This window comes from Lacerta agilis, chromosome 2, assembly GCF_009819535.1.
Source record: "Lacerta agilis isolate rLacAgi1 chromosome 2, rLacAgi1.pri, whole genome shotgun sequence".
In the NCBI taxonomy this organism is placed as follows: Eukaryota; Metazoa; Chordata; class Lepidosauria; order Squamata; family Lacertidae; genus Lacerta; species Lacerta agilis.
In genome coordinates, this window is record NC_046313.1 from 104,927,421 (window position 1) to 104,993,031 (window position 65,611).

At 46.8% G+C, this 65,611-nt stretch overlaps 2 protein-coding genes across 2 annotated transcripts; one reads left to right on the forward strand and one right to left on the reverse strand.

Annotated features, from left to right (window-relative positions):
- Positions 1-13,150: 13,150 nt before the first annotated feature.
- Positions 13,151-20,271, forward strand: LOC117042095 (cuticle collagen 2-like). Its single transcript, XM_033141569.1, has 2 exons — positions 13,151-13,348; positions 19,271-20,271. The coding sequence occupies exons 1-2, from the start codon at positions 13,264-13,266 to the stop codon at positions 19,969-19,971; spliced, it is 786 nt and encodes a 261-aa protein (XP_032997460.1). The 5' UTR covers positions 13,151-13,263; the 3' UTR covers positions 19,972-20,271.
- A 3,847-nt stretch (positions 20,272-24,118) lies between these two features.
- LOC117042096 (inactive serine/threonine-protein kinase TEX14-like) lies at positions 24,119-56,066 on the reverse strand. The gene is made up of 20 exons (XM_033141570.1): positions 55,936-56,066; positions 53,734-53,876; positions 47,858-47,972; positions 46,834-46,999; positions 45,491-45,633; positions 43,920-43,980; positions 43,703-43,833; positions 40,150-40,266; positions 39,918-40,041; positions 39,667-39,839; positions 39,438-39,583; positions 37,598-37,788; positions 36,216-36,330; positions 34,959-35,053; positions 32,264-32,413; positions 30,033-30,240; positions 29,155-29,234; positions 28,976-29,049; positions 27,591-27,658; positions 24,119-24,407 (listed from the first exon to the last, which is right to left on the reverse strand). Exons 1-20 carry the CDS (start codon positions 55,977-55,979, stop codon positions 24,298-24,300), a joined length of 2,454 nt encoding a protein of 817 aa, XP_032997461.1. The 5' UTR covers positions 55,980-56,066; the 3' UTR covers positions 24,119-24,297.
- Between the last annotated feature and the right edge of the window lie 9,545 nt (positions 56,067-65,611).

A 65,611-nucleotide genomic window follows, 5' to 3' on the forward strand; every position in this document is an offset into this window, starting at 1 on the left:
ACGCCTGCTTTTTGGGAGAAAAGCAATGACAAACCTAGATAGCATCTTAAAAAGCAGAGACATCACCTTGCCAACAAAGGTCTGTATAGTTAAAGCTATGGTTTTCCCAGTAGTAATGTATGGAAGTGAGAGCTGGATCGCCGAAGAATTGATGCTTTTGAATTATGGTGCTGGAGGAGACTCTTGAGAGTCCCATGGACTGCAAGAAGATCAAACCTATCCATTCTGAAGGAAATCAGCCCTGAGTGCTCACTGGAAGGGCAGATCCTGAAGCTGAGGCTCCAATACTTTGGCCACCTCATGAGAAGAGAAAACTCCCTGGAAAAGACCCTGATGTTGGGAAAGACTGAGGGCACAAGGAGAAGGGGACGACAGAGGATGAGATGGTTGGACAGTGTTCTTGAAGCTACCAACATGAGTCTGACCAAACTGCGGGAGGCAGTGGAAGACAGAAGTGCCTGGTGTGCTTTGGTCCATGGGGTCACGAAGAGTCGGACACGACTAAACAACTAAACAACAACAACAACAACAACAACAAAGGGTTAACTGTGATCCCTTCCAATTCTACAATTCTATTTGTGAATTTTTACTCACAGGTACCCATATAAGCGCTCTGATGTTTCCTTAAGGTTAACCCTTACATTACTAACATGAGTTTGGCCAAACTGCGAGAGGTAGTGAAGGATAGGCGTGCCTGGCGTACTCTGGTCCATGGGGTCACGAAGAGTCGGACACGACTGAATGACTGAACAACAACAACAACAACCCTTACATGATCGCTTAAACATCCACTAGATTTCACTTGATTTCAAAAGTGGCTCAAAGGTCAAAGATGATATAGAAATTAACAGGGAAACAGAATAAACAACTCTCACTGATTTCAACATAGTTTTCTTTCAAGTGTGCTGAGCTTTGCATCTGTGTACTTCGATTGTTTGCATGCTTACTCAATAAGTAATATCTACTGACTGCCAGGTAAGGACTGTAGCATTAGATGTCCTAAATGTTTGGCTAATTCAGGGACGTCCAACCAGTCGGTCGTGATCTACCGGTAGATCCCTGGCTGATCCTGGTTGATCGTGGGATCCTTATCATGTACAAAAGCAAAAAAACCTCTGTGCAATCCTCCCCCCAAAAAAGCTCAACAACTCTGGGCAATCCACCCAGCCCACACACGCTGCTCCTCCCTCCAATGACAATGGGTGGATCACTGCCATTTTTTTTATACTGGGAGTAGATCACAGTCTCTTGGGAGTTGGATATGCCTGGCACTAGTTCATAGCTGTTATTATTTGTTACATCTGAGTCCTGCCCTTTCCCCCAACGATGTCATTTTAACATCCCAACAATTCTTTGAGGTAGGCTATCCTGGGATATTGTGACTCGCCAAAGCCAAACTCAGAAATCTTTGAATTTAGGATTGCTGACTTTCTAATGCAATGCGTTTTTTGAAAACATCGCCCAACTTGCCATACACCCGGGTTTTCCAGGACATTCTGCCGATCCAGCAAAAATCCGATCGGATGCCATTTTAGCAGCCCGATTCCCTGGCGTATGGCAGCCTTGCCCAGGCAGGGACATTTAGCAGAATTTTATGTTTGAATGCTTCCAGATCATAGCTATTTGTAGACGGGATTCAGCCACATGCCATCAATTTCAGGCTGTGCAATTAACGTGGATTTGGAGCCCTCATGCAACAAGTTTGCTCCCCCCCCAACATTGCCTAATGTCTGTAAACAAGTGGTCTGGAAGCTCCCCACAATTCCTTCTCTCACTCATTGCCAAGATTTTAAGGGAGGATGTTGACAAGCTGAAATAAATCCAGAGGAGGGTGAAAAAGACTGTCAGTGGTCCAAATGTATACACGCCATACATTTAATGCACACACCCCAAAGAAACATGGGAACTATAGTTTCAGGGTGCTGGGAATTGTAGCTCTGAGAGGGGTAAGCCTTCAGGATTATTATTTTTTTGGGGGGTGCTTTAAGTGTTTGGTGTTTAAGCAGGTAAAATCCTCTGAGGAAGGTTGAAGGAGTTGGGTGTGATTGGTTTGGAGAAGAGACAATTAAGAGGTGATAGGTTGTTCATTTTAAGTTCTGACACATACATGATGGAGCAAGTTTGTTTTCTGTGGCTTGCTCCAAGGGTGGGACCTTAGTCAATGGGTTCAAATTGCAAGACAGGGGATTTTGATGGAACATTAAGAGAAATTTCTTGATTATATGAGTTGTGCAGCATTGGAACTGGCTGTCCCAGAAAGTGATGGATGTTCCTGCATTAGAAGTGTTTATGAAGAGGCCAAGTGGCCACCTCTGAGGGAATCTATTGCAATGAATTGTTGGTTGGAAGGAAAAAACTAGGCTTAAAAAACAAGGATAATTCCTGGATGCCAAGATCCAATTTTGGGACACAAGTACTCTTTGGTGAGGGAAACCCAGCAGAGATTTATAATCACAAAACATGCAGTAAAGCAGTGCATGGAAACATAGATCTTTAAAATATACCGTACTGAGTTCCAAAATCCCCCACTTGCGTAAGCATAGAAAGAGACCACACGTTTGGTAAGTTAAAAATGATTTACTTACAAACTCCCCAAAGGTCAGATTCATGTGCTTTTCCATACAGCAGTCAGAAAATGTTGCACAGGCAGTAAAACTTGGCTTAGTTACAGTGGTGAAAGTTCCTGAATTATGGGTATAGGAACACAAGAATAGCTTGTAAGAGCTATGTGGATAAATTGCAGCAACCAGCCTAGTCTCTTCACTGAGGCTGAGCTTCTCTGGTAGACTCAGGAGGAACAAACCTGATTAACTAGTCCTCTTTGGACGAGATCAGGGCTCCCACCAGTGCTAAAAGGTAAAGGTAAAGGTACGACTCTGGGGTTGCGGCGCTCATCTCACTTTATTGGCGAAAGGAGTTGGTGTACAGCTTCCGGGTCATGTGGCCAGCATGACTAAGCCGCTTCTGGCGAACCAGAGCAGCGCACGGAAATGCCGTTTACCTTCCCACCGGAGTGGTACCTATTTATCTACTTGCACTTTGACATGCTTTTGAACTGCTAGGTTGACAGGAGCAGGGACTGAACAACAGGAGCTCACCCCGTCGTGGGGATTCGAACTGCTGACCTTCTAATCAGCAAGCCCTAGGCTCAGTGGTTTAGACCACAGCGCCACCCGCATTCCTCCCCACCAGTGGTGTACAAACTTAATTCAAGTGGTCTGTGGTACAGCTGCAAATATACCATTGAAAACCATACCATAGCTTGCACAGTGCGTTGCAGTTGCTATTGTTGTAAGAAGAAAAAATTTGGGGTTGGCTTTTACAGCTCAACTTCCAATTCCATCAAGGGGTTCAGTGTCCCCCATGATCGGTGAGAGAAGAATGAGTGGAGGCAGGAACCAGAGTCTGCCCATCACATCCTTGCAAGGAGATGAAGACCCAGAACAAAAGTGCGTAACAACTTTTTATTTATATATATAATTTTTATTTGGTTTTACATATTTAAGTTTACAATCATAGCACAACACATCCGAAAATACAAGATTCTCCCGAATCTCTAGACTTCCCACCTTCCCTTCTATGGGTTTTATTAGTAAACCTTTTCTGCTGCATCTTTTTTAAAATTATCCAAGTTTTTTATAACTCCATTGTATCCACAGTTCTTGTTACATTACAAGTGTTATTGCAATCCTTCTAATGTTTTTCAGCTGCTTACAGCGGTCTTTAAGGTAAATTGTAATTTCCCCCCATTCCTTATTAAAGTTTTGGTCATCCTGGTTCCTGAGTTTTCCGGTCAGTTTTGCCGTTTTGGCATAATCCAATAGCTTCATTTGCCATTCCTCTCCGGTAGGGACTTTGTCTTCTTTCCATCTCTGAGCTAAAAGACTTTAGAAATTGCCCTTAGCCAAAGACCACCTACAAGCATCATTCCAGCATCACAGAAAGAGGCGCAGAAATATGAGAGTGTGGCTTGTTGTCTCCTGTCCAGTCAAGATACCTGATCATTCTTGCTGATTGCCTTATCTTGGCTAGTCTGGGCCATTCTTTTGAAATGGTAAATACCAGAGTTCTTGAATCTATTGTCACAGACCATGTGAGAAGTTTATCTCTTTACAGGATTTGAAGGATTTTTCAAGTGAAAATAACTATTGGGAATGAATTTTTTTTCAAGGTAATTCCTTCTGCTGCGGAGAAAATATTTGGGATGGCTTCGTGATTGCTTTGGGAACTCAAATAAAGCATCTAATTCTTGTGAGGAGAATTTCCTGGCTTTTGAAGGGTGAAAGATTGGTTTTCTGTGGAGTGTGTCCAGGGCCGGATTTATGTTTGATGAGGCCCTAAGACAGGCATAGGCAAGCTCAGCCCTCCAGGTGTTTTGGGACTAACATTCCCATCATCCCTGACCACTGGTCCTGCTAGCTAGCGATCATGGGAGTTGTAGGCCAAAAACATCTGGAGGGCCAGGTTTGTCTATGCTTGCCTAAGCTACTGAAGGTAATGGGCCCCTTTATATGTTCAGTTGTTCTTTGTCAACAACAAATTGTCACTGTTTTTTGTGTTGAATATATGCTATATGGCAGGGGTGGCCAACTTCCAAGAGACTGCGATCTACTCGCAGAGTTAAAGACTGGCAGTGATCTACCCCCTTTTGGGGGGTTCAGATCAAAGTTGTTGAGCTTTTTTGAGGAAGGAGAAAGGCCAATTTCTTTGGGGTTCAGGTCAAAGTTGCTGAGCTCTTTTTAGGGAGAAGGAAAGCTCCGTTTTGGGGGGGATGCAGGGCAAAAGTTTTGAGCTTTTTTTTAGGGGAGCCAAACTTGTTGGGCTTCTTTGGGGGGAGCCAGTGATCTACCACAGACGTCCAGTGATCTACTGGTAGATCACGATCTACCTGTTGGACGTGCCTGCTATATGGTAATTCATAGGAGCCTACACAACACAAAACAAAACACTGTTGCTGTATGTAGGTTTTATTTTATTTGTTTTTTATCTTATATTTTGGAAATGTACATCTTTTTTCCCCTTTAAATTTTTTTGGGGGCCCCCAAGAGAGTGGGGCCCTAAGCTATAGCTTGTTTAGCTTATACGTAAATCCGGCACTGAGTGTTTCCTTGCTATGTGTGTACCTTAAAATTCGTGTAACACTATGGCAGGCAGAAAAATCACTGCGTGGTCCAACAAGACCACCAGCAATTCTCAAGTAGCCCATAGGAAAAAAAGTTTGGGGGCTACTGGAGTTGATGACCTTTTATGTATGTATGTATGTATATTATTTATTAAATTTTTATACCATCCTTCATCTCAGGGCGGTTCACAGCATAAAAACACAAGACAAAAACAGAAAAATATATCATAAAAACACAAAACAATAACTCCCCCACACTTTTAGGTGTCTTCTAACAATACAGATCAGAGTGTGCAACAGGCATGCTGCCAGCCTTGATCATTGTTGTTTATTTCCTGGAGTTTTAAGGCTAGCCTGCGTCCAATGACGCTGCAGTCCTTGCCATGACCACAACAGACAATTGAGGATCAAAGTAACAGGGATAACCAGGTATTAAGCGGTGACTCCGATCCTGTTGTCAGTAGCAGTAACAACCTGTTGCATGGCTCTTTTCATCTGAGGAACGGCATTGCTCAGCCTTTGGCCAATTAAAATAATCCTTAAATGGAGCTCGTGAGTAAAGAGGAAGCAATTTGAGGTGGTAGCAGGTCCAGGAAGCCAAAGCCTTCCCAGTCACCTGTTCCAGAGCTCCATTTGCCATTTGTCAGCTGGAAAAAGGAGCACTTGTTCCAGGGACCAGAAGGAAATGAGGGGGGCAGGTCTTACCTTTGTATGGTCGACTACTATGGCTTTTGCATACTAAAGGTTTCTCATTTATCTCCCTCACAGAAGGGAATGCCTTTATGCCTTTTCCAAGATGGTACATGTCTATGACTCTATGATCATCACACTGGAGTCCAAAAGCATGTGCTATCCTGCAGTATCCTGCCCTTGCATATCTCCATTTTATCAAAACAAAACAAAATAAAAAATTCCTTCCAGTAGCACCTTAGAGACCAACTAAGTTTGTTCTACAAAGGTCCGTATAGTTAAAGCTATGGTTTTCCCACTAGTAATGTACGGAAGTGAGAGCTGGACCAAAAAGATGGCTGATCGCCGAAGAATTGATGCTTTTGAATTATGGTGCTGGAGGAGACTCTTGAGAGTCCCATGGACTGCAAGAAGATCAAACCTATCCATTCTTAAAGAAATCAGCCCTGAGTGCTCACTAGAAGGACAGATCCTGAAGTTGAGGCTCCAGTACTTTGGCCACCTCATGAGAAGAGAAGACTCCCTGGAAAAGACCCTGATGTTGGGAAAGATGGAGGGCACAAGGAGAAGGGGACGACAGAGGATGAGATGGTTGGACAGTGTTCTCGAAGCTACTAACATGAGTTTGGCCAAACTGCGAGAGGCAGTGGAGGATAGGCGTGCCTGGCGTGCTCTGGTCCATGGGGTCATGAAGAGTCGGACACAACTGAACGACTGAACAACAACAAAAAAGTTTGTTCTTGGTATGAGCTTTCGTGTGCATGCACACTTCTTCAGATAAAAGAAGATTTTATCAATCTTCTTTCTTTAGCGATCATTCGTAGCCAATTAAGATTGTCTTCCATAAAGGCTGTTCTCCAGTTGGAGCACTTGCAGGCCAGTGTTTCCCAGCTGTCGGTGTTTATGCTACATTTTAAAGATTTGCCTTGAGAGAGTCTTTAAAACTCTTTTGTTGACCACCGGCATTACACTTTCCATTTTTAAGTTCGGAATAAAGTAGTTGCTTTGGAAGACGATAATCAGGCATCCGCACAACATGACCAGTCCAACGAAGTTGATGTTGAAGAATATTTTAGTAATATTACTGTGAGGTATTGGGAACATGTTTATGTACCGCATATGCAAATTATTATCAGCTCAGCTGGATAGCTCAGTTGGTTAGAGTGCGGTGCTGGTAACGCCAAGGTTGCAGGATTGATCCCTGTAAGGAGGTTGGACTTAGATGATCCTCAGCGTCCCTCCCAACTCTATGACTCTTGTGTAAACAAAAGTGTGCTTGTATTTCGTATTCATTTATTCAGATGTTTGCAAAGCTATGCATGTTGTGAATCCATTCCTTCATTTAATCAGCTAAGTCTTCTTTAAATGGGGAGACAGCACTCAAATATATTCGTTAAATGGTATCAGGCATTCTATCACAATAATAGGTGGCATAAACTGCAGATACAAATGAAGCTAAACTTGCCTGTTCATCTGTAATACATTGTCTAGGATGGGGCATCTGGGGGTGGGGGACTCCAACTCCCAATATCTCCAGCCAGCCTGGCCAATGGGCAGGGATGATGGGAATTGTAGTCCAACAAATATTTGGAACATGGGTAGGCAAACTAAGGCCTGGGGGCCGGATCGGACCCAATCACCTTCTAAATCCGGTTGCGGATGGTTCGGGAATCAGCGTGTTTTTACGTGAGTAGAATGTGTGCTTTTATTTAAAATGCACCTTTGGGTTATTTGTGGGGCATAGGAATTTGTTCATTCCCCCCCCCCCAAAAAAATAGTCCGGCCCCCCACAAGGTCTGAGGGACAGTGGACCAGCCCCCTGCTGAAAATGTTTGCTGACCCCTGATCTGGAAGGTCACAGATTCCCTGTGCCTGGTCTAGCAAGTCTTTCAGAATCCTATCACATGATATAATCCACTGGAAATATCATTAAGGCATGGCTCTGTCTCTCAGCTGCCCATTCTGTTTTTAGATTCTAGTTCACGCCCCCCAACTTTCTCTTTCGATCTAACAGACACTTGAGGGGGGGCACCCATTTGCTCTTTGGCACAGAGCCACTTCCTTTGTTACCTTAAGGACCCATAATTAGGGGGGCCATTACCAAGAAACTTGGAGGAGCACAGAAAGAAGAAATGTTATGGTGCCTCTGCATCGGCACAACTGGACGCCTTCATCTGCCCCAGCTGCAGCAAAACATATCTCTCCCGCATCGGTCTCTATAGCCACAGCAGTCACTACAGCCCTTCCAACCGTTTGACATCACCCCCAAAGGCTCACTCCTCCATTGTCTCCCGAGACACACCATGTCTGGCTATTCCGGCAATTGGACCCTTGTTGGGTCCAGGAATTAGAAGGAACTCAGGCATGCAGCCTACCCCAGTGTCCAAAACTCACAGCAATGTGAAACAACACGTTTCTCAAATACTGCTTTCAGCTCAAAATACCAGTAGGCAGGGAAACACTTCTGTTATCTACTGTAGGTAATATCTGGGTATTTTGGGAAGCTGGAGTGATGTTTTAAATGGCCCGTTTAAAAACCCTGCTAATGTATTAACTTGTGTACATTGCTTTTGTAAATATGCAACAGACATTTACCATTCTTCTTTTATATTTGTTGTCATCTTGCCAAAAACACTTGTAATATTATAGACAATGTACAAAAATGGGAAGTAATCAGAGAAAAAGGCTTTATTGACATGCGTGAATGAAAATATTATAAAGGAACCAAGGGAAGAAGTGGAGGGAATCCAGGGGATTCAAGTTATTCCCGTACTGTGGATTCAATACTGATAGTGTATATAGTTGTTTTAAATGTTTTATTATATGCTTTTAAAAAAAATGTAATGTTTTTGTGAAAATTAATAAAAAATATTGTACCAAAAAAAGAGCACATAAAAACACATTTGCCTTGATGAAATAATAACACCCACCCACTGCTAAGTAATTCAAATATGCAAAATACAGGCTTTGTCCCCTCCTGGTCCTTTTCAGACCTGTCTTCTTTATAGAAGGGATGTGGGTGGCTCTGTGGTCTAAACCACTGAGCCTCTTGGGCTTGCTGATCGGAAGGTCGGTGGTTCAAATCCCCAACTGTCTGTGGACAAACGCCGGCTCCCTCGGCCTGAAAGCGAGATGAGCACCGCACCTCCATAGTCGCCTTTGGACTTAACTGTCCAGCGGTCCTTTACCTTTTACCTTTAACTTCTTTATAGACACCCCCGCCCTTGATTCCTGGGCGAGGAGCCTTACCTAAAGATGCTCTGGTGCCTCCCTTAGCCTGTGCACTTTGACCAATGTGCTCCACCTGCACTTTCCTTCTGTCCACCCAGAATTATGTGGGTGAGTGGGTGCCAGTCTAGCCATGCAAGGTCCTGCTGGAGTGGCAAGCAGGTCTCTTGATGCTTATAAACAGCCTGAAAGACCTGCCCTCCTAACTTGCAGGGGTCATTGGGGTGACCTTTCCCAGTCAATAGTTTGCCATTCTCAGGCTCATGCAAAATCCATCGCTTGTGTGGTGTAGTGATTAAGAGCGGTAGACTCGTAATCTGGGGAACCGGGTTCGCGTCTCCGCTCCTCCACATGCAGCTGCTGGGTGACCTTGGGCTAGTCACACTTCTCTGAAGTCTCTCAGCCCCACTCACCTCACAGTGTGTTTGTTGTGGGGGAGGAAGGGAAAGGAGATTGTGAGCCGCTTTGAGACTCCTTCGGGTAGTGATAAAGCGGGATATCAAATCCAAACTCTTCTTCTTCTTCTTTCCTCCCAAAGAGGAGACGGATGGAATCCAGGACTCACAACTTCGGTTGTGCTATGTCCTCCTGGGCACCGGAGAGAAATCCCGATTCCCTCTACCTTTCCACTTCCCATATTTTCTGGCCTAAATATTTCCCCTGTCCTGTTCGAGTGATGAAATAGATACTTGATCCCTGCCAACTAGGTTCCTACAGGACGGGTTCTTGCTTAACACGAAAGGCAATGTGGCAATGGACTCCCAACTCTGAGCCAGCTCTATTCTTTGCTGAGCTGGCCTTGCTTTGCAATGCACATGGGTATCCAGAAAGGCAAACACGGGATAAGATCAGGATCCACCCTAACTGCACGTTTTGTCCACTGGCTGTGGTTAGCTGTAACACTGATGATTTATTTAAACTACGGGAACTCACTCCCACAGGAGGCAGTGATGGCTGCCAACTTGGATGGAGGGAAAGGCTCTCAAGGGCTACTAGGCACAATGGTGGTGTTCTGCGTCCACAGTCGCAGGCAGGATTGCTTCTGAATGCCAGTGGCTGGGAAGTGCAGGAGGGGAGAGAGCTCTTGTGCTCAGGTCCCGCTTGCGGGCTTCCCACAAGCATCTGTCTGGCCACTGTGAGAACAGGATGCTGGACTAGATGGGCTATTGACCTGATTCCACAGGTGCTTCTTATGTCCTTATAGAGCACTGATTCAGGTACATGGTGCTCTGCCGGTAAACATGAATTAAAAAAGAAAGTGCGGGTCTCTGCCCTGCAGAGCCTACAGTTACAGTCAGTGCTTTTCTTTCTGGGGGGGGGGCGCAGGGGTTTGCATACCCCTAAACGTACCCAATACGTTTCGAAGCACAATTCAAAGTTGGGTTTAAAGCCCCAAACGGCCTTGGCCCAGTATACCTGAAGGAGCGTCTCCACCCCCATCGTTCTGCCCAGACACTGAGTTCCAGCTCTGAGGGCCTTCTGGCAGTTCCCTCACTGCGAAAAAAGTGAGGTAACAGGGAACCAGGAAGAGGGCCTTCTCGGAAGTGGTGCCTGCCCTGTGGAACACCCTCCCATCAGGTGTCAAAGAAATAAACAACTATCTGACGTTTAGAAGACATCTGAAGCAGCCCTGTTTAGGGAAGTTTTTAATGACTAATGTTTTATTTTTAATCTCTTGTTAAGGGACCCAGGTGGCGCTGTGGGTTAAACCACAGAGCCTAGGGCTTGCTGATCAGAAGGTCGGCGGTTTGAATCCCTGCGACGGGGTGAGCTCCCGTTGCTCGGTCCCAGCTCCTGCCAACCTAGCAGTTCAAAAGCACGTCAAAGTGCAAGTAGATAATTAGGTACAGGCGGTTATGCAAACTGTTTCACAATGTTATTTCAACCCTCTTCACAGAAAGTCTTTCTTTATCAAACAAAATTAGGTAGATAGAGTGCAAAATATACTGGTATAACTTCAGTGGCTCAGTTATACAAAGTACCAGATATGAAAGGAAGGCAACGAAATTGCCTGTAATCAAATTGCTGCGTAAAGAAGCATTAATCACCCATGGTACCTAATATGAAAGGAAGGGAATGCTGAAGTGCTTCGTAATGATTTCTTCAGCATGAATCACCGCCGTGCTGAATATGGCCAATGACCGGACACCAAAAAAGGGCTGCACTCACCACAGTACTAAACCAAAGATGAACATGTCTGAATCCATGGGGATGTGTTCAGGGCTGGATTTAGGTTTGATGAGGCCCTAAGCTACTGAAGGTAATGGGGCCCTTTGTATGTCCAGCTGCCCTTTGTCAATAACAAATTGTTGCTGTTTTTTGTGTTGAATATATGCTATATGGTAATTCACAACACAAAACACTGTTGCTGCATGTAGGTTTTATTTTATTTGTTTTTTTATCTTATATTTTGGAAATGTACATTTTCCCCCTTCAGTTTTTTTTGGGGGCCCCCAGAGAGTGGGGCCCTAAGCTATAGCTTGTTTAGCTTATATGTAAATACGGCACTGGGTGTAATCAACAAGGGCTGTGTATACATTGTCAGTTCACAGCACAAGCAAGACCATCGTTTTTCTCAGTTGGGATCAAAGCCGGTTTGGGGGAAAGGGCATCGAAACACAGCATTCCGTAAGAAAACCAAAGGATAGGTGCAGGATAGATATGAATTGTGGCTTAGGCGATGTGTACGTTGCTTCCAAAACCAGTGGCGGAAGGACATCGGTTGCAGAGCTGCACAACAGCCTTTGTCACTGCGCAAGCAGAAAGACTTCCACGATCACAACAGGACTTCTTCTCCCTCTGCTCTTCCCCTAAACTTCTTCAACATCTGATCTGGGTTTCCCCGCAACCATCTGGAGCAGATTGGGAGGCGATGTGGTGGATACATGTTGAAGGAAGAGGGACGGAAGGTTCCATTGCACGAGCGGAAATTGTTTGCCTCGCACAACGACTTAGCTGGTCCCAGCCCATTGGCACCAAGGGGAGAGCCAGAAACTCCAGCAGGCCAAACGTGGCTTAGCATGGAGATGAAGGGAAATGAAACTACCGCTGGAATCGTAGAACTGTAGAACTGGAAGGGACCACGTGGGTCCCCAACCCCCTGCAATGCAGATTTTTTTTCACCCAAGGTGAGGTTCGAACCCACAGCCCAGAGATTAAAAGTCCCGTGCTCTACTGACTGAGCTATCCCAGGAATGTGGTGGGGGAAATTCCAGGGTTTTTGTTCAGAAGGCGAAAAATGGGTGTCCGAACACATGTGCTTTTAATTGTAAAACCCTTACTGCAGGATGGTACCAGCTTCTGTACAGAGGAAGAGTCTTTTTGAAGAAGTCATTTTGTGTAGCAAATTATTCTTTAGGTAGTGGATCCAGGTCAGAAGCAGAGACTGCCCCCTGAGAGTATAGAGAACTTTGTAATTTCCTTAATCATCATCATCTTCTTCTTCTTCTTCTTCTTCTTCTTCTTCTTCTTCTTCTTCTTCTTCTTCTTCTTCTTCTTCCTTTTTTCTATTTTTCTTTTCAACATTAGTGTGATTTTTATGGTCTTTTATGTTGAAAACTTTTAATAAAAATCGATTTAAAAGAAGAAGCATAGAATGCCCCCTCAGTACACATAAGGAGCCCAGGTAATGCCTGTGATAAGTTGAGATTCCTGAATTGCAGGGGGGTTGGATTAGATGATCTTTTCGGTCCCTTCCATGCTTCTATGAAACCCTTATCCTGCTGAATGCATTTCTCTCAGACATGCAGCTTGTTAACGAAAACATGGCAGAATAGCCTGGAGAAAAGTTTGGTGTCCCTTAACACTTTCTCATAACCATTCTTCCTCTTTGGAGTGGCTAAGTAACCCTGCTTAATCCATGGTCCACTTTTCTCCATATTTACACCTCCCTAAAACCCACCCTGATCCCCTCCAGGATTCCCTTGTTACATCACGGGCTCCTCCCATTTCCCCACCCAATCACCTTGTTGCCCCGAAAGCACCATCAGGTTAATGGCAGGGCTGGCAGGTGTGGCCAACCGCAGTGATACAGCAGGTGGAATGTAGCATCCTGATCCCATCTTGGGATGCTATTTTCAAGGCTGGGCGGGGCTGGGCTCCGGTGATATAAGTCCCAGAGCACAGAGGGAGGGAGCAGGATACTTCCATCACTCCAAGGCAGAGCCAGCGGAGGGAAGCAGAACTTCTTCTCCTCTTCCTCCTCCTCTCAGAGGCCTCCCGATATGAACTGTGGAAGTCCTGGGCGATGGCCCTTCTGTGGCATGGCTCCTGCGGCCTTCCTCCTGGTTCTGTGTCTCCAGTTGCAAGGTATGGTTTGGTGGGGCCCGAGGGCTTATCGTCATTCAGACATCATCGATGCAAACCCTCCAGGTGTCCCTATTTTCCAGGGACAGTTCCGGAATTAAAGAAGCCGTCCCGGTTTCTGATTTGATCCTGGAATGCCCCGCTTTCCCTTAGGATGCCCCTATTTTCATCGGAGAAATGTTGGAGGGTATGGAATAGGACATCCCCAGGGCTCCCCCCTCCCAAGTCGGAACTCGGTTCCAGTACCTTTCAGGTGGGCGCCATTGCCATTATGAGGGAACAAGGGAGACTTTCGTGGTGAGTTGTGGCACCTCTTTTTCTATAAAAATAGCATTGGGCGCCCCTCTTTTCAGTGGAGAAATGTTGGAGGGTATGTAAATCCTTAATAGTCCCTCAATCTATCTTCTGAGCACCAGTTGCTGGAGACCACAGGAGGAGAGAAGGGTTCTTGTGCTCAAGTCCAGCTTGCAGGATTCCCACAGGCATCTGGGCTGCCATTGTGAGAACAGCTTGTTGGATATGATGGTCCAGCAGGGTCTTCTTATGACTCCTTTGCTATTCGGGATAACCATGTTTTAGATTTGCTAAGTTGCCTATATTTTAACAAGGCATTTTGGGCACCGGGGGTGGGGCAGGTTGGCTCAGCCAAAAGAGCGTTTTCAGGCTCTGTCAATCAGCTGACATCCTTGGTTGTCAGGCTCCCCTGTAAGTGCAGGAAGCCAGGGAGGCTGTCTGCTATAGTCCCCTGACAGCAGTATGTATGTGTTTATAAAAGTGTCAACTGACACCAGGTGATTAGCAGGGGAGTGGTTCTGCCCATCTGTCAACTTGGCCTTGGAGATGCTAGCTAGAGATTGAACCTGGGACTTTTTTCATGCAAGGCATGCGCTCTACCACTGAGCAACAACCCTTCCCTACATCTCACGATGTCTTAGTTGCTTGGAGCATGGTGCTGATAATACCAAGGTTGCAGGTTCGATCCCCATTTGGGACAGCTGCATATTCCTGCATTGCAGGGGGTTTGACTAGACTTCCAACTCTGCAGTTCTGTTATTCTTTTGGGCGTTAACTGAAGCACAGAAAGCCAGGAAGTGTCTCAGACTGGTGTGCTTGATTATTTTGTTCAAGAAAAATTACCTTTACAAAAACAACAACAACCCATGCTTATTTCTTTAAAAGCAAAAAAGGCTTCACTTAAAAACAACAATAAACAGCTGTCAGTAGCATTGGCAGACAGACTCCCTGGCCTCCTGTACTTACAAGGAAGCCCACCTGACGATGTCAGGTGGTTTTCAGGAAACACAAGCGCCCAGTGAAGCTACAGAGTGTAGACCCCTAGAAAAAGGATTTGCAGAATGGTAAAAAAGGGACGTTCACAAACCTCTCCTCCACTTCAAAAGTAAGGCTACCACAACAAACAGCTTGCATCGTACCCTGCACACGAGAATTTGACCCAGTTTCCCTCCTCCCCTTTGATAATTTTTGAATGCAATTTCTTTTCTCGCTAATGGATGGGAGAATGAGAGCAGGGGAATGTGGAAGGAAATTTGCAGCACTGCTCCAATTGCAAAAATGAGACCTGGTCCAGCCCTAGGGAATGGCATGGTACCATGCCTTAAAGCGGGAGTAAGAAGATGAAGAAGAAAAAGATCCAATATTCGTTGATTTATTTTCCCACTGTTTATAGAACATATACCACCATTTAATGGCGGTTTACAAAGTGGTTAACAGCATAAAATCATACGCTAGTAATCAAACAAACAAGAATCAGCTCGCACACCTAGAGCAGAAGGAATGAAATGGGAGGTGTAAATACAGGTGGATGGAGAAGACTAGAATCTTGAGAGTGGACGATGGGAATAACATATTGCCGATGCAGATCATTTCTTCCCTTTTCATTTTTCCTAGTCTTGTTCTCCTCCCTTCTGCCATGTTTGCAACTTTATTGTGATTATTGCCAGCACTTGACCTGGATCATGTTAACACGATGCTCTTGGCCTGCCCTTTGCCTGGGGCGAATGTTCTATAAGAGAGATGAGTCTGTCCCTAGTGATGAAAGCTATGCTTTTGTTTTATTACTTATAGATTAGGAAAATGTTTTGTGGCTGGGAGTCAAAATTCCTGGGTAATGTTCCAAATGCACTCAGCGCTTGGGAATGAGAGGCAGTATCGGGTATCAAACTTGTGGGCGTGCCTGATGCGGTGATTAGCAGCTGCGACACTGGAGGATAAGGCGAGACTTATTCTTAATTCAGATCAAGGCTGGTATGTGCAGTGGAAATGCATCCAATGCAGCTTTTCATAAGGAAAGGACAGGATAAATCTTTGTTGTTGTTGTTTAGTCGTGTCTGACACTTTGTGACCCCATGGACCAGTGTATGCCAGGCACTCCTGTCTTCCACTGCCTCCTGCAGTTTGGTCAGACTCATGTTAGTAGCTTCGAGAACACTGTCCAACCATCTCGTCCTCTGTTGTCCCCTTCTCCTTGTGCCCTCAATCTTTCCCAACATCAGGGTCTTTTCCAGGAAGTCTTCTCTTCTCGTGAGGTGGCCAAAGTATTGGAGCCTCAGCTTCAGGATCTGTCCTTCCAGTGAGCACTCAGGATTGATTTCCTTAAGAATGGATAGGTTTGATCTTCTTGCAGTCCATGGGACTCTCAAGAGTCTCCTCCTGCACCATAATTCAAAAGCATCAATTCTTTGGCAATCAGCCTTCATTATGTTCCAGCTCTCACTTCCATACATCACTACTGGTGAAACCATAGCTTTAACTATACGGACCTTTGTCGGCAAGGTGCTGTCTCTGCTTTTTAAGGGTCTAGGTTTGTCATTGCTTTCCTCCCAAAGAAGCAGGTGTAAGATGGTGTCTAATGGCTTCCAAAACCAGCCATGGGAGCATAGTGGATGCATAGTTGCTGGAAACCGCAAGAATGCTCTTGTGCTTTTCTCCTGCTTATGGGTTTCCCACAGGCACCTGGTTGGCCACTGTGAAAACGGGATGCTGAATTAGATGGGCAATTGGCCTGATCCAGCAGAATCTTCTTAATTTCCACAAATGTATCCTGCAGAATGTCTCCAGTCACTGCATTGTAAAGCAGTGCCCCTTGCGTGGGTGCAAAATTGGCATTCAACACTTCAACTGTGTTTGCAAGTGCGCTACAAATGCAGGCTTGCGCTCCTATGATGCATTTGTATATACTATATACACTAATGGAGCAAATGTCTAAGATAACTCCCACTGCCTCTTCTCACTTTGCATTATCCGAAGCTGCGTACACATTACCTTTTAGTCTGGCTCTGGCGTGTTCCCACTGCTGGCTTTTGAATTTGCATACACCCATTACATTATCCACGACGCAGAGCTACCTTGTGGTTTCTCGACAAATACTGCCATTTGATGCATTTCTCCTCAAGCCAGTCTCAGCCCAAAAACAAAAACTTAAGGCACATTTACTTCGCAGTTAAACGGAGGTGTGTACGTTTGAGCCATTACACGTGGGCAGACGACAGCTTAATCAATAGGGGTATCTGGGGTTACAGTGGTGGGAAAACCAAATTGGTAATTGTGCATTGGAAAAAGACACACCCCCAGCCTCTCTCTCTGGTGTGTACAGCAATGTGCAATTGCAACTTGAAATGGAGCGGGGCCAAATGATCTTGCTGCATTTAAAGCCACTGATGTGCATGTCCACATTTGGAGAAAAAGGTAAAATGTGGGTGAGCAAAAATCACAATCAATCAGCTATACTCCAACACTCCTGGAATCCTTCCCACATACCCGCCCAATTGCAACTAGGTTCTCATGAGCTCTTATGTCACTCCACCTTAGCAAACCCAGAATGCACCAACTCCCCTTTGGTTCCAATAATTTGCTTGCTGCTGGGTGAGACACAGGAGGTGTTAGAGGAGGGATGAGCAACATGCGGCCCTCCAGATCAGGGCTCCCCTCCCAGCTGGAACTCACAGGAACTCAGTTCCGGCACCTCTCAGGTGGGCGCCATTGCCATGAAAAGAGAACAAGGGAGGCGTTCATGGAATGTTCTGGCACCTCTTTTATCTAGCCAGTGTGGTGTAGTGCTTAAGAGCGGTAGACTCGTAATGGGGAACCGGGTTCGCATCTCCGCTCTTCCACATGCAGCTGCTGGGTGACCTTGGGCTAGTCACACTTCTCTGAAGTCTCTCAGCCCCACTCACCTCACAGAGTGTTTGTTGTGGGGGAGGAAGGGAAAGGAGAATGTTAGCCGCTTTGAGACTCCTTCGGGTAGTGAAAAGCGGGATATCAAATCCAAACTCTTCTTCTTCTAGAATAATAGCACGGCTCCAGATATTCCTGGAGTACAACTCCCATCATCCCTGACTATCAGCTATATATGCTGGCTGGGACTGATGGGAGTTGGGAGCTCAAACACGTTTGGAGGAGGGGCACAGATCTGTGAGGAAAGAGCTAGGCGTCCTGATTAATGGAAAGCATGGTGCCCTTGTTCCTCATGTCAACATTCCCACAGAAGGGCCCACTCCACCCCTTTCCCAGTTGCCCCTCCCTGACACAGAGCGTGTGAATTGAAAGCAAGCGCCCTCAATAAGCCTTTGTTTGCTTTGGTTGTTGTGAAACGGCAGTCTGTGTTCTCCACACCTCTTGACTTCTATGCCACCCACGGGTTATGGTACCCGGCCTACTCCTCCCATCTTAGCAAACTGCTTTCCTGCCTTCCCTCCTTGTGCTTCCAAGAATCTCGTCATCCATCAGAGGCCTCACTCAGCACAAGCTGAAACTGATTTTAAAGATCCTCGTGACTTGCCGTGGAAAGAATGGTTCTCCAATGTGAGCCTGGTAATTAAGGTGCTTGACAGCATTCCTGAGTGCCTTCCCTTCAATTCCATTAGGATGTAAAAATGAGGGCTGTCATCCAGTTAAAGCGATCTTATGTTGAGTCAATTTTACTGCATCCTGAATGCTGGCTGAACTGAGGGGCAGCTTAGACTTTTAAATTTTAAAAAAACCAAACGAAAACAAAAAACAGCAGTGTCTGGTGGACCTGATTGGATGGAAGGCAGGGGGATCAACAGTAGGGGGAGCCAGAGCCAATGACAGGCAGGTTTTGTCCCAGGCTTTCTCCCTTCTGAGTTTACAAGGGCAACACTGACTTAGGAGGAGGAAACTGACAGTGGTTGTAAGTAAGAAGGCTGTCAAATGGGAGCTGACACACAGACAACGGTGGAGCAATGTACCCTTTTGCCGTAATGGACCAGCTACCACTGCAAACAAATGCACCTTTTAAAAAAGCTAAAGCAAGCAATCGTTTAACTGACCCAATTAAATCTGCAAAATATTTGCATTTGCACACTTGGGCAAAATGAATTCAGGGAGCTGCCATTAAGGCTGCTGAGAGTTATTAGAAAACCCCCCATTTCCCTAGCAGAGCTACCATCTTTAGAGTTCCCACGTGAAGAGAGATTTATTGTTAAACCACTCGGGGAACCTGCGAGGGTAATGGAGCGTCTCAGCTCCCTTAACAAACTACAGCTCCCAGTATTCTTTGGGGGAAGCCGCGACTGCTTAAAGTGGTATCACAGTGCTTTAAATGTTTGGTGCGAAGGCAGATCCTTGGTCCACCTAGCTTCCCATCACTGTGTCTTATAACAAACGCCACAATTTAAACAGGGGGCTTGCTATCTGAGTTCGTTCACCAGAAGTTCTTGAAGACTGAGCAGCCGGGCAGGGGCTCTGCCACAGAACCACGGAGTGGGTTGGGCCCTGCTCTGCCCCTCTTCTCTCTTGCCACTGTCTCCGTTCTGCTTCAGTGCCCCCTGAGCCTCCACACTTTTGACTGCACTGGCAGACCAAAGGCAACAGGACAGGTTGTCGTGGCGAGTCCCAGAATGCCACTGTACTATTCCTGAAACCGGCTGCTTTGTCTCTTTCTAGGCTCAGCTTCCAGATGCATCGAAGGGTCGTCCGCGGAAGACCTGCAGCCCATGCCTCCTGGGGTGCAGCGGAACTCTCTGCCCAGCGGCCTCATGCAACCCGACGTCTCGTCAATGGGGCGAAGGGATTGCATCCCTGATGGAGGAGACACCCGCATAGTGGGTGGCAGCCCTGCGACCTTTGGGGGACAGGCAGGGGGCTCTTCTACAACTGGCCCCAGTTCACCAGGGGCGAGCCCCTTCCAATATGGCAAGCCAAGCCGGCCTGGGCTGTTGGGCAAACCGGGGTCTCTATTTGGAGGGACGCTCCCTCCTCCGTTATGGGCACCAAATGTGAAACCTGGCATGGCAGGTGGCGCTACCCAGTATGGGGGTGGTGCTGGGCCATATGGCTATCGCCCTGGGTATAACAGCCAGGGTTTCCCCCGCCCAGTGTGGAAGAGACCTGGGTTCCCATACATACCGACTGCTGAGGAACGGGGTGGAGGCTACATCCCAATACGAAACGAGCCACCTAGGCTATATCCGTATGGCGGTGGTGCAGCAGCAGCAGCAGGGGCATCAACCTACAGCGGTGGGTCCGCAGCATACGGGCCGAGGGGCACGTATGACGGCAGCTACGGGCCCGTCCCTGCAAGTGTGCAGCCTGGCGGACAGCGAGACAGTGGGGATAAAGGAAACCCTTGCACAGCAAACTGTTAGGGCGAAAGGCTGGTCCACATCCTGGGAACTTGAGGGTGGAATGTCAGCTCAACTCTTCTGAGAGGAGTATGTGATCTTAGGCTGTGTTTTTGCCCCCTTCAAACTTTAGGACCCTTAAAAAAATAAAATAAATTAAAACACATTCAAAAGACAAGGTTATGAGTCCTCCTGACCAAGGAGTTTTCAGAACCTTTGCCTAACAAATATGCTCCAAATTGCCATAGAACTACAAGAGTTTTCTACAGGAATCAGAGATGGAAGGGACTGTGAGGGTCATCTAGCCCAATGCAGGAATCTCAACCAAAGCATCCATGACAGATGGCCACCCAGCCTCTGCTTAAAAACCTCCAAGGAAGGAGAGTCCACCTCCTCTCAAGGAGTCCACCTCCACTGTCGAACAGCTCTTACTGTCAGAAAGCTCTTCCTGACATTTAGTCGGAATCTCCTTTCTTGTAAACTTGAATACATTGGTTCGGGTCTTACCCTCCGGAGCAGGAGAAATAAACTTGCTCCATCGTCCATGGGACAGCCCTTCAGATGATTTGAAGATGGCTATCATATCTCCTCTCAGTCTCTTTTCCAGGCTAAACATACCCAGCTCCCTCAACCGTTCCTCATAAGGCTTGGTTCCCAAACCACTGACCATCTTGGTTGCCCTCCCATGGCAATCCAGTTTCAAATTTGTAGGGTAGCTGTTTCCCAATCAATGCCCCCATGCTTCTTCCATTAGAATACCCTTCCTTCTCAACCCCCTTGGTAGCTGAGATCCCACTGAGAAATCATTTGCTCTCAGCCTGCTGGTGTCACAGGTCTGCCCCACTCCCCCATGTCAGAAACAGTAGCCCAGTAGGTTAAAGTATGTCATATGGATTGACTCAGGTGCAAAAATCCTTTGCTCAAGCAATAGTTGCTAACTCGTCGCTTGATTAAGAACCAGTTTACACAGCAGGGCCGTCTTAAGCATATCCGGTGCCGTGGTGCAAAGCTCCCTTTGGCACCGCTCCCCCACCCCCCCGTTTCCCAGAGTTGTCGACCTTTTTTTAGGGAGGACAGCGCTGCTGGTGGGGCTGGAAGAGGCAGGCAGTGGCTGGAGGGCTGCTCCTCTGGCGGGGAAGAGGTGGAGGCTGGCCGCGGCGCCTCCGAGCTCAGCTGGGCACTTTGTGCTGCAGTGGCCATGGCATGGCAGAGGCAGGTGAGGATGGCGAGCTGATGCTGGGAGGCAACGCGTCCAGCCTCCGCCTCTTCCCTGGTGCCCTCCAGAACTTGGCGGCCTGCCGCCCCATGCCACTAGCCTCCATCGGTAAGATGCCCCTGTTACATGGCCCAGGTGGGCAGGCCAACATAAGTGAAGCGGACGGCCATCTTGGACCAGGCCTGCATAGCGTAGTGAAGCCCTGAGGGAAGTTAAACCTGCCTGAGACAGCAAAATCAAAGGGGCTGTTTGTATCAAAATTGTTTTATAGTTGCTTGTGATGTTGGCCTTATTGTTTTGTGCATCTCTCTCTCTCTCTCTCTCTCAGAATGTATAAAAGAACCTCTGCCACCTCTTGTCACCTGCTTTTGTTATGTACCATTATGTCACTTGGAAGCAAAGCCTTTTTTTGTATTCTTGTTGGGCCAAAATGCTTGTATTAAAATCCTATGTACTGTAATGCCATCTAATGGTCTTCTTTTGGAACAGATCCCGGGCCTCTGAGCAGATCCTCCTCTGGGGCCATCTTGCTAGTTTGGGGAGAGGGGTAGAAAAGAATGGGAATGAAACCGCAATGCTGGAAAGGAGTCTCACAGCATTTGAACTAAGTTGCCTTCCCAGTTTGAGGTGGAAATCAATAATACAAATCAGAGCTTTCCCCCTTCATTTCTAATATTGTGGTGCAACAGACATCTATAGGATGAAGGGAGGCCATAAAGCTAAGCTGAATGAAGAGCTCTCATTTCCCAAATACTCGGAAGTCCGAAGCTTTTCTCTGGACTGCCCCATGCCTGCCCATATTTAAGTGCTCAACAGGAAAAACACATATATCCAGTTTCTCTCTAAAGTCTTTAGTCAGGGGCTGATAAAAGGTAAATGTAAAGGGACCCCTGACCATTAGGTCCAGTCGTGTCCGACTCTGGGGTTGCGGCGCTCATCTCGCGTTACTGGCCGAGGGAGCCGGCGTACAGCTTGCGGGTCATGTGGCCAGCATGACTAAGCCACTTCTGGCGAACCAGAGCAGTGCACGGAAATGGCGTTTACCTTCCCGCCGGAGCGGTACCTATTTATCTACTTGCACTTTGACGTGCTTTTGAACTGTTAGGTGGGCAGGAGCTGGGAACGAGCAACGTGAGCTCACCCCATCGCGGGGATTTGAACCGCCGACCTTCTGATCAGCAAGCCCTAGGCTCAGTGGTTTAACCCACAGCACCACCTGCGTCTCGGGGGCTGATAGCAGCATCCAAATAGGGCTTTGGTGTTAAACTCACTCCATAATACAATGCTTTGTGGGTTATGGGATTGCTGTGGTGGGGCTGTCACTCTTTTTAAATTACCCTTTTCTGATGGATGGCCCTCAATCCCCGGGGTTCAGTTTTTCAAGAAATAAAGGATACGATCTGTAAGACCTGGCCAACCCACAAGTGTGTGTTGCCTATATACCATTTCTATATACCATGCCTGCTGTATATACAAGTGTGGGTTTGCCTATATACCATTTCCCTGGGAAGTTGCAGTGAAGCTATCTAGAGAATTGACTACAGCGGCCTGGGTCGGCATCCCGCCTCATCTGCTTCCAGCTAACGAAAGGAACCTTAATTGCTATGGCCTGTTTGGAGGCTTCCACATTTGGGACACAACCATCCTTCACCCGCTCTGGCTTACTGCACTGAGGAGCCAGTAGCCTGACCGCAAAACAGTTAGGAAATGTCAGCTGAAGCTCAGAGCGTTTTCTAACCTCAGACTGCTGGAAGGTGGAAGCGAACAACAGCAAATTATTTACCACATTATTTCTGGTTTCTGATGGAAGACAGGATACTGGATAGACCTGCTTTTGTTGACTCACTGCCTGCCCAAATCCCAGCAACCGATGCCTCAAAACATCCTTCCCCACTACATTAAGAATCATGACAATTATAAGTAGAGAGAGAGAGACACTGGGTGGCAAAGAACACCTGCACGTTTAACTTTGCATTAAATCGCAGAGTCACATAGGTCAGATAAGTGCTAGCACCCTGCTCAAAAAGCTCCCATGTGGGTCTTAAGAGTCCAGCTGTTTGTGTGTAAGGTGCCCTTTTAAAAACCAAAACAAATCCCCAAAGCTGCTCTCCCTTCATTTTGCAGAGAAGATAAGTGATGTAAAACCGGACTGAAAACAGAACCCCAAATTTTATTGTGATGCTGCTATAGCCCTGCTATCTGGCCACACTGAATGGCCTGAGGGACAAATGATGCTATTGCGTTATGAAATCTAAGCCTGGTTAGAAGGACCCAGGTGAGGAAGCCACTTCGTAGTTCTCAGATTAAACGAGGGATAAGCAAACTATCATGCCTTTCTTTGTTAGGACCTTCCAGGACAGCTTACCGAGGTCTGTGGGCTCCCCAAAAAGAACTGGAAGCTCTCAATCGGCAGTGAGGCCTAACCCTTTCCCCCTCAGGTTGCAATCCAATATAATCAGGATCAATGGAGCCTTTCTTCTGGAGGCTAATAGTGGATCAGAGGTGGGGGGTTCCATCAGGATTGTAGGGTAAGAGGAAAGGGTTAACACCACCCTCACTCTGCTCAGTACCTACTGCGATCTCAACCCTGCTCATTGCCTCTCCTCGTCCCAATGGTGGCAAGTTACATTTCTAGAATGGTACACCCCAATTGCTTTCATGTTATTTGTTTTGAAAACATGGGACTCAGCTTTTCTGTATAAATACACACACACACACACAAAAAAAAAAACACACAGAGCAGTGTCAATATGCCTAAATTTGGGCATCTGTACTAGCACAAAACACAAATGTAAGCGAGTTAAACAATGTGCACCTGAGGGAATTGGTTAGAAGGAACCCTGACCCCTTCTGGACTCATGGCCGGCCTTTAGCTCCCCTCCCCCATCCAGAGTCCTCTGCAAATTACTTTGGTCGACGGTAACACAAATTAGAAACAGAACTTGCACAGAAGTGCAGGAATCATTTGAACTATTTAATTAGCGTGTCAGAAGTTGTGTATCCGGGGCAGTAGATTCTCAAGGTGCATACGAGTTGATAAAGGAACAAGGATGCAGATTGCTTTTATTTCAGAATGGGAGCTCTGGTCCGGTCCAGGCCAGTCTCTCCGGTGGAACGGTTATGGTATGGATCACTCACTGGTTCTTCAAGCTAGCAACCACCCCTTGCCCTGCAGTGGGGACTGGAGTTGTTTTCTTTTGCCCTGAGACAGGAGCTTGTCCTTTTCCATTACTTGCTTGCTGTCCTAAGGAAGTGAGGGGTGGGGTTTTATGAGACACAATTGCTATGCTGCGACGAGTCAGTTAAGATTCCACACTTAGCAACACAGGAAGCTGCCCATCTACATGTCCACCTTGTGTTGCTTACTCTGGCTGGCAGTGGCTCTCCACATCACCTGTGGAGCCCTGATCCTTTAATTGGGGATGCCAGAGGCTGAACCCCGTATCTCCTGCATGCAAAACTCATGCTTTATTGTTAAGCTATGTTCCCTCTCCCATTTGGGTACAGGTGGTACTTCCTGGTTCATCTCTAGAACAAACACAGAGATTTTGCACAAGGGTGGAATTTGACACTGAGCAAGCACCTCAGTGTCCTAAGAACCTCAGCTGTTGCTTATGGATCTTCTCTCCAAGAGAATGAGGGTAAAGATACAGTATTTTTCCGTGTATAAGGCGGTGCTTTTTGCTTAAAAAAATTAGGCAAAAATTGGGTGTCATCTTACATATGGATAGTGAATGCAGACGGGGGACATGCGATTAATGGCAGCAGCAAGCAGGAGATTGGCAGCGGCGATTGGGCGGGTGATTGGTGGCAGCGGAAGGCCTGCTGGCAATTGGCTGTGGCAATCGGGCAGGTGATTGGCAGCTGCGGCAAGTGGACTGTTGGTGGTGGCGAGCGGGCAGGCAACTGGCGGCTGCGGCGAGGTGTGCGATCGGCAGTGGCTGTGGCAAGCGATCGGCAGTGGTGGGCAGGCAGGTGAGCAATTGGTGGAAGTGACCCCCCCACCCCCAAAAGCTAAACAACTTTTTCTTACTTTTGGGTTAAAAAAAATAGGGGCCGTCTTATACATGGAAAAATATGGTATTTTGGACAGCATGTGGGGAAGACCACTGAAATCTCAGAAGATAGAGAAGGGAGCTGACTAGAGACTTCAGGGGTTCAGAGGCAATGCTCGAGGCAGTGTGAATAATTTTCTGCATCTTGTAGAAACAGCTCCCTTTCCTTAAGAAGCTGCAGAAATGTGAGTTGAACCCCATTAAAACGGGGCTTTTCCTCTTTGCTTTTCCCCCTTTGCCAAAGAAGCTTTGCTTTTCCCCCTTTGCAAAAAAGCTGCAAAACTTTGAGCTGATCCTCAAAAAAACAGGGCTTTTCCCTTTGCAAAAAAAGCTGAAAAAATGAGCTGATCCTCAAAAAACAGGGCTTTTCCCTTTGCAAAAAGCTGCAAAACTTTGAACTGATCCTCAAAAAAACAGGGCTTTTCCCTTTGCAAAAAAGCTGCAAAACTTTGAGCTGATCCTCAAAAAGCAGGGCTTTTCCCTTTGCAAAAAAGCTGCACACATTTGAGCTGATCCTCAAAAAAACAGGGCTTTTAGAGGAGGAAAACCAGAAAAATGTTTTTTTTTTCTTGTTTCCTCCTCTAAAAACGAGGCGCGCCCTATGGTCCAGTGCGCCCTATGGAGCGAAAAATACGGTATATGGCTATGCGACCAATTCCAAGGTGGAGTTTGTGATGGTGGTGGGTTCTTCCAACACAGCAGTCGGGGACAACGAAATCTGCAGTACGTTCAGGAAGCTGCACAATTCCTTCGCAGATGTCGTGTGCAACCCCTTTTATAATCCTACGGACCGGATCTAACCTAGGGGCTTTGACAATATGGCGACATCCACGATGGTGCAAGTTTGTTGAAACTTCTGCCTCTTCTTCCAGCTGCTTTATTACCTGGGACAACTCGCCCCTGTACAGAACTGGTTTGTTGTGCATATTCTGCCTTCCAAAATCCCACATTGTATAATAAACTCATTAACTAGGTTTTGTTTTTGTTTTTTAAAGAGCAGGCATCACCTGCCACCTTCTGGCCAGGCATACCTATTCCTCTCCAAGTTGAAGGGAAGCCATTCAAGTTATGGGCAGGTAGGCGGCAGGTTAGCTCGGCACAGAACTGAGCAGCTCATGTCCCTGACCACTCCTAAACAACTGTTTCAATACACAAACCAATAACTTAATTGACTACTCTGTCACATATTTAGAACAGGGGATACTGTGTTTCTCCGAAAATAAGACACCGTCTTATATTTATTTTCCCTCAAAAACCCCCACTATGGCTTATTTTCAGGGGATGTCTTATTTTTATTACCACAGATTTATAAACGGACCAAGTGAGAGCCATGAGAAGTACTAAATGTGGGTGCAGGCTGCCAAGACTGCACAGCTTATGTATGTTCTTTGCTAAACTTTTTTTCTTCTTTTAACACAAAGGAAATTCAAATACAATGGCAAGTATTTTTTGGGGGGGAGGAGTAATTTAGTCCCAATCCCAATAGTTTAACCTCTTGGGTTCTCTGCTGGGTCCCGCTGGCTCGGGGCTCCACATGGCGCTGCTAGGTGTCCCTCTTACAGCTGCAGCAGCAGCAGCCGGTTGTTGGTGCCGTGCCGGCAGACCTCGGCCGAGCCAAGCGGAGGAGAGGCCGCTGGCTCGGGGTGCTCCACACAGTGCTGCCGGGTGTTCCACTCGGCGCTGCAGGAGCAGCCGGTTCCGGGCGCCAAGCTGGCAGGCGGAGGCAAGGCCAGGCAGAGGGGAGGCTGCTGGCTCAGGGCGCTCCACGCAGCGCTGCCGGGCGTTACGCTCAGCGCTGCAGCAGCTGGTTCCGGGTGCTGAGCTGGCAGGCGGAGGCAAGGCCAGGCGGAGGCGAGGCCACTGGCTCATGGCGCGCAGCGCAGCGCTGCCGGGCGTTACGCTCAGCGCTGCAGCAGCCGGTTCCGGGCGCCGAGCTGGCAGGCCTCGGCTGGGCCAGGCAGAGGCGAGGCTGCTGGGTGTTCCGCTCGGTGCGGCGCTGCGGTAAAGAAGATGGGCAGCAGCTGGAGGGCGGCTCCTCCAGCAGGAAGGAGGCTTTAAGGTGCGGGCAGCATCGCCTCTTCCTTGGCGCCCCCCAGAACTGCACCCAGCACTACGGCTTATTTTCGGTGTATGTCTTACATTTCGTAAATGCTTGAGAATCCTGCCATGGCTTATTTTATAGGGACGTCTTATTTTATGAGAAACAGGGTATATATGTGCTTCGTCCTTCAGACATACATGCCATACATCTAAAGCACATTTGAACTGTGGTTTGTTAAGGATTCTGGGAACTGTAGTTGTGAGGGGTAAACTGAAGTTTGGGGGAATCTGGTGCTATAAATGTATGTATGTGCACAGACTGCTCCACCTACTTTGGCTCACAGTGGGAGAATCGCCTTTTCCTTGCAGCTCCTGGATGATTTCCTGAAGGAGGTCCAACCTGTGGAGGGATGTGCAAGATGTATTTGAAACACAGTTCCATGTTTTTGTTTTGTTTTGTTTTGTTTTAAGAAATGAGAGAAACGTAAGGCAGAAGTAACTTCCAGAATGTACATGCCTGGGTTTAGAAACGAGTTCAGAAGAGTAATTACTGTATATTCTGGCGTATTAAGACTACTTTTTAATCCAGGAAAATCTTCTCAAAAGTCAGGGGTCGTCTTATACGCCGGGTGGAGAATCTGCGGTGGAGTATATCTCAAACTCTATATTTTAACTGGGAAAGTTGGGGGTCGTCTTAGACGCCCAGTCGTCTTATACGCCGGAAAATACGGTACCAACCAATGTAAGTACAGGTAGGAGGAAGCAATACTGTCGGGACTTCTGGGTCTTGCAGCGCTTTGATTTTTTTATTTTAATGCTGAAAAATATTTCCAGGCAATGGTGCGGGTGGAGCAGGGTAAAACTCCTGGGTTTTATTGCTAGCATCAGAGTGGTGCAACTTCCTGTCCCTACAAAACGGGGCCGGCCATGTGAGACACAACCTGCGTTCCAGGTCAGTCTTGCTTGTGAATAACCAGGAGATCCTGCTACTCTTTCCCCTGTGAGAGACTGTGTCTTTGCCACCCTGTGCCCATCTACCTGAGAAGACCTGGGTCTGACGAAGCCACCTGTCTGTCCCTTAATTTGATTTGAAACAGGGAATGGAGAAACTGTGGTCCTCTAGATGATGTTGGATTCCAGCCCACGTCAGCCCCAGCCATAGGGCCAGTGATCAGGAAAGATGGCGGCACTGCGGCCCAACAAGATTGAGGGCTTGCGGGTTCCTCAGCCCCGATTTAAAAGATTGAAACAAAAAGAAACACATTTGTTCCTATACTGCTGAGAGGTCAGCGCAAAGCCAAGACCTCCTCAAATTTTAAACAGGGAAAAAAATGTTTATGAGATAAAGATTTGAACATTAAATCCTAAATCCTCTGGAACTGATCACGGGAAGAGGAGAGGGAGGGGAAGTTCTGTTGTGCAGCCAGAAGTTCTTGCGCTGGCAGAACAGAGTTTAGCAGGATACCGCCCCTAAGGGTGCAGCAACCCTGTGCCTTCTTCCTTGGGAGAAAGTCCCGTTGAATCCGCTGGGATTCACTTGCACAGGATCGAAATCCAGCAAGAACATACTAACTGGAAGATCAACCAAGCCACGGATTTTAGGGAAGTTGTGAAAATGCCTTTGAAATAAGAAGGGGCATTGCTTATCAGATCTATCAGGTAACATGCGCTGAAAGCTCATCGTTCAACCCTGCGTGAAAATGTTCAACCTACGTACGTTTGCGAGCAGCAAGGTGGCCCTTCAAGGGTGCTCTCTTTCCTATGGCAAATTTCTGAAGAGACAGGATTTCGCTGTGGAGGAAAATTATTACCGTTAGGGAATGGTTAGGGTTCCATAAAGGAATGACACAGGGAGCTGGCAGCTTTCTCCTTACAAAAAAATAAAATAAATTCTACCTGCTTCTTTTTCCTAGCCTTGGCTGACAAATCAATGAGGGTCTGCAGGGAGCGGTTTTGAGTGTGATCCTTGCACTTTTCTGCAGGTGGAGACAGGTACACGTTAGTGTAATCTTAAGAATGTAAACGGAGACAGGGAGGCAAGAATTCGGTATGGCATAATGTAGGCCACGAGCAACATCATTTTTGATTGCTTGGATATGGAATCTAGCAGGTTCAAAACTCCCCTTTGATAGATACACAACTGAGGCTGAGAAACAGCGATGTTTCGTAAATTGATGGCACAGCTCAATACACAAAAGGCCAATTCCAGTGGATCGAGACTTTGTGTCAGGCTGTAGTTTAAAGGTATAATGTATGCATGAATAAGCCTTCCAGACAGTCCACAAAATCCCTCACTAAGATATCTCATGTGGCCCTGTTGGAAAGACCTATCCCTAAAATCATAGAGAGCTTCTGTTTGTTAGTGTGTATCAGTTCAACTCTATATTACTTCCCATTTGCCACTGTGGGGTATAGACATTTCTATATTATAGATAGATGATAGATAGATAGATTTTATCTATCTATCCATCTATCTATGCAAACCTTTTATTTCCCAAAAATTATACACCACTTAATTGTGTAAAAGACCCTCAAAATGATTTGCATTTTGCCTCGTCCCTCAATAATTCCTACTTAAGATTGTAACCATAACAGTAAATCTTTCCATGTTTTGTTTAGTTTGCTGAAACCAGACTCTTTTAAACCACAAAATATAATTTGGACAAATGTTTTACGGTTAAGGATCTGCAGCTGGGGGAATCCACTGCAGAGGGTTGGACTAGATGATCCTTGGGGGGGGGGGGGTCTCTCCCAACTCCACGATTCAAGCTCACCCAGTACTACTTGTTTAGGCAAGGCTCCATCACTGTGGCAGTTTCGACCTGGTGCCCCCTGCTGGCTGACAAGCGATTCTAGCATGTGGATGCCCGAAGCAAAGCGTTTCTCAAGATTCTCCAACGAGGCCTGGGCCTCTGCCAAGAGACAGGCTGAATCCTGCAGACTGCTCACAAACGCCGACTCCTGCTTGTCAACGGGGTCCCCCTGAAGGAGATAACGGAACTGTGAGGAGAGCAAATTTTGGGAAGCAGGGAGAAGGATACGCTAGGATGAGAGGATATTAGGTGTGAGCAGTGCTATTTTTCTAGAAAAAGAGGTGCCAGAACTCACCATGAACAAGACTCCCCTCTTCTCTTATCCCTCTTCTCTTATAACGGCCATGGTGGCCACCTGAGAGGTGCCGGAACTGAGTTGTGGCTGGGGGGGCGGGCGAGCCCTGGGTGCGAGAGAGCTAACTGAGGGATGCAGGCCAATAATGAGGGAGCTTTGAGCAAGATCTTGACCTCATTAAGGGAACTTTACTCAATGAAATCCAATGAAATGGTATCTGAAGAAGTGTGCATGCACACGAAAGCTCATACCAGGAACAAACTCAGTTGGTCTTTAAGGTGCTACTAGAAAGAATTTTCGATTTTGTTTTGACTATGGCAGACCAACACGGCTACCCACCTGTCAATGAAATCCGTAGACTAAAAAAACTTTTTAGTCACCTAGAAAGGCATTCGCAATCAGGCAGTGCTCTCTTTTTTCAAAAGATGTAATTATGTTCACATAAAGCTGGAGCTGCCAGGTACGATTTTGGAAAAGCCATTCCCCCGTCATTCACCTCGGAGGGAAGGCCACTTCTAAGAAGATCTGGCTGAGACTTAGATGCACCATCCAAATACAAAGTTCTTTCTTCAAAACTACCGTTTCAATGATGCAGTTCTATAAACACTCAGTGAAAACTCCTTTCATCGACGGAAAGAAAGCCTTTTTATAAGAATGAAGTGGTAGCATTGAGCGTTATACCAGGTGCGTATAACCCTGTTTTGCGTGGGGGTTCTGTTCCTGGCCCCCTTGCATGTTGGCAGAGCACTTATAAGCCGTGTCAACTGCATATTGAGCGTAAATCATTCCAGCATGGCTGCAAATGTATAGGCCTCTACGGGTGCAGGTTGAAAGGGATGTGGGTTGGAAGTGCAGAAATAGTTAGGAACAGATGGGAAAAGACACAGAAACAGAAGAGGACAAGACATAGCTCTGCGATGGGAAACAAGAGATATGCATAACAGGGCAAAATACTACAGGTTAAAGGTAAAGGGACCCCTGACCATTAAGTCCAGTCACGGACGACTCTGGGGTTGCGGTGCTCATCTCACTTTATTGGCCAAGGGAGCCAGTGTACAGCTTCCGGGTCATGTGGCCAGCATGACAAAGCCGCTTCTGGCGAACCAGAGCAGTACACGGAAATGCCGTTTACCTTCCCGCTGGAGCGGTACCTATTTATCTACTTGCACTTTGACGTGCTTTCGAACTGCTAGGTTGGCAGGAGCAGGGACCGAGCGGATTCGAACCAACCTTCTGATCAGCAAGCCCTAGTGCCTGTGGTTTAACCCACAGCGCCACCTGCAGGGAGGCTTATAATCACTAGTGAGCTGAGTTGCCTATTAAGAGAGCCCTAATAATGGGAAAGGGACCCAGGTGGCGCTGTGGGTTAAACCACAGAGTCTAGGGCTTGCTGATCAGAAGGTCAGCGGTTTGAATCCCTGCCATGGAGTGAGCTCCCATTGCTCGGTCCCAGCTCCTGCCCACCTAGCAGTTCGAAAGCACGTCAGAGTGCAAGTAGATAAATAGGGACCGTTCCAGCGGGAAGGTAAATGGAGTTTCCGTGCGCTGCTCTGGTTCGCCAGAAGCGGCTTTGTCATGCTGGCCACATGACCCGGAAGCTGTCTGCGGACAAATGCCGGCTCCCTCGGCCTATAGAGCGAGATGAGCGCCGCAACCCCAGAGTTGGACACGACTGGACATGATGGTCAGGGGTCCCTTTACCTTTAATAATGCGAAAGTGAAACGACAACTGGTTGGGGTTTTCTGTGTGTGGGGTGTGTGTGTGTGTGTGTGTGTGTGTCACACCTGTGGGAAGTTTGTTAAAACAACATGAGGATATATTGGATTTAGCAGCCAGCGTTTCCTGTGATCTGCTTTAGGGCTGACGGGGCTTAAGTGAAGCACAGCAGAACCTCACCACATCTGCAGAAACCAGGCTCCTGTTATCCGACTCGGCTGAGCCCTCTTCACCGCTGCTTGCTGGTTCACAGGTGCTGTCAGAATTTGATCTCTTGTGCTCTCCCAGAGAGGATTTGTGAGGGGTACTTCCCTGCTGATCACTTTCCTTCTGCAAGATAGCAACATTGAACCCGCCGGGTGGAGTCTAACCAGGCATGGATAATTCCTCCCCTTGTTTCTTAGGCGGCGCTATGCAAATAAACTTTACCAGAGGCCCTGTTAGTGGGAAGAGTCCCTTCTCTTCAATAATTGGACATGACGCTGTTGAGAAAAGTAGACTTAAGGCTGCCTGGAGGCATCATTTTCCTTTTTTAAAATAATAATTTATTGGATTTTAACCATAAAAACATACAAAATACAAAACTTCCGGTGGAGCGCCATTCCGTTCAGTCGAGAGCTCTCTCAGCTCCGAGGGGGCTCCGGTGTTTTCGGGCTAGGAGTTGCCGCTACCACGCAGCGGGCTCCGAAAAAACCTCAGGAGGAGCGTCCTGAGGACCTGGGATCCAGCTGTTACTAGAAGCGCCACCCTTGCTCTTGAGTAGACTTAGTAAAGTCTGTTCAAGCGAGCGGGGCTCTGGCGCAGTACTGAGGACAGGGGCGTCGCTGGGGAGGGGCGGTGGGGGCGGTACGCCCCCAGTGATAGGGTGAGCAGCGGCAGGTGGGGGTGACAAGCGGCGGCCCCTCCCACGCGCCACCGCTCCCTCCGTCACCCCAGGAACAGCAGCGCTGCACGGACGGGGTGCTCGTCCGTGCAGCGCTGCTCCTCCCAGGGTGACCGGTGGCGCGTGGGGAGTGGTGGGAGGGGCCACAGCTTGTCACCCCCACGTACCGCCGCTCGCTCCGTCGCCCTGGGAGCAGCAGCGCTGCTGCTCCTGGGGCGACGGAACAAACGGCGGCAAGTGGGGTGACAAGCGGCGGCCCCTCCCACCACTCCCACGCGCCGCCGCTCCCTCCGTCACCCGGGAGCAGCAGCGCTGCACAGGCGGGCTGCTCGCTCGGCCGAGTGAGCACCCCATCCGTGCAGCACTGCTTCTCCCAGGGTGACCGGTGGTGCGTGTGGAGTGGTGGGAGGGGCCGCCGCATGTCACCCCCACGCACCGCCGCTCGCTCCGTCGCCCTGGGAGCAGCAGCGATGCTGCTCCCGGGGCGACGGAACGAACGGCGGCAAGTGGGGTGACAAGCGGTGGCCCCTCCCACCACTCCCACGCGACGCCGCTCCGCTCCCTGCCCACTGGGCTCAGGGAGCGGAACCCGGCTGGGGGAAAGGACAGGGGCAGGCCAGCTGGCCCAACCCACCCCTCTCCTTTCCCCAGGACGGCTCCGCTCACGGAGCGCAGCAGGAGAGGGGCGGGCCAACTGGCCCACGCGGAGGCGTTGTTCCGTGCGCATGCATCATGACGTAATGCGCACGGAGCGACGCCCCGCCCCCATGGGCTTTTCAAGCGTGAGAGGCTTGGTGCCCAGGGACTGGACAGAACAAACAACTCTTGGCGTGAGAGACCAGGGGTTCAAGGACAGCAACTAAGGAAAATGCAAGATGTAACAGAAGAAGAGATATGTTATGGTTATGTTGGAGTAGCTACCCGTCAAGAAAAAGGATATAACCTGGAAAAGAAAAAGATACAACTAAGACTGGCAAGCTTAAAATTGAATACGATGGAAACAAGAGAAGATGAAGGAGTTGGAAAGATTGGACCCTGGGGGGGGAGATCTGGGGGGTTTGGGAAGGGAAGGGGGAAGGGGGAGGATGGTTAGGAAAGGTATGGGGTAAAGGAAGACTATGTAAAGGGGATATAAAAATGGATGACCACGGAACTCCGAAACCAGAAGGGAAAAACGGTGTATGAGAATGGCAAGAAATACTTAATTAATTGATAGGAGGAGATTAATTAATACCTGAAATTGGAATCAGAAGAGATTTAGGCTATAGTGTTTAGAAGTTAAGTTAAGAGAAGATATAAGAAGTTGGAGTTGTGTAATGTTTATTTGTTAGGCATAAGATTTTAGTTATATGATGATTAGGATTTGTGAGATTAAGAATAATTGTGAGAAAGAAGATTTTATAATGTTATAAAGTTACTAAAGAAGATTAGAAATGAACGCAGAAGAGAGGACGTGAGGAAGTCCCAGAATAATGATTATAAAGAGGATAAGGATTGTTAAGTGTGTGTGAGTTTTTCATTTTTGTATTTTTGTATTGTTTTGTAGTTTTCTTTTTTTGTAGTTTTGTATTTTGTATGTTTTTATGGTTAAAATCCAATATATTCTTATTAAAAAAATGGAGGCATCATTTTCCATCCCACCCCAAACTCGGCACATGCAGCCTGTTGCCATTCTGCTGCAGTTTACTTTCAGCCAAAACCGACCGCTCCCTGTCGCACCCCCCTGGGATGCTTCCCGCTGCTGCCGCACCCCTGCGGGTGGCTAGCCCCACCCCCGCGGGCCACTCTGGGTGCTGGAGCAGCTAGCTCTGCCTCTGGGTCAGGGTCCCTCTTAACCTATGCTATGACAGCCCATCCTAGGGAATCACATGGTGGGAGCAGCTTGTGCCAGAATATGGTCCTCCACAGAAGAGGAAAGGAAAAAGTCCCTGAAGTTTCAAGAATCTGTACCCCAAAATGCAGCACCATTATTCTGCCTTGGTCATCTGTTACCTGTGCATGTCTGGTTGTCTCACTTTCAGGCTGGGCATTGGGAGTGCTTTGTTCTGCACTCCGGCTGAGGGTCTCCACCTCAAAGTATGGCGGCTCTAGAGGACAAGAATATAGACAAAGACGAGAGCATTTAGAACTACGAGCATGTTTAGCTCCTTCCCAAGCCTCCATTTCTCCCCCTTTCTTCTCTATTGAGTTATTATTAGTCATTATTACCAACATGCTTCTTAAGTCTACAAAATTTGCAATTCCTGCCACACGCAAACATATGAGAGAGAACGTCTTGCCTAACAAAGCATCAGATTCGTAGCCAAGAGCAGTGCTCTTTTCTGGGGGGATGCTGGGGTAAGCGTACCCCTAAACATTTTGTGAATCTAACAGGAGAAGAAATTAGTTTCTTCTCTAGCACGATGAATAGTCAGTTCCGTTGCTACCCTCCGATGGCGGCCTCATTTCCTCTCACAGTGTTTCCTGTGTCTCAGATGGAATCGAGCGTTTAATGTGTGAAGTAGGAGTTGGAATCTAAGTCAGTTTCATTGTTACCACCTCCAATGGTGGCTTCCTTTCCTGTCACAGTGTTTCCTGAGTCTCAGATGGAAGTGAGCGTTTAATGTGTGAAGCAGTATGGAATGTGGATGTATGGTGTTTTACTGATGAAAGTCGGGAAGATGTTAGTGCACACTACCTCATGCCAACGCGGAAGTTACTGTGAGCTATCAGCTGTGTAATATGAGGTAATGCATGTTCTTTGTACTCTTGTCCATTTACTGTATTTATTTCCCCCGATTTGAACTATAAAATGGTGATTTCGTTGAGTCAAAATGAGAGTACCTCTTAACATATTTTTTTTTAGGAAAAAAAGCACCAACCAGGAGAGTACCTGAATTTTCAAATCCATTCTGGTCACTTGTCCTCAGGATTTGGGGCCCAGATTCACTGTTCTCTGGCCACACAGCGTAAGGGCAAAAATAATGGTAGCACAATAAGAAATCCAGTGCAATGGTTGGACTAGTGGAGCTCGTACAACAAGATCAAGGCCACAGCAACCTGTTGCACACCCAGCCACAAGAACCACGCTGGCTTCCAGAACCTTTTCTTGCACGAGTCCATTCCACTAGTGCAACTAGGATGTCACTAAAGGACTTTGATTCAGTGCTACATTGACTTTTCCCTCCCCACGTCTTTTTTTCCTGAACCCACGAAGCAATGCCCTGTTGTACTTCCTGGACGGTTCCTACCGTTTGGGATCAAACTGACCTTCAGGAATTATTGGAAGGGATGATTCATCTGACTCAGCCTGCCCTGCCCAAAGACAGAGCTTCTTGGGAGACGATGCTGCCGAGGAAACGAGAGGGATGCCCCCTAAGGCATCCTAGGAAGAGAAAAATAACACACCGTATGCTTCTGATCACGAAAATTACAAGAAGGTCTACGGCAGCAGCTTGCTTCTTCCTAGAGAAAAGCTCAAGGCGCTGCATGTTCAGTAAGCCAGGTGACACCTGAGCTCAACTCAAGCTTGTCTCATGTTTTCCTTCAGGTAAGATAGAGATGACAGTAAGGACTCCTTCAGAAGAACGGCTTATCCAGCACCCACCCCAAGTTACTTGCACAAAGCTTATGTATGGTCTTTATTAAGCATCTATCGAGCAATACCTCAAGAACCGCCTCTTTCCATGTGAACCTACCCGGACCCAGAGATCATCTTCTGAGGCCCTCCTTCGTGCGCCTCCTCCTTGAGAGGTCCGGAGGGTGGCAACATGAGAACGGGGCCTTCTCTGCAGTGGCTCCCCGTCTGTGGAATGCTCTCCCCAGGGAAGTTCACCTGGCGCCTTCATTATATACCATTAGGCGCCAGGCAAAAACATTCCTTTTTAACCAGGCCTTTGGTCAATATGATTTACATCCTATGCCTTTTAAAAATGTTTTTGTTTGGGGGGGAGCTCTGGGGTTGTTGTTTTTATTTTTTTATTATGTATTTTGTGGTTTTATATCTTGATTTTATTCTGTGAACCGCCCTAAGGACACCTGGGTATAGGGAGGCATATAAATCTAATAAATAAATATAAATATAAATATAAATATAAATATAAATATAAATATAAATATAATAATAATAATAATAATAATAATAATAATAATAATAATAATAATAATATGTTTACAGGGAGGTTATATGACAGCGAGGTTTCACCTGCCATTCATCTCATCTTGTTTACAGGGTTTTTAAATATCTCCCCGTTGTTAATTTTATTTATTTATTTATTGTTAACAATGGTTCATTTGTTGCCTGCCCTTCACTCTAATGTCCCGGGGCGGGTTAGAGCAGGCATAGGCAAACACCGGCCCTCCAGATGTTTGGGCCTACAATTCCCATCATCCCTAGCTAACAGGACCAGTGGTCAGGGATGATGGGAATTGTAGTTCTAAAACATCTGGAGGGCCGGAGTTTGCCTGTGCCTGGGTTAGAGCATCAAAGAACGACAAAACAACAACCCCATTTCAAACAAATTGGTCCATCTCACACTTGTCAAACTCTTTCCAAACTGAAAATATAAATAAAAAAATTCTGGTTGTTATAATTTAAACAACAACAACAACAACATGGAGGCAAACTAAAGAAACACCCATTAACTCCTCACCTGCTGGGCTGTCCGCAATACATATCGTAAGTCGGGGAAAGTACCCTTCCGGTCACGTTCCTTCAAGGCTGTGCCGCCTTTGACCACCTCATAGAGAGGCTGGGGCACACGGGCATCAGCCGAGAGAGACTGCCCTGCCTCCATCTTCTCCTTCACAGCGAGGCCATCCAAACCACCCCAAGGGACTTCCCCTGAAAAACACAGGTTGCTTGACTTGTAGGGACATAAAATGACAAAGTTAGGCAGACCCACTGTAAGTCTAGATTAAGTACGGCATCCAAGAGTCAGCACTTTTTTGTGATGGCACTCACCTCATTTTTGGCACCCCATTTCAACCATTTTGTGCTGGTGCCTGCAGTATATATATATATTTTATCACGATATGAGTACCTCATTTATTTATTTATTTTGCAAAAAAAAAAAAGGGTCTGCCAAGAGTAGTAGCTATCCTTAAAGAAAAATATTGGGCAGGGATGTTTGAAATGCCACCCCCCCCCTGCTTCTTTCTTCTCCCAACTAGCTCCTGCAATAGGTAGATTACTGCATGGTGCATATATATATGTAAATGTAAAGGACCCCTGGACAGTTAAGTTCGGTCAAAGGCAACTATGGGGTTGTGGTGCTCATCTTGCTTTTCAGGCCGAGGGTGCTGGCGTTTGTCTGCAGACAGCTTTTCCAGGTCATGTGGCCAGCAGGACTAAACCACTTCTGGCGCAACAGGACACTGTGATGGAAACCAGAATGCATGGAAATGCCGTTTACCTTCCCGCCACAGTGGTACCTATTTATCTACTTGCACTGCCGTGCTTTCAAACTGCTAGGTTGGCTGGAACTCGGACAGAGCAATGGGAGCTCACCCCCGCCGGGTGGATTCGAACCACCGACCTTCTGATCAGCAAGCCCAAGAGGTTCAGTGGTTTAGACCACAGCACCACCCGTGTCCCTTTACCTTGCACGGTGCTGGTAACACCAAGGTCACAGGTTCCAGCCTCATGTTGGACAGCTACATATTCCTGTTTTGCAGGGGGCTGGACTAGATTATCCTAAGGGTCCTAAACGGCTCTTCGATACTATTCTTCTATGCTTCTATACTTTCCTCATTCCCAGTACTAGAGGTCAAGGTGCAGGCAGTACTGGATTTGGGATTGGGGTGACCGAGTTGTGTTGGCTGAGGGAAATGAACAACAACTTAATATCCTCAGCCCACAGCAATCATAACAAATATGTAACCGAAACAGTTGCCTCAGAGCTGCAGGGAGGTTCCTTCATGGGGAGAAGGAAGTAAGAACCTAAGTGAGAGCCCTTCTGGATCAAACTTATTCCTCTTACCCTCAAGCCATCCTTGTAGATCAGCTCTGCACTCTTAAGGGGGTAAAAATATTTTCAAATAATGCAGGTCTCGGAGCTTGACGCTGCAGCCTAAAAATGTTAATTCTAAAAATACAGTCGTACCTCGGAAGTCAAATGGAACCTGATCCGGAAGTCCGTTCGTCTTCCAAAACGTTTGGAAACCAAAGCGCGGCTTCTGATGGGCTGCAGGAAGCTCCTGCAGCCAATCGGAAGCCTTGTCGGACGTTTGGCTTCCAAAATTAGTTCGCAAACTGGAACACTCACTTCCGGGTTTGTGGCCTACGGGAGCCGAAATGTTCAAGAACTCAGCTGTTCGAAAACCAAGGTATGACTGTAGCGCCATTTTAAAGTGCTTCCTTGCTAACACATTTATAGGCCAAGGCAAACCTTTCTGGCAATTGGAATTTCCCTGGGAACTTATGGTCAGCTGATGGTCACCTTGAGACATGCCAGTCTTGCCTACCGCTTCTCACCCTGGCCAGAAACCAACCTGTAAAGATCTCCTGGATCACCGTACAGAAGCTGAAGAGGTCAGAGTTCACGGAAGCCGGGCGCTCTCTGATGACTTCCAAGGGCAGCCAGTTGTAGAGAGCAGGGGGTGGAGGAATAGGCTGGGCTAACCTGTTTTTCTCCGCCCTGCTGAAACAGAACTGAAACCAGTCACATGTCCCGAGGAATCCTACCGGAGTCTCCCAAAGACCACACTTGCTCCAACCAACCTCTGCTGCATGTGCTCGAGGTTGCTGAGCTTGGCAAGTCCAGGTCTCACCAGCTGAACTGCATGGGAGGTCACAGCCCGGTGAATATAACCCCGAGAGTGCAGGAACAAGAGCGCTTCGGAGACTTGCAGCAGCAAACGCAGAGTCGCCGAGGAAGCTGGGGGGCTAGACTTCTGCAGTGGGGGAAGAGGGAGAGGGATAAGCTTAGGAAGTGGGGAAAGGAGCCGAGCTTCCCTGACAGTCTCACTTACCTCACAGTGCAAGGCATAGTAGAGGGAACACATGCCCACCCTCTCAAAGACGAGCTGGAGGTTTTGCAGGTCCAGAGATGGGCTCACGGCCAAGAGAAGCAGAAGGTGGGGGTGGTGGAGCTGGCTGAAGGAAACACGGAAGCCATGCTGAACAAACGGCAGTGAGCGCCCACGTAACAACAGGGCTTATCCCTCCATGATCTGAGTCCTAAAGCCCGCCAGCTGGAATTACCTGCAGTATTTTTGTTCAGCGAGGAGCAAGTCCAGGGCGCCACGCATTTTACTGCAGTGGGGATGGGCTTCGGGCTTTAAGCTTCGCACCGTGACAAACTGCCCATTCCACAGCAAGCTGGAAGCAAGGGGGAAAGGTGTCAGAACCGGGGCTACTTCTTTGGTTCACTTAGCATGCAGCTCCTCCAAATCTCCACCACCGCTCATGTGTTCAAACCAACATCTTTCTTAACCTACACGTTCTGCTCTGGCTGCAAATTTCCCCAAACGCTATATCCTGTTCTTCCATGACTTATTTTAAATTTCTGTGTAACTTGAAAGCTTTGGGGGGCACGTTAAATGCCAATTAGTCCAAAGACTGACTTGTTACTCGTGTGTACATCTCGGCAAATGTAACTTCTTACTCTGTGGCTTTTGTTTGACAAAGATCAGCTACCAAATTCTAATACGATCTGCCCGATTTCATCTCTTGGCACTGGTCTTCGCAACAAGCCTTTCCCCTTATCAATGAATGAGTACGATGCAGGACTTCTTTATGGTCCAGCAGAACGTGTAGCATGTTGGATTAATGAGAGGCATAGGAGGAATTGTGTCTGGGCTCGTGAGGATGGAGCAAAGGAATGAAAGGAAAAATTCAGGAGAAGATGGCTGGGGGTATGTGGCAATGGATGAAAGGAACATGTGAGGGAGGGGGGGGAAATGTATGGATTCCTACAAGTGCTAGGAATGACGTCTGCAGATGAGGGATGGCGAAACTACAGCCCGGCCTTGTTTTGCCGCACTATGGAATGTTAAAAACCCACGGCGCTGTGAACTCCTTGGATAAAAACAGATTAATTAAAAAAAACCTGTTAGCAGCAGGCCACTGATAGGAAATGTTTGAATGAATAAATTGGGTGAAAGTATTTTTGAGGACGGAGAAAGGAAAACAGGACATCAGATAGGTGAAATGTACGTAGCTGGTGAAAGGAAAATGCACAACCGCAGCGATCTCCCAAGGAGGTGGGCTACCAGAGGCCGCTCTCTTAAATGCAGCAGGGGCAGACCTGGTTCAGCCCCCTTCACCTGCGACCTGATTGGCCCATTGTAATTGGCCTTCCCACCAGGTCATCGAGCACAATTCAAAGTGTTGGTGCTGACCTTTATGTGGGATATAAAGCTGTCAGTCAAGTCCAACATTCCGAGAGGACTAACTGCCTCTATGTGGCAGGCAGTTTTGTCAGTTGGTTGGTTGGTCAGTTGCTGCAAAGAGTGTTAATTGGTAACTGCTTGGATGCAGTCTTCTCATGACTCACTACTATCTAGTATATAGTTTTATCTGTTATGTAACCGAAGCCTGCCTTCAGGAACAACTCTGTAAACCTGAATGAATTTGATGGCAAAGTGGTTTATGTTAATATGATTCAGATTCATGTGTGTTTTCTTTAAGAGGGACAGAGAGGGATGATCAACCAGGAAGGTATAATTATCGATAGGACTCAAACGAGTTAGCAACCCTCTTGTCGCTGCATAAACTCAAACAGGGGATCGTTTAAACAGGGGAGGTTATGTGACTGCATAAGTAAGTACGTTATTTAACCAATATCTTACAAGGTCGCTGCTTGAGGATTAAGATACACTACAAGTCTTAGGATGCTGTAAGGTCCGAGTGGTGGTGACTCACGAGTAACAAGGCAGGAACCCAACCTGTCTGTTTACAGGTTTATTGTGCAAACTATTTACAGTGCAGAGCTACAAAGCACATGTCCGTCTCAGTCACTAGCAGAATCCGGGAGTGGCACCTTCCGGCTCTTTCCCCAGCATAAGAACTTTGGCACCCCAAGTCTCCTCCTATCCTCTTTGCGTTTCACCCCTCTGTGCAATTGGGGCGACGGAAATGGCGTGCCTCCCTCCTGACCAGCCGGGCGAGGTGAGCGCAGGGTCTCTGTTGCATCCCCAAGCCCTCTCCCCGCCAGACTCCCTGTTTGCCGCTCCTGGCTGGATGAGGCGCTGGGGCTCTCCGTAGCATCCCCAAGCCCTCTCCTCACCCGGCTGGCCCCTTCCCCTTCCTCCCCACTGGAGGTGTGGCTGCTTTCCGCGCTGGAAGAGGTGCTGCTGTGCAGTTGGCGTTGGGGATCCCTGTATCCCAACAGTCCCTCCGGTCCCCTTGTTGCAGTGGCCCAAAGGGCCATAATAAATATGATAATGTGAACCCCAATAAATCATTTAATATGCTTCTAATAGAGAATTATGGTAACCTGCTGCTTTAAGGAACCGATGATTTTGGCAAGATGCCGTCTCACACCGAGATAGAAGAACAAGCAAATATTCAATCATAAAGACGCATTCATAAGCTAGAACATAAGTTGATACATGAAAATGGCTACACGTAACCCTGGTTACCATGCATTGCACACCAACAGAATGTAACAATCTCTGAGAATCAAGGTTTAGTTAGCAATGCTTATTGCGCATGCGTATTAGATTAGGTAATGTACTTGCGTACTTAACTGAAATGAGGTAATTAAATATGATTGGTTAAATTGAAATCCTTTGTCTGAAATGTTATAAATACCCCTGCCCTGACCTTTGGGCGGGGTTAAAGATTTGCGAAACGATTCGACTGTAACCCTTATTGCTTTGCAATAAAGAAAACAAAATGGACTCCTAGCTCCTCTAGTTTCTTGTGTTTTATTGGCGTAGCTCAGAAGAAGGGTATTTCGCCCAATGCAACACCCTCAGCGGACCAGATGGCAGTTCCCTGACAGGTGCAGAGTGATATGAGACCACAGGGATATAGGAAGCTGCCTTATGCCATTGGTCCACCCAGCACAGTACTGTCTACGCAGATTGGCAGCAGCTCTCCCTGGTTTCAGACAGGAGTCCCGCTCAGCCCTACCTGAACATGGGGCCTTCTGGTGCCAAGCAGATGCTCTGTGTGGCGTTTGCCCTTCCTAGAGAATGTATGAATGGGCAGGAGTAAGTAAAGGGTTAAGTGGCTGACCCTAGGCAGACCAATAAACAGAGGGAGGAGGAGCTAGGGGCAGCTGAACAAAGGCAGTTGGAGTTAGACAGTTGGTTAAGGGCAGTTGTCTGAAGCAGTTGGTTGGTGGGTGGTTGGCGATTGTGAGGGTTGGTGGTGAGGTAGAGTGGTGAGCGTAGGATTAGGACAGGGTTGAGATAAGAATAAGTATATACCAATGTAACCAATATCTTAAGTTTGTTGATGTTTAAAATAAACACTTATTATTTTGTTTAAAATCACACCCTGAGTGTGACAGTGATTACCAGGGAGGGGATCCTGGTTGGTGGCAGCGAAGCGCCGTGGTGGCACAGGGATCAATAGTCCGTTAAACGACCGGGGACCCTGTGTGATCGCCACACTCTGCTACTGAGCTGTGTCCCTCCCCAATTCATTTCACTGTGACCAGTCTGCTTCCCTGAGACCAGGTATCTCCTTAGAACTGGGTCTTGCAAGAAGAGAACCTATTGTTGCTATTGCTATCGCTATTTTTTAAAATCCTAGATGGGAGGCGAGAACAGACAGGGCTGATAGATAATGCTGATAGCTTTACTTCCTCATGAGTGTATATGGTCCGTTCTGGTAGCTCCGGTCTGGTTCTCCGTGACCTCGGAGCAGCTCGCTGTCGTCTGCAATGAACGTGAAGGCAGCCATTCCGGGCTGCTGGCACTTGCTTGGGCACAGCTGAAAGAGAAGGGAGGAATTATGAGCCTTGAAATTATGGCCTCTCTACTACACTGAACCACACCCTTCCAGAGATGTTTACTTACTTGCCTGTATCCAATAGCTGTCTCCTTGCTGCTTCCCAACCCATTGGAGCCCTCCAAATGCCTGCAACAGGAGGGGTTGGAAACAGAGCCTTGTAAGACACATTTAGGTATCTGGAGTACTGACATTAAGCAATCCCAGTGATTTCTATGGGAGAATAAGTGGTCCGTTAATGCAGATGAAGCACAAAAGTACTCCCATCAGAGGTCAAGGAAATAAACAATTATCTGACTTTTTTATTTTATTTTATTAACTTTATTGCATCAATACAGAAGGGGAAAAAACCCATTAAAATAAAAACATTAACTAAAGAAAAATAAAATTTGAAAGTTACAGATTGAGTTCTTCCTTATGTAAAACCTCAAGATACATACAAATACAGTGGTGCCCCGCTAGACGAAAATAATTCGTTCTATGAGTGTCTTCGTAGAGCGAATTTTTCGTCTAGCGAAGCGGCAATGCAGCGCGGAGGTTTTCGCGCCGAAATTTATTTATTTTTCATCTTGCAAGGCAGCCCCATTGACTTTTTCGTCTTGCGGGGCAGCCTTCCGCTAGCAAATGCCGTTCGTCTAGAGTGTTTTTCGTCTAGCAAGGCATTCGTCTAGCAGGGCACCACTGTAATACAATCCGATATACCTAAATTAAGAATAATACAAAACCAACATGATAACATCCGATTCAGTATTCAATATTCATATAAATCAATTTCTACTAACCTTTAGCAATACTTCTTTCTTCCGTTCTTCTGTCCATTCTTATCTATTTCTGTTATATATTACCTCCTCCTCCCTCATGGCTTTCACTTGTCATCATCCCAAGAAATCGATCTATCTCTTCTTTTTTACTACTATGATATTCTTTATAATCCCTCTATTCTATTTCCTTCTATCTTTCCTTTTTAACTTTTATTTGCAATACAGAGATTATCTGACTTTTAGAAGACATTTGAAGCCAGCCCTGTATAGGGAAGTTTTCAATGTGTGACATTTTAATCTTTGTTGGAAGCCGCTCAGAGTGGCTGGGGAAACCCAGCCAGATGGGTGGGGTACAAATAATAATAATAATAATAATAATAATAATAATAATAATAATAATAATAATTCTATATCTATATATCTGCTTTGATTTGTTTATGATACTGCAGAATATAGGCATTTAAACAGACAGATGGATACATAGAAAGAAAATTCCCCTTAGAGAAAGGAGATTTCTGCAGATTCCCCCTTCAGCTCCAAGCACCGGCCCACACTGTTCAGGAAAAACTTGCTGGAGCAGCTTTTCAGGGGGCACTTGAGGCAGAAGGAGTAAGTGAAAATCATCTCCCTTAACCGCTTCCTCCTTCCTCCAGTTTGACTGGAACTTGACAAAGTCTGTATCCAACCCCACATATTCAATGGGGACAATTACTGTAATTCCCCAAACTGCTCATGCCAAGATGTTTTATCCTCATCATATTCACCACCATCATTCATTATTCTTCAGCTGTCTGTCTCAGCGGAGGGCTGGGTCCAAGCAGAGACTAGGCTATGGCTCCCGCAGCATTAGAGAAGACAGGCAGCAGGTGGATCCTTACCAGAAGGAGGCAGATAAGAGCGAGGAGAGCGAGGAACGCAGGCTGCGTGGTGATGCTGCTAGAGCTTTGGAATACATCAACAGGTCCCCGTGCTGCACCAGCATAGACATCTGACCACAGCACCGCTGGATGAAATCCATGACCTTGAGGCAACAGAAAAGAGAGGAGCTAGACAGCAGAACAGCACTCCACAATAGCCGTGATTTAAGTTGAGATTTCTGCATCGCGGGGGGTAGGACTTGGTGTTAGGCATCAGGGAATTGGCTTCCTCTCAACTTGGCCGTAGATAAGAAGAACAAAAGAAAGTGAGGCTTCTTACCAGTTAGAATCTTTAATAACCACAGCAAGAGACAACAGAACACATCTCTCTAGAATGGCGGTGTTCCCAACTAAGGCTTACTCCCCTTCCGTCCCTATTAATCTACGCCACTCCTAAATCTTGTAACCTGAGCTCGTACCCTCTGTGCTTTCTGTTCTGCCACTTTCTCAGCTCTCCTTGACCTTGGGGAGAAGGGATGGATGCTTTCCAGAGAGAGTGAATCTGTTAACCCTCTCTCTTCCAGTGTTTCTTCTCCTAGCTGTTCCCCATCCATTATTTCCCAGCTTCTGCCTTCTGCACTATGCCCCTCTGCAAACCACTGTTCTAAATCTATAATGTCCTGCTGCTCCTGGGAAGAATCAGGGTTGGGGTGGGGAAGGTACCTCCCAGGATCTACGCCCTGGGATTTTTGCATCATAGATGCCCTTACCTCAACCTTTTGTTTTAAACCCACAAGCTTAATTTGCCCAGGGGCATCTCTCTATATGAATGAGCAAGTGCAAATATTATGCAAATTTGTGTTGTCATGGGTTGTGCCCTGGCCGCGAGTCTCTTATCATTATTATGGCGCTTGGCGAATAAAGAGTCTCCAAGCGACTTGCAACTCTTTAAAAGCATAAAGCTTGCCACAGAATCAGAGGAAAACACTATGTGTTACAATAAAAGCCACACAATAGCCTATAAAGCAAACCCAACGAAACAGCAGTAGAACCACACCATCAAAAACAGGCTTCAAAATCATCCCCAATTTGTCAAAAAGGTAAGTTTTCACCTGGCAAAACCCCCTTGCATGAAGGCTAATGAGTGGGCTGCTGGAGGAAAGGGGGAGCAACATTTTGGTCCTTCCACTCAACCCTGCATAGATACTAGAGAGGGCTGTCAGAGGAGGGACAGCCCTCTCCAGCCCTGCTTTGCCAGCCTCCAACAAGGAAGCATTCCCCCCCCCCCCCTACGTAACCTTTATGGTTTATTTCCACGACTGCTCTAGAAATAAGACATGTCAGCCTGGTGAAGTTGTAAATACCTCAGCATTCTGCTCGCTCCCAGCTAGCTGGGCCCAGTCTTTAGGGGTCTGCCCCTTTTGATCGTGGAATCTTAGATCACCTCCAGCTTTCAGGATGTGGCCCAGAAGTTTCTGGTGGCCTGAAATAGCAGCTGCATGGACTGGGGTGCTACCATCATAACAACGGCTTTGGGGTGGGGGGGGGAAGAGTAGGAGAAAGAGGCGTTAGGGTGCAAAGAACAGGGGACAAGTGAAATTCTACCAGCCATAGTTTTTTTAATCAGAAATGCCTTTTTAGCTGATAGAGTTAATGCACAGATCTCTGGGTACTCAGTTGTATTCCCTGTTAGCCAAATGATTTACAGTTCCCTGTTAGCCAAATGATATGCTGTCTCAAGCATATCCGGCGCCATGGTGCAAAGCTCCCTCTGGTGCCCCCCCCCCCCGTTTCCCACAGTTGTTGACTTTTTTTTTAGGGAGGACGGCACTGCCAGTGGGGCTGGAAGAGGCAGAGACTGGACGCGGCGCCTCCCAGCTCAGCTGGCCACTTCGTGCCACGGTGGCCATGGCAGACGGAGGCTTTGGGTGTGGTGCTGCTTCAGCGCGGGTGGCATGGCGGAGGTGGGCGAGGGCCCCGCGCCACTAGCCTCTATGGGTAAGACGCCCCTGATGATTTACGCTTTGAAAGACAAGCCCTTTGCGGCTAGAGAAGAACTGATTCAGAGCCTGACAAAAAAAATGTTTTAAGGTCTTTCCCCCATAAGAGTCATCAATGTTTACAAATCTGAAACTTAAGGTTTATACAGCCAATGGTAGCCAATACTCTTTGGGGTAAATATGAGGAGCTGGTATCATATATGGGAAACACTGCTATGGGTGTCACGACAAAATGTTAGCTAATGGCTGCGGGGGGGAGAGGTGATAGTACTCCATAGAGGTGAGCATCGTCCCCATGAAAAGCACTGATGTTTTAAGAGGGAGACAGGCCTTCTCAAGAACAGCTAGTTTTCCAGGCACTGCCTCTAAGAATTTTGTTACCACTCACTGGTTGGGGTTGGCGCCAAAGTGCAGAAATAGCCGGACTACTGGGACGTGTCTCAGTAGGGCAGCAAGATATAAACCCGTCTGTCCGGAAGCATTGTGGCAGTCCACATCCACACCTGAAGAAGGAAACACAAACGGTGTTCATGAACAACGGCAAGAGTTTGTTGAAGAGATAAAGACTGCAGGGGATTGGACCAGACGACCCTCGTAGTCCCTCTACTATTCTATGAGTCTATGGTACCAGAATGCACTGTTTCTATTTCAAATAGCAAAACCTAGTCTTGTCCCATGTCTAAGTAGCATATCCATACAGAAGCACATCTAACACCTGACTTCCCCTCAGTCTATAACCCAACTAGCCCCATTCGGCCCTCATATTCTGTCAGGATGAGCAACTGTGCTGCGATGCAATTTACCAGAGGGAAGTTAAAAGGTAAAGGTAAAGGGACCCCTGACCATTATCAGTGTTTGTTTTAAAGGTTCTGATCTCCTTTTTCTCCTTCGCCTGTTCCTCGAACCCGCACCGGCACAAAGGAGTCTTTGAGCAGAGTATCTTTGCAGAGTACTGCTTTATTCTTAAAAGAGTCTTTGTCTGCAAACACGACTAACAGCTATTACACACACCAGCACTACCAGCTCTAACCAACCAACAAAATACTAACATTTCACATTTCAACCACTTTATATACACAGGTACAATTTGGTGAGAAATAGCATGAGTCATCGCAGGCTGCTGACTCATGCTGACTTTCTTCTTTTTAGTATTAAAGGAACAGCGGCCAATTTTCTAATAGCCGTGACACCCCTTCTGTTTCTTTAAATACAAAAACTCCAACAGAAAACAAAACATACATATACTATATACCGGTACATAAACCCAGTTTTGTCATCAATTCCTTATGACTTGTTGCTGGCAAAGGCTTGGTAAACAAATCAGCAATATTATCATGTGACTGACAATACTCCAGTTTGATAATTCCATTCTGTACACAATCTCTAACATTTGCATGACGAATAGCGATGTGTTTTGATGCAGATTTCATTATTTCTGAGCCCGCTAGTGCAATACACGATTGACTATCCTCATACACTTTGATGGGCAAATCCACTTTACAATCCAGATCTTTCAGTATCTGAATAAACCACATGATTTCATTACATGCTAGTGATAGACTTCCATATTCTGCCTCACAGGATGAAGTTGCAACAAATCCCTGTTTCTTTGATCTCCATCCCATTAGGGAATTGGCAAACATTATAACCATTCCACTTGTGGATTTTCTGGTAGCTACACAGCTTCCCCAGTCTGCATCAACAAATGCTTCTAATCTCTCATCTTGTGTACTAGATATCTTCAAACATATATTTAATGTCCCCCTTAGATATCTAATAATCCTTTTCACAGCACACCAATCCACCGTACTGGGTTTAGATACACGTTGGCTCAGAATATTTGTAGCACATGCAATGTCTGGCCTTGACCACTGACTTAAATACAACAATGATCCGATTTTTGAGTGATACAATTCAGGCTGATCAAATTCATCATTACACATTATCTTTTGGAAATCTGGTATCATGGGAGTCTGAACTGGCTTGCAGTCTTCCATGCCAAACTGCTCTATTAAATGAAGAATTTTCTCTTTCTGACTTAATAGGAAGCTTCCATCAGCTTCCCTCCTTACTTCTACTCCCAAGTAGTTGCTTACAGGCCCTAGGGCTTTAAGTTTAAACCTCTTTTCCAGTTGACTTGCAAGTTTCTGGATCTCATCTGTGGAACTCCCTGCTACAAGCAAATCATCAACGAAGACTAGGAGTATTAGATATTTGTCACCAGTTCCCTTAGTGTACAGGCATGGATCAGCTACACTCTTTTTAAAACCAAGCTTTATAAGGGCTTCATTTAAATACTGATTCCAGCATCTTCCACTTTGTTTGAGACCATAGACAGCCTTTTTTAAACGCCAAACTGCACCATTTCCATCTTCAAAACCAGGAGGTTGTTTCATTAACACTTCATGGTCTAAATTTGCATTCAGATATGCAGTATCAACATCAAAATGGTGCACTACTAATTGTCTTACAGCAGCAACAGACAGCATTAAACGGAAAGTTTCACTTTTTACAGTGGGAGAAAACACTTCATCATAACTTTCCCCTTTAATCTGAGTGAAACCTCTGGCTACAAGTCTGGCTTTAAAACGTGGCTCTCCAGATGCAAGGGTTTTTCTTTTGTAGACCCACTTGCATGATACCACCCTGCCACTAGGTGGCGCCATTACAGTCTCAAACACTTTATTACGTTTGAAAGAGTCCATTTCTTCTTTCATAGCTTGTTGCCACAAAGCACGTTCCCCAGGGGGTAAGCCTAAGACTTCATCATAGCTTTGTGGCTCTACACAAGTCACATTACATACTCTCACTCCTCCTATGGTGAAACGTTGAGGAGGTACACCCTTATTTGTACGCTGAGAGCGTCTAGGCAAAACTACTTGTTCCTGCTCTCTTACATCAGGCTCCTCTTCCTCTGGGGAAGAGGTATTATCTATTGTCTCATCTTTTGGGGAAATCTGTGCCTCCTCCTCACCATGATCTTGTGTTTCCAATGGCTGCAAAGAAACCTCTTCTCTTGCTTGCAGGGGTAGTAGGCAATCTGGGTTAGCATGGATCATGGTCCACCTGTCTTGGTCAGCGAAGTCTGCACTTCGTGACAGAACCACGCGTCCTGGGCATAAATTAAAACGCCACCCTTTGCCATAGGACTGATAGCCCACAAATCGCAGTTTCTGTGCTCTAGCGCCCCCTTTTTGGCGCTGTCCTTTGGGGATATTTACATGTGCCCAAGAACCCCAATTATGGAGCATTGACCAATCTGGTTCTTTTCCAAACAACACACGATAAGGTATATCTTTTATAGAGCTTGTCCAGGTTCTGTTAATCAAAAAATTTGCTGTGAGGAAAGCCTCACCCCACAGCCTATGGTTGTGACCTAATCCTGCATCCACTAGCAGGCAGTCCTTTACTGACTGTATTACAGCCCCACGTCTCTCACACAGACCATTTTCTGCAGGGCTATAAGGGTTGGTCAAACGATGAGTAATACCCTTATGTCGCAACCACGCCCCAAACTGTTTGTTCAAAAATTCACCACCCCTATCTGTTTGTAACTGTACAACAGGGCGATTGAAGAGCTTTTCAACTTGGACAACCCATTCTCTGAATGTGGGGAAACACTCTGATTTCTGCTTTAACAAAAACAGCCAACTAAAACGTGATTTATCATCTATTACCAGAAAAGCATATCTGGCGCCCCCTTCAGTCTGTTGTGGAAAAGGGCCTATCACGTCACAATGGACAAGTTCTAAAACCTCTTTAGATACCCTATCACTTTTAGAAGCCACAGGCTTTCTCTTAGATTTTGCCATTTTACATACATTACAGTCTAGGAAACAATTGCAACTGTTTACTTTCAGGTTCTTACACACCTTTTGCATCTCTGAAAGTACACGAAAATTAGCATGACCCAATTTTCTATGTAGTTCATGTACACACCCTTTATGAACTGGCAAATTCTCCTGAACCACTTGGGCTACCTTAACAGGTTTGTTTTGCATTACATATAACCCATTTTCCAACTTTGCATGGCCACATACCTCAGCTCCATTCTTTATCAGACAACCATCCTGTGTGAACTGAATACTATACCCTGCTTTGATCAAACAGCTTACAGACAGTAAACAGTAGTCCAAACTGCTGACAAACAGAGTATCTGGTAGAGTAGTGTTCAAACACTCCAAAAAACATGTCCCCTGGCCATCAATCTTGCTTTTATAACCATCAGCAAGATAGATTGAGTCTTTTCGGTTGACTGGCTTCCTCAGGGTCCTAAAGTCCTTCCGGCTATTGCAGATGATTTTGCTGCTGCCAGAGTCCAGCAACCACGTTCCTCGAGGTATATTCCTCTCCTCTCGAGAAAGTGCCGACACAAACTGAGCAGAACGCGTGTTCCTCTTCCCTGAAGAGAACCCCTTCTGCTTGCGTTTCTGCGTCGATTGCTGTCTCTGCTCCACATCATCTCCTGGCAGCTTGGCCCTGCATTGACGTTGAAGATGTCCGGGTTGGTTGCATCGATAGCATCTCCTCACCGCCATGGCCAAATCAGTTTCTTGGCGTTGCTGTATTTGCAGATTATGCTGCTGGCCCCCTCGGTTGTTACTCCTCTGCTCCTGGAGTTCAGTCTGCCTATCTGACCTTCTTTCCGCTTCCTCGGTCAACCTTCCAACCACATACTCAAGGGTCAGATCTCGGGGACGCATACTCTCCATGCTGTTAATCACAGGCAACCAGCTTTCAGGTAAACTTGAAAGGATAATGTAGGTCTGGTCAGTCTCATCATAACGCTTCCCTCTTTGTTGTAATTGGAGGAAAAGAGATTTTAGCGTTTGCAGATGAGTTGCCAAACTCTCACCTTCCTTCATCACTGTCCTGAACAGCCTTCTAGTCAGAGAAATTATAGTTCCAGCAGTTTCTCTGACATGCATTGCCTTTAATAGACTCCAGCACTCAAACGCTGTACTGGCATTTGCAACATGTAATAACTGTGAGTTGCTTAAATACAGCATTATTTGGGTACGAGCCCTTTCATCTAGCCGTTTTTTCTCAACAGAGTCAGTTATGAAAACCTCATTTTCTACACAGTCCCACAGTCCATCTCGCCTCAGCAACTGCTGCATTCGTATTGACCATGTTAGCCAGTTGCTCTCAGTGAGTATTTCAAAGGGAATGCCTCCCCCAATATTAACAATCTGGGGAGACTGAAAATCTGCCATCCCAGCTGGTACCTGCTGAGCCTCTTCTATGGGGCCTTCAGCAATTTCCTCTGACTCACGTTTTAGAGTCTGCTCAGACGGTCCAGGCTGGCACCCACCGGCTTCTGGTTGCTGCCTCTGACGACCCTCAGGTCCCACCTGGCTTTGTAACCAATGCAGCCGCTCAGTGAGGCGCCTGTTACGGTCCTGGATCGAATCAAGCTGTTCCAGCAGCCAACACCGGATACTTTCCTGCTGCTCCAGCGTTGACTTAGACAGCCTGCTCCCTTCTGAGATGCTGTTAGTCGTCCCACACTCTGCTTATGCTCAGGAACACTGGGCCCATAACCTATCAGTGTTTGTTTTAAAGGTTCTGATCTCCTTTTTCTCCTTCGCCTGTTCCTCGAACCCGCACCGGCACAAAGGAGTCTTTGAGCAGAGTATCTTTGCAGAGTACTGCTTTATTCTTAAAAGAGTCTTTGTCTGCAAACACGACTAACAGCTATTACACACACCAGCACTACCAGCTCTAACCAACCAACAAAATACTAACATTTCACATTTCAACCACTTTATATACACAGGTACAATTTGGTGAGAAATAGCATGAGTCATCGCAGGCTGCTGACTCATGCTGACTTTCTTCTTTTTAGTATTAAAGGAACAGCGGCCAATTTTCTAATAGCCGTGACAACCATCAGGTCCAGTCGTGTCTGACTCTGGGGTTGCGGCGCTCATCTCGCTCTATGGGCCAAGGGAGCCAGCGTTTGTCCGCAGACAGCTTCCAGGTCACGTGGCCAGCCTGACAAAGGCGCTTCTGGCAAACCAGAGCAGCGCACGGAAACGCTGTTTACCTTCCTGCTGGAGTGGTACCTATTTATCTACTTGCACTTTGACGTGCTTTCGAACTGCTAGGTGGGCAGAAGCTGGGACCGAGTAACGGGAGCTCACCCCGTGGCAGGGATTCAAACCGCCGACCTTCTGATCAGCAATCCCTAGACTCTGTGGTTTAACCCACAGCGCCACCTGGGACGTTACCTACACAGAATTTGAAACAGATTGGCTTTACCTCTCTTCAGCAGTATCTTGGCTTTCTTGACCTTGCCCTCAATAGCATGCCTAAGTAACTGCCCCTCCAGAGATTCAGGGTCTGTAATGTAGCCTAGGCTCACGGGACAGCTTGGTGGAAGCACTGGGGACTGTGGCATCACACTAGAGAGAGAGAGAGAGAGAGAGAGAGAGAGAGAGAGAGAGTTCATGGTTTAAAAAGAGGTAGAGAGAAGTGAAGGTAGGAAGCCATATTGAAAAGGAACCTAGCTCTCACGTGTGCTTGGCAAAACTATTAGGGCTATCACTGGATTAAAGAAATATTAGCAGATTAAACACTACTGTATCTTTAAATGATTAAGCAATTGTATTTGCGAATGCCAAAAAAGTTGTGAAGCCTGCCTGCTTTGTTTTTGCAACATTAGCAAGCCATTATGTCCCTTACAGTGCTGCAATATTTAGCTGATGTTCTGCAATCAAAAGTTCAAGACTAGTTTTTTCATTATTTGCTTTTTATCAGAATTTAAACCATGCTACACCGATTGTGCCTATCTTTTTAATTGATAAAGGGTATGTAATCAATTCATGTTATGAAGTTATTAAACGCCGAAGCCCAAAAAATATTTTTCAGTGTGTGTATTTAGTAAGATTTTCTGTTCTGGCAAACAGTTGTGGGTAGGGCTTAATCTTTTTACAGGACAATCCTGAAGATGTTTTCACAGAGGCATGTCTCATTGATTTGAAATGAACAAGTGTGGTAAATGTGCTAAAGATTGCACATACAAGTATCTTCACACCTCAAATTACTTAAATGCCTCCCTTCCCATTGTTTTGTCAGGCTCTGATGAAAGGCATAGTAAATGAGGCTATTGTTTGTTCCAAGTTTTATTGTGTTTTTAATATTCTGTTGGGAGCCACCCAGAGTGGCTGGGGAAACCCAGCCAGATGGGCAGGGTATAAATAATAAATTTATTATTATTATTATTATTTGTGGCTACATTCCAACATACAAGCCAAATAATAAGAGGTTGGATTTCTGGCTCCTAACACTCCAGAGAAGTGTCACTTGGAACTGCAAAATCTGTTTTGCAGTGTGCAAAGGTAACATTCTGAAATAAGGGGCATACATAATTTTCTGAGATCTTTTGGAACAAACTGCATTCCTTCAGAATAAGGAATATGTGGTATTCTTTTGTACGTGGATTTCCAGAGAAAGTGGAAACTGAAACAGAACATGGCTTGTTGGTACAGCACTAATGAAAATTCAAGCCTACCTGGAAATCCCAGCTGCAAATGCTCATGGATATGGGGAGCGCACTCTGCCTACGTTCCGAGGTCCTATCATTGATTCTTAATTCCTAAATCCGGGGGCGGGGGCTAAACCTTGGTTCAAATTTTGAGCCATTTATGTCAAAATTACAGGGAATTTTGAACTTCCAAAACAACTCAGCAGGCAGAGAAAAACATCCATGCCAACTCTTCACTGCAATAAAACCCGAGTCCCGACTAAAATGGTAATTTTTGAATAAACGTGCAAGCTCAGCCCTTGTTTCAATTATTCTAACTCAAGTATACAAACTACAAGGGGCGGGGAAGAAAATAATAAAGCTTTAACACTGAGCTGATGCGGTTAAAAATAAATCCCTTTTTCATCCCAAGGGCTCAAAGTTAAATTGCGTGCGCGCGGGTGCGAAAGAGACAAGAAACTCAGAATAGGCTGAGAACGACTCAAGCGCCGCCTAGGAGACGGCGGCCTTAAAAGCCGCTCTTTCTCCGGATTGGCTGGCGAGGATGCGCAATGTGCGGACGGGCGGTTTGTTATTTTTAACGGCCGAGGTGCTGGGAGGAAACCGCCAAGTGAGGAGGGCAGGAATTCACAAAAACACGGACTGGGCAGCGCAGGCGCAGACGGAGGCACGTCAGGAGCCCAGGGCCAAGCGGGGCCTCTTAAGGCCGCGCTGCTCCAGTTAGTCGGTTACGGAGCGCTGAGGTGCTTGGGCGGTCGCTCACCACCTCTGAGCATGTTAAAAGGGCAACGTGGGGATTTCCACTGGAAAAGCGTTGGGAAATAGTCCGGAGCCCCCGCCTCCCGCCCCGTTGCAGCATGTTGCAACACCCTGAAGTTTCCCAATTGCCACTCCCAAAACAAAAGGGACTTGCACACGACTCGTTCCTGGTGGTGGGATTCAAAGGATGCCTGGGGGGGGCGGGGCGGAGGGAAGACCTTTGCTGAAGATAGGAATTTCCAGGCAGGTGCTTCAAATTCATGGTGGCGGGATGGAAGAAGGATGGAGAGATGAGAGTCGTGCCGAGAGAGACGTGGCGTGTGCGCGCCTCTGCGGAGAACAGCGGTCTCTGGGTTGCAGAGAACGCTTGGATATCAGAACGCTCCATATAGAACACGTTTGTGATGAAACACTTCTCCCGTTATAACGCTCCCTCGATGTTGCAACGCCCCCTTCCTAAGGTGCCTTCAGACGTGATGGGCAAGCGGGGTGGGACACGCAAACGCACAGAGGAAATGAAATACAGTGTTGTGATTTGGGGGGGGTGGGGAGCTTGACAGTGTGGGTCTGTATGATGCCTGAGCAGACTATGTTTCCTAGCTCCTCCCCCTTTTCAAGGTGAGCAGTGTGGATCCATTTACAGTGGGATCAGGTGTTAAACATGGTTGCGTTATCGCCCCAACTCTATTATGTTCATTGCCATGATCCTACACTTTGTTGAAGGGAAACTCCCCACCGAGTAAAAATCATATATCGAACAGATGGAAAGCTCTTTAATCTGAGCAGGCTGAAAGCAAAGAGTAAGGTATTTTAACATCCGTCATAGAGCTTCAGTATGGTGATGACAACGTAGTGTGCGTACGTTCAGAGGATGACCTCCAAACCATCCTAAATAGCTTCGCAGAAGCTTACGAAAAGCTTGGCCTATCGCTCAGCATCCAAAAAACCAAAGTACTGCACCAAACAAGCACAAAACAACCCCTCTGCAGTGTCACAAAAACAACTCAATGGTGTAACACTGGAAAATGTCAAGCACTGCTCCTACCTGGGCAGTTACCTTTCCATACTGGCCAGATGTTGATCCTGTGTCTCTTCTAACTCCTGGGGTCCTGAGTCCAGAAAGGGTTAAAATCTAATGGTGGATCCCTGTCAGCACTGGATTTTAGGTGCTGTGGGTGGTTGCCCCACACAGGGCACTAAGTGAAGGGGGTGCAAAATTGAGAAGATTGGAAGTGGCTGTCTGTCAGAGGGCAAGTAGGTGGGCCCAGCTCGCCTCCCTCCTCTGGCTGGTAGTTAGAAGGATAATAGTTGGAGTTGTGTGTGAGAGCTAAAACCAAGAAGCAAGCAGAAGCCAGAGAGAGCCATGCTTCATTTCTGTTTGATTCCAAGGCATTGACATCGGGAGAAGCAAGACGTTTCTGGCATGTTAATGCTATGAACATGTTAGGCCCAGGTTGCATATACAGTGGTACCTCTGTTTACGAGCACCTCTGGTTATGTATCCTTCGGGATATGCACACGGCAAACCCGGAAGTATTTTTCTGGGTTTTGTGCGCGCATGCGCAGAAATGCTCTACCATGCCGCACGCATGCACAGAACAGGCACCTCCGGTTGCAAAAACCTCGGGATCCAACCAGAGCTCCGGAACGGATCCCGTCTGCACCCCGGGGTACCACTGTATGTGTAAGTACCAAACTTAAAACCATGGAGAGACCTGGTCTGAACAGAGACATTGGATTCTTATCTCATTATACATGATTTAGCTATTTTTAACCATCTCACCCCTTACTTTCTCCTGTAAGACCAATTGCAGTCGTTAACAGTCGTCAACAGGTTTACCACACCTATCGGCCAATCACCTATTCCCACCACCCTTCTGAGTAATACCCCTATAAGGGTCTGGTGACTTCTGTTTCAGTGTATCTGAAGAAGTGTGCATGCAAACGAAAGCTCATACAGTACTAAGAACAAACTTAGTTGGTCTCTAAGGTGCTACTGGAAGGATTTTTCAATTTATTTTTTTTACTATGGCAGACCAACATGTAACTACTTTCTTTTGTCTATCTTGAATCTTCCAAAATTCAGCTTAACTGGATGACTCTGAGTTCTGGTATTATGAGAGAAGTAGAAAAAAAACCTTTCTCTATCTACTGTCCTTTTTTCCACGCCTTGCATACATTTAAACACCTCTGACATGTCTCCTCTTCCTCGCCTCTTCTGTATAACTTTTCATCGTAAACAAGCAACTGCCACACACCTTCCAAAATACTGCCAGAGGTTACATCTCCCTTGCTCATCCCCTTCTTCCCAAAGCTGAGCTGGACACACTGCAGCTCCTTTCATATCGGACTTTTAAATTGCAGAGCTGTGAAATAATGTAAGGAGCTTTCATTTCGCACAGGTGGGTGACTCTTCGATGACCAGCTATGATTTCCCATTGCCTCAGCCCAGAGGATGCCGGAATAGTTGCAGACCCAGAGTTCCCAGTTGGAATGTTGTCATGCTCATGGTGGACAGGCAAATTTTAATATTGGTGCTTTCCCTCCTCTGTGCAAGAAGGCATAAAGCAAGTGGCAGTATTGGAAAAAGTGTTGCCACACGTCCACAATTTCCTGGAGATATATGGGATACTGTCGTCAGCAACAGTGTCTGGGCGGAAATCACAATAATGTCAGGGAACATGGAAGCTCATATCGGCCGTATTGTTTCTAGCTCAATTTTGCAAAACAAAACAAGCAAACAAAACAACAACAACAACTCAGCAACTTCTTTGGCAAAATAAAATAAAATAAAAAAGACCAGCTCAACAATTGTGCACAAAAAAATTCAACAACTTTTCTGTCCAGATTTTCACTGTTTGGAATATGGCATGGATGTTATCTCATTAAGGTAAAGGTTAAAAAGGTAAAGGAGCCCTGGACGGTTAAGTCCAGTCAAAGGTGACTATGGGGTTGCAACACTCATCTCGCTTTCAGGCCGAGGAAGCTGGTGTTTGTCCGCAAACAGCTTTCCAGGTCATGTGGCCAGCAGGACTAAACCGCTTCTCACGCAACAGGACACCATGACGGAAGCCAGAGCGCATGGAAATTCCATTTACCTTCCTGCCGCAGTGCTACCTATTTATCTACTTGCACTGGTGTGCTTTCGAACCGCTAGGTTGGCAGGAGCTGGGACACAGCAACGGGAGCTCACCCCGTTGCTGGGATTCGAACCGCCAACCTTCTGATCGGCAAGCCCAAGAGGCTTAGTGGTTTAGACCACACAAGAGCAGACTAGTATTGAAGAGTTTGAAGAGTTTGGATTTGATATCCCGCTTTATCATTACCCGAAGTAGTCTCAAAGCGGCTAACATTCTCCTTTCCCTTCCTCCCTCACAACAAACACTCTGTGAGGTGAGTGGGGCTGAGAGGCTTCAGAGAAGTGTGACTAGCCCAAGGTCACCCAGCAGCTGCATGTGGAGGAGCGGAGACGCGAACCCGGTTCCCCAGATTACGAGTCTACCACTCTTAACCGCTGCACCACACTGGCTCTATACACTAGCTGATATTTCTCCCTTCATCATGAGGATGAGACTGTACGAGTCACAGCTTTTATGAGGTTATTTATTGAGTTTGCAGCTTAGGTGAGCCTTGAAATATGTAGAGCTCACACTCTCAGAGAACAACTGGGCATTATTTTGGCAATGTATAATCCCACTTGCAAGGGAGAGTCAGGTGAGGAAGGGGTGATTGTCCTTTCCACACATCTACAATTTTTTGTCTTCCAAATCTCTCCAACCACCAGCCGCCACCACCCAAATCCCACAGACTGTCCCCCCTCCCCCCCCATTCAGGCTCACTTCACATTTCAGGGCCAAAGGAAGTGATGACTGTCGGGGGCGGGGTATTTACAGGAGGAAACTGATGGGCGGAGTAGTCTACCCTCCCTCCTTCCATTTCTGCCCTTATAAGTTCCTCACAACTCCTGTAATTGTCTTACATGAGAGATGCAAGGTTGGGGACACTGTCTATCCTGAGTAACATCCATTTGTAAAATTTATGTGTATGCCAATTGTTGTAGCAGGTGGCCTTTGATTAAGGACGGGTGATTTCTGTCCATTTGCTTCTCTCGGTTTGTTATTTTCCCAATCTTAAAATTCATTTCTCCAAATTTACACATTTTTTGGTGATTAAAACAAAAAGACAAAACCCTTTTTGCCTAACATACACAAATTTGCATTTCCCCCATGTATTTTTGAATGCTACTTTATTTTTATTTATTGAATTCATCTCCTTCCCTTCCTTGTTAATACATGTATTTTCCTGTACACATCACCCTAGTATATGTGTGGGCTTTTTCTAATGCGCTACTTGGCTGGAGAACTGCATTGCTAAATCCAGAGAAGAGCAAATATGGGAGGTTGGCTGTAGTTCGGTTCATACATTGTTTGGGGAAGTGCAAATTTGGTAGGTTCACCTTTAATGTGTGAAGTGAACCAAATTCCTTCCATGTCCCTACCTTTGATGGACTAATAATCTTCCACAACCCAGTATTTTGTCCATCTAACCTAGTTTGCCTGATCTAAGCCCACAGTTTCACTAGGGAAGAAACAAAATGGCTGCCCACAGCATCCTCCAGGCACTTGGCGCAGTTTGCAACCTCTAATATTACTAATTAGGTAGTGAGCCCATAGGCAGGGCTGTGTTGTTTTAATCTGTATCAGGTACTTGGCTTGCTCTTAGGCCACTTAACAGACACGATTATTTGTGGTAGTAGCAGCAGCAAAGGGAAAATAGCGCTGTGCTAATCTTTTCATGTCAGTTTCTCTCACTTTCTCATTTTCCCAGTTTTCAGTCCACCATATTTCCACATTTGTTTGCTTTTGTTAGTTAGTCAACACAAAAACCCACCAGCATTTTAGAACCTAAGAGCCCTGCTGGATCGAGCCAAACACCCACCTAATCCAGCATTCTGCTCTCGCCGTGCCCAAAACATTTTGTATGTTATTTTCACCAATGACTAAGGAATAGTGCCTGCGTTTGCTTCCCCCTCCTTCCTCCCAAACCCCTTTCCTTTTGTGTCGTGTTTTCAACTTGTAGGCCCGAGTGCAGGGAATTCGCTTCATTTGCATCTGCTCATTGTGGCAGAAAGTGTTGCGTGATCCTTTATAACATGGATTGAGTTGTGTGTTCCCTTTTTGCTCTTCGCCATGCTGGCTCACAAACTAGGGAAGGGCCATAGCTAAAAGTATTGGCCCATATGTTTTGCATGCACAAGGACTCAGGTGGACAATCCCTGGCATTTCCGCTTCAAGGAGGCATCCCGAATCCACGGAAAACTGGTCCCAGCCACAATCATGGGCTATACAGGACTGCAGGTAAGACCAATTGCAGAAGGTAGGGGTTGGACCCACTGGCTAACTATGTGCCAAATATGTTGAACTGGTGGGCCTTGGTCTGCTCCACAGCACTTTGGATCACTCCACAATGGCTCACTTCACTGCATACTTTGGATCCTTTAGGAGTCTTGGTAGACCATAAGCTTGACATGAGTCGACAGTGTGATGCAGCAGCTAAAAAAGCCAATGCAATTCTGGGCTGCATCAATAGGAGTATAGCATCTAGATCAATGGAAGTACAGTGGTGCCCCGCTAGATGAAAATAATTCGTTCTACGAGTGTCTTCGTAGAGCGAATTTTTCGTCTAGCGAAGCGGCAATGCAGCGCGGAGGTTTTCGCGCCGAAAAAAACATTTTTTTTTCGTCTTGCGAGGCAGCCCCATTGACTTTTTTGTCTTGCGGGGCAGCCTTCCGCTAGCAAATGCCGTTCGTCTAGCAAGTTTTTCGTCTAGCGAGGCATTCGTCTAGCGGGGCACCACTGTAATAGTACCACTGTATTCCGCTCTGGTCAGACCTCACCTGGAATACTGTGTCCAGTTCTGGGCACCACAGTTCAAGAAGGATACTGACAAGCTGGAATGTGTCCAGAGGAGGGCAACCAAAATGGTCAAAGGCCTGCAAACGATGCCTTATGAGGAACGGCTTAGGGAGCTGGGTGTGTTTAGCCTGCAGAAGAGAAGGTTAAGGGGTGATATGATAGCCATGTTCAACTATATAAAAGGGTGTCATATAGAGGAGGGAGAAAGGTTTTCTGCTGCTCCAGAGAAGTGGACACGGGGCAATGGATTCAAACTACAAGAAAGAAGATTCCACCTAAACATTAGGAAGAACTTCCTGACAGTAAGAGCTGTTCGACAGTGGAATTTGCTGCCAAGGAGTGTGGTGGAGTCTCCTTCTTTGGAGGTCTTTAAGCGGAGGCTTGACAGCCACCTGTCAGGAATGCTTTGATGGTGTTTCCTTCTTGGCAGGGGGTTGGACTGGATGGCCCTTGTGGTCTCTTCCAACTCTGTGATTCTATGATTCTAGATTAGTTACACCTTCCCCGTGAAGTATGCACTGGAAATTGAGGTTTGTGGAATTATTGCAACAGGTTAAGCACAACAGACACACGTGGACACACATGTGACTTTTTGCTGTGTTAGGAAAGTGATGAGGAAATGCATTAAAAAGTACAGTATGGGGAAATGACTAGTTGAGGAGAATACATATAAGCTCCATGCAAACAGATAGAGGTGAAAGCTCATTATCAATAATTGTGTAGATTGCCAAAGGGGATTCAGAGGCCGGGCTGATAATAGAACTTCCCAGAACATCTAACGAAAGGAATGCGGAAAGTACAGGAGAGTCAGTATATGTCCCAGCATGCGAAAAAATTATTTGAGCTTGCTTCTAACAAGCAGGCCCTTGGCTGTGTACATATTATATCTTTAAAGCACATTCAGAGTATGTCCCCCCCCCCCTAAAGAATTATGGGCACCGTAGTTTAGCCCTCACAGAGTTACAATTTCCAGCAACCCTTAACAAACTACAGTGCCCAGAATTCTTTGAGGGAAACAATGTGCTTTAAATGTATGGACACATAAATTATCAGACGGAGAACATGAGGAAATATTGGAAGTAACTTTTCACCCTGAGAACGTCCACAATAGGTGAGGAACTTCACAGGTCCCCATCTTGGAAACGGAGTATTGACAAAGACATTATAGAGATCCAAACTGCTGTATAAAGTGCTGTGGAATCCTATAGGTCACTCATTTGAATTAACCGGGATGCAGACCTTTGGACAAGCACTTTGGTAAAAAGATTAGGATACAGCTCCACAGGCAGGTAGGCAGGTTGCAGATTCTGCACGGATAATGTTAAACGCCATTTACATTTGCAACAAAACAAGGAAGCCATTAGCATATTATAGCCCTTGATGCCGTCAAAGCTTTTGATTATGCGGAATGAGATTCGCTGCAAGATTTATGTCAAGGCTTCCTGCTGGAGTTACGTAAAAGTGTTACGACTCCAGAATCCAACAGCGATCAGTGAGCTCTGACCAGAGGTTCTGAATGTCTCATATCAGTTGCTACTACGTGAGTTGGAAAGAGAAGGCTGAGCGGGAACTTGCAAATAACCTGGAGGTCAGGGAAGGCCGGAGTCAGGATGGAATTTGAAAGGAAAATGGGGTGGCCATAGCTCAGTGATAGGATTGTGCTTTGCATACATGAGGTTCTAGCAGTGGAGGAGGAACCCTCTCCGGCACCCGGATGTGTGGCATCCTGCATGTGCACACTCAGTACAGAATGCCACTTGTGCGCAGTGGCTATATGGGCTATCGCTTGCACAGCTTCCATACAGACTGCGCATGTGCGACAACCGTACAAGATGCCATGCGAGAGGCAGCCCTTATGGACGCCCATATGGACGGTGCGCGAGAGTGGCAGCCTGTACAGACGCCATGCGAGCGGCGCCCATACGGACTGCGCACGCCCTCAGCCCCTCCACTGCTGGGGGGAGGCAGGGGCCATCTTGTCACCCCTCCCAGAGTAGCACACGGGGCGGCCCACCCCTGCACCCCACCCACTTCCTATGCCCCCAGGTTCTAGGTTTTAATTCCTCTCAACTGTGATTAAAGGTTGTCAGGTAATAGGGCTGGGAAGGGCCTCTACATGACAGCCTGAAGAACCATTGCTTGTCAGGGTACTGGGCCATTGCTTTGACAACCAGACTATGGAATTCCCTCGCCTGGGAAGGGATTGTCCCCATTCTTTATTGGCATTCTGGCATGCCATTGGGGGGGATGGACGACAGAGGGCATTTTTGTTTCACTGTGCTGTGTGCCTGCCTTTAGTTCTTATCTCCGATTTGATCTGTTATGACTCAGATTTGCAGACTGCCTCTCCGTTTTCATTTTGGGAGATTGAACCAAAGGCTTCTTAGAAACAGGGGATTTCAAAAACATATGTGTGAACCCAGCAAACGTGATGGTTTCACCTACGCAAGTGCAAGCAAACGTTTCTCTGTTCCTTTTCTTTCCCGGTTTGTGAGTGCAGGGAATGTCCTCTCTTGCTTGTCTTTTTGGATATCGGTAATTAAGCTCTTTCGACATTGCATAAGTGTACAACAGCATAACTGGCGTGACTAAAGGTGGATCCCAGGAGGATGTCACACCCAAACTCATTCCATGTATCCTGGGAAAAAAAACCAAAACCCTTGTTACCCTCGTGGCATCTTCCTAATTAGGCATATAGACGGAAGGCACCACCATGAAGATTGTTCAAGTGGATGCATATACTGTAATAATAGCCAACTTCTGGAAAAGCCATGTTGGATTTTGCATTGCATATTTGCCGCCACTATGAGTGTAGCAACAAAAAAAATGATTTTTTTTAATCACAGTGTTTTCACATGTTTGCAACAGTCTTTTCACATGTTTACAACCCAGTCCTAAATACTTTTTGTGAGAGTTTCATTGTACCATTGCCAGTGACAATCTGGTAAAGGGCCTTCTCTGTGGTGGCACTTCTCCCCGTGAAGCCCTCAAAAGGTCTTAGTAAATATCCCTTCAAAAATGCAGAATGTTCTGTTGCACATCCTCTGAAATGCATGGATGCAGCCCCTGAAAACTGTTCTGGAGGTCATTTCCTCTCCCCATAAATCCTGGGAACTGGAAAGTTGGGGGGAAGCAATCTCAGCCAGAAATTCTTAACCACCCTCTCTCCAAATCACCAACCACTTTGCCTGAAGCTTTGGCTATTAAACCTCAGTAAAACACACACACACACACACACACACACACACACACACACTGACATGTATTTATTATATAGGTAAAGGTAAAGGGACCCCTGACCGTTAGGTCCAGTCGCGGATGACTCTGGGGTTGCGGCGCTCATCTCGCATTACTGGCCGAGGGAGCTGGCGTACAGCTTCCGGGTCATGTGGCCAGCATGACTAAGCTGCTTTCTAGCAAACCGGAACAGCACACGGAAGCGCCGTTTACCTTCCCACCGGAGCGGTACCTATTTATCTACTTGCACTTTGATGTGCTTTCCAGCTGCTAGGTTGACAGGAGCAGGGACCAAGCAATGGGAGCTCACCCCATCGCGGGGATTCAAACCGCCAACCTTCTGATCGGCAAGCCCTAGGCTCTGTGGTTTAACCCACAGCGCCACCCGCGTCCCTATTATATAGATACAGGTAAAGGTAAAGGGACCCCCGACCAGTAGGTCCAGTCGTGGACGACTCTGGGGTTGCAGCACTCATCTCACTTTATTGGCCGAGGGAGCCGGCGTACAGCTTCCTGGTCATGTGGCCAGCATGACTAAGCCGCTTCTGGTGAACCAGAGCAGCGCACAGAAACACCATTTACCTTCCCGCTGGAGCGGTACCTATTTATCTACTTGCACTTTGACGTGCTTTTGAACTGCTAGGTTGGCAGGAGCAGGGACCGAGCAACAGGAGCTCACCCTGTCGCGGGGATTCGAACCGCCAACCTTCTAATCGACAAGCCGTAGGCTCTGTGGTTTAAC

What these genes read in the sequence shown, in the direction of transcription:
- LOC117042096 (XM_033141570.1), bottom strand. Translation starts at nt 55,979, where the DNA reads ATGAATTTGAAGCACCTGCCTGGAAATTCCTATCTTCAGCAAAG. An exon ending in AATTCCTATCTTCAGCAAAG is followed by an intron (nt 53,877 to 55,935) that starts GTCTTCCCTCCG and finishes CTCTCTCTCTAG; the next exon opens with TGTGATGCCACAGTCCCCAG. An exon ending in CTCGAGCACATGCAGCAGAG is followed by an intron (nt 39,584 to 39,666) that starts GTTGGTTGGAGC and finishes CTGTTTCAGCAG; the next exon opens with GGCGGAGAAAAACAGGTTAG.
- LOC117042095 (XM_033141569.1), top strand. Translation starts at nt 13,264, where the DNA reads ATGAACTGTGGAAGTCCTGGGCGATGGCCCTTCTGTGGCATGGCTCCT. An exon ending in TCTGTGTCTCCAGTTGCAAG is followed by an intron (nt 13,349 to 19,270) that starts GTATGGTTTGGT and finishes GTCTCTTTCTAG; the next exon opens with GCTCAGCTTCCAGATGCATC.